Genomic DNA, 72089 nt, shown 5'->3' on the forward strand with positions numbered 1-72089 from the left:
TCTCTTCGAGATAAGTCATAATGTTCGAACACAATATATGTTCTAAAATCCAGCTACATATCGACGTCAGCGATATGGGCCTGTAATTTAGTGGATTATTCCTAGTGCCTTTCTTGAATACTGGTGTGACCTGTGGAACTTTCTAGTTTTCGTGTACGGACTTTTGGTCGAGCGAGCGGCTGTATATGACTGTTAAGTTTGGAGCTATTCCATCAGAATACTCGGAAAGGAAACTAATTGGTATAGAATATGTAGCGGAAGACTTGCTTTTATTACGTGATTTAAGTTTCACCACTATTCAGAGGCCGGCCGCGGTGGCCGTGCGGTTCTGGCGCTGCAGTCCGGAACCGCGGGACTGCTACGGTCGCAGGTTCGAATCCTGCCTCGGGCCATTTTTGAACTACTCAGAGGAAATCTACTTCTAAGTTACTCATTTTGGCAGCTGTTCTTGATTCGAATTCTGGAATATTTTCTTCGTCTTCTTTAGTGTAGGAATTTCGTACGGCTGTGTTTAGTAACTCTGCTTTGCCAGCACTGTCATCGATAGTACAGGATGACAGTTACTGAACTACATGAAATAAAACCGTCATAACTTCTGAACGGTTTGCGTTAGGACGTTCAAACTGCACGGTTGACCGCGTGGCATGATGGGAATTTGTATGGTTTGGTCTAGCGACCAAGCCCACTTGTATTTGAATGAGTTCGTCAATAACCAAAATTGGCGCAATTGGGGGAGTGAGAATACGCATTTCGCTATCGAGAAGTCTCTTCAGCCTCAGCGGGTGGCTGTGTGGCGTGCAGTTTCCAGTCACGGAAATCGGTGTTATATTCCTTGATGACACGGTGACTACCGAACGGTACGTGAATGTTTTGGAAGATGATTTCATCCCCATTATCCGAAGTGACCCTGATTTAGACAAGATGTGGTTCATGCAAGGCGGAGCTCGACCCCATTGAAGCAGAAGAGTGTCTGATGCCCTGGAGGAGCACTTTGGGGACTGCATTCTGGCTCTGGGGTACCAAGAGGCAACTGGCATGGGCCTCGATTGGCCACCATACTCTCCGGATCCAAACGGACGTAACTCCTTCTTGTGGGGCTATATTAAAGAAAAGGTGTACAGCAATAACCCCAAAACCATTGCTGAGCGGAAAACAACCATTCAGGAGGTCATGGGCTGCATCGATTTTCCGACGCTTCAGCGGGTCAGTGCAGAATTTCGCATTTCATATGCCTCACATCATCGCCATTGATGGGAGGCATATCGAACATATGATAATCTACATCCGAATAGTAGTGACGTTTACATGTTGAATAAAGTGTGTGCACGCCTTAGTTTTTAACTAATTTCCGTTTTTACATATAGTTCAATAACTGTTACACTGTATTTCCATTTCTACTGCGCAAAGAAGGCACTGATTGCGTCTTGCCGCTAATGCTCTTCACATAGGACGACAATCTCCTTGAATTTTCTTCCAGGTTTCCAGACAAAGTTTCGAACGTACCAGTTCCTCGAAGCCGTTGTTGTAGTCGGACTAAGGTGTTCGTGACGTCATAATCACAGAGGGACTCACGAGGGCGCCCAACGTGAATCGATCTTCCAACTAATTTATGTCCAATTGGTACACTTCTGGACATGGATTCCTTGTAAAAACTTAATCTACTATGTCCCCTCTACAGCCCCTAGAACTTGTAATAAGAATTTTGAATCGCCCTGTACACTCCTGCATTGTTGACTCTTCAACAGTTTCTTCTTAACATGTTGATACTAATGAATACGCTCCCTTTTACTGTATTTTGATTACAGAGATTAAGCCATACATCTTCTAAAACTTACGAGAAACCTGACCCTTCCATGTTAGAAGGACTGTATGTATATTACAGCCTTTCTCTTTGTTATGGAGCTATTTTCGCAGAAGCAAAAATGTTTGATGCAACAGGCCGAATAAATCGTTATTACTCTGTAAGTAGCCACTGGAAACCACACGTTCCTTATACCAAAATAATCCGAAAGTATCCATGAACGACCTCTAAAATTTTGTTGATGTGGTTCGTGTGGTGTCACCGCCAGACACCACGCTTGCTAGGTGGTAGCCTTTAAATGGGCCGCGGTCCGTTAGTATACGTCGGACCCGCGTGTCGCCACTATCAGTGATTACAGACCGAGCGCCGCCACACGGCAGGTCTAGAGAGAAGCACTCGCGCCAGTTGTATAACCGACTTTGCTAGCGATGGTTCACTGACAAAATACGCTCTCATTTGCCGAGACGATAGTTAGCATAGCCTTCAGCTACGTCATTTGCTACGACCTAGCAAGGCGCCATTACCAGTTACTATTGATACTGAATCATGTACCGTCAAGAGCGACGCTCATCATTAATGGATTAAAGTTAAGTATTCCACCAGCTACGTCCGTTTTTTCTAAATTCTAATTTCCTTGTCCTGTTCCTGACCCTGCGTGAGCTGAAACGCGTGCCTTTCGGCTTCCTCTAGTAACACGGTGTTGGCTCTCCTGCCAACCACAACAATTCGGGTCCACCATTTAGAATGCGACAGGTCGCGTCCTCGGTAATTGAACATTGCAGCTGCCAGACAATAAATCAGAAGGTCCGGGGTTCGGTTCGATCCCCAGGAAGTCCAAGAACTTTTTTCTGTCGTTTATAACCTATGGCAATGATTTGTGAATGAAAAATGCCGAGCCGTATTGTAGATTGGAGTCCACGCTAAATTGCAGGTCTCTCTGTAACTGGCTTGCCAAGTTAGTTAGTAGGCCGGTCGAAGAAATGGAATACAACACCTCCTAGACGCGGATCTAGGTGACGGATTATGTGGGTTATGACGCCCCTCAGTATAAAACAAAAAACAAAACAAAAATACTTACTCGATTTCCTAAACCTTAGATAACTTCCAGAGAATAAATTAGCATACTAGCCTTCCGTGCTTCTAAAATGACAAGAAAATAGGGGAAATTACAAGCTCTTTTTAGCACAGAATACCTTTTATTTACTTGCCTGTGGATTTGCGGCTTGGTCGCCGGGAGGAAACATTCCAATCAGGAGGCACTGAGAAACTATGGGAAGTTGGCTAATGCAAGACAGTAAGAAAAATACCCTCTACTGATGAAGACACAACCAAGACTTGCTTTCAAGAACGTGGGCGGAAAGAAACTGCGTTCTCCCCATATCTACACCTGCGTAGTCATAGCTGCAGGCCTGTGTTCACAATCTTAGTGCTACATGAAGTAGACATAATGGTGCGTCCGCACTTCGATATTAAATCGATAAATTAAGAATTTTTTCTTGAAAAATAATCCTTAAATTATGTGAATGACAAATGTACTTCTCAACCTTTCGTATAAATACTTTTTAAGATATCTATGTCACAATTAAAGTGCAGCTAGTCACAAAGGTCCAGCGTGGGCTCTAATTACCGAATGGTAGCGAATGTAAACCGTTAATGTGCAACCGATTTACGCTGGAAAAAAAATTAGTTCTAATTTTGGCCACCAGGTGCAAATCTGGCGATGTGAATGTGAGAAAGACGCATAAATATATTTCACCATATAATGGATTACGAGCAAGACATCGGCACAAAATGTCGAAGAAGTGAGAAAGACATATTGCCGCTTTTTTTACGAGTTTTCACCACCGCTTACACAACTTGTTCAACATAAGCACCGGAAACGTCGACGAGATTCTGTGCAGTGCCAGATTTGCATCTGGTGGCCAAAACTGGAACTAAATCCGTTCCGCATTAACGTATTAGCGTCTCTACCAAGTTTCGCTGCCATACGATAATTACAGCACACGCTGGACCTGCGTGAGTTGCTGCACTTTAATTATAACCAGCCAGTATTTCTCTGAACTGCAGTTTCTTGGAGTTGTGCTGAAGCAATGTACTAAGCACTGCTGTAATGAAATTACAATAATTATTAAAGTCCTACGCGCGAGAGGGAAAGAGGGGCCAGCAACAACCTTGATCACCTGTTCCAGCCCTCCACCCTCAAGACCGAACCCTAGATTCACGGGTAGCTGTCGTTGGCGTCTATAACAAAACTGAAAATTAGTAATCTCAAAGAAGTGGGGGAGAGGAGAAGCAGAGAGCGTATTATATAGTTTATCTACATTTTCGTCATATGCACCAAAATACTCGTTGGAGACTTGCCCATAACGTAATACATAAATACTGAATTTACACGAAGTTCTAGCTGTTATAAAGAAAAGTGCGTTAAATATGGCCAGATTCGTTAAGGTAAAGAAACATCAGGCTACGTCACATATCACTTTGTTACGACAGTTTTTGTTTCGCATTCACATCCTTTAACTTCACCCGTTCACAGCCGGCCAAAGTGGCCGTGCGGTTAAAGGCGCTGCAGTCTGGAACCGCAAGACCGCTACGGTCGCAGGTTCGAATCCTGCCTCGGGCATGGATGTTTGTGATGTCCTTAGGTTAGTTAGGTTTAACTAGTTCTAAGTTCTAGGGGACTAATGACCTCAGCAGTTGAGTCCCATAGTGCTCAGAGCCATTTGAACCATTCACCCGTTCACAACCAGGCATATCTGACTTATCAGGAGAATTGAAAAACAATGCGGGTGTCTTTGGAGACATAACTCATTTCTTTCCAAAAACTGAAAAGGTATTCTGATGCCGTAGAATTATGCTACTCACTTCATCCTTGCAAAAAATGAGAAACTAAAAAAATAATTTATTAAGAAAGTTCTAGGTGCCGAATCAGCGGACTGAATTGCAGTTGGAAGTTGTAATACGAAAGATTTTCTTTGAAGAGCCATTTACACTCATGCACGACGTTGTATTTGTGATGACAGAAATACACCAGTAGTGTTTTAACTAGTACAACTGTAGTCATCAAAAACCATTACTCGTACCTTTTAAATGTTTGCAAGAGAATAACAAAATTAAATTCTCGAAAATATCCTTCAGTACTGACATCTCTTTCTTACACGGCTCCATTCTTGAGATCAGATGTTGCAAAGTTTGTTGTGTTTTGCAACTGAAAAAACGTGGTTCATCTTTCAGAGGAACTACAGGATGGCATACATCAGCAAGGGTCTTTCCCCTTTTGAATGCACTTGGAATTTTTTTCATTGTTCTGCTTCAGAGTAAGAATTTTAATAGCTATTTGAGATGGATGAGTATGTGATACTTTGATCGTACAGCTTTTACCTTTTTCGTTGTGTTTGAAACCCAAATTATTTCGCTCCATTACATGTAAGTTTTATTTCTACAAACAAAAGCTTATCTATACTCGACTTACCACACAAACCTTACATCAATTAAATGAAGGCGACCTTAACACATGCTACTTAGAACTCCAGAGGTGAGCAAAGACCACAGTCATAATAAACAATGTTTGAAAAATTTCCTCTTTGATTTGGCACTTGGAACGAGTCTAGGAACAAGCAGCAGGGTACCGAGAACACAGCACCAAGGAAAAAGCGTTTCGTGAAAATATGGCACTTACCAAGATATGCCTCAGCAATAGACACCGCGCGAAAATTTGAACCATAATTCCGATAGTAAAGGTCACTTTCTTGCGATTCACAAATGCAGTGTTCATGTGTCATTAAAGGGGCGTAGCGCTATTTAATCATTAAAGTCATTGTTGTACGTACTTTCTTTGGATTTTAAAGCTGACACTTTAATGTGAAGTACATTTGAGGAGATGCGTTATTCTTCAGCGCGAACGACATGATTAAATTGTACATCGAAAATCATTACTTTGTTTCATAATAATTCTTCAGTTACTCAGGTTTTTTATTCATTTTGATTCGCATATACACGGTGTCCCAAGGAACGATCATTAGAAACAAAAAAAAAAAATCCAGTAAACATGTGCTCTAAAATACGTACGTTAAAAGCTATGAGCACAACTTCGTCTTTGATAATGTGAAGTAAATCTTTTCTACTGCAAGTTCTTTGTTGTACGCATTCTGAGATGTGGTAGTATGGACCAAACAACAAAAATGTCCAGTACACATGGCATATAGAATTCATACTTTAAGAACTACGAGCACTTGTTCAGTAGAAGAGAACTGTTTCACAGTATCTAAGATGAAGAAGTGCGTACAGTTCTTAAGGTATGTATTTCAGACACTATTTTGCTTCGAATGATCATTCCTGACATAGCCTTGAGTATGCACCGTTTCTTCGGAGCACTTTATATCGCTGCAGAATCTTAATATGACAACAAAATAATACTGAATATAAATGTACGTGAGTTTCATATATTACGTCCTCATACACTGAAACGCCAAAGAATATGGTATAGGCATGCATATTCAAATACAGAGATATGTACACCGGCAGAATACGGTGATGCGGTCAGCGACGCCTATATAAGACAACAAGTGTCTGGCGCAGTTGTTAGATCTGTTATTGCTGCTACACTGGCAGGATAAGAAGACTTAAATGAGTTTGAACGTGGTGTTAAAGTCGGCGCACAAGCGGTGGGACACAGCATCTCCGAAGTAGCGATCAAATTGGGATTTTCCCGTACGACTATTTCATGAGTGTACCCTGAGTATCAGGAATCCGGTAAAACGCCAAATCTCCGACATCGCTGCGGCCGGAAAAAGATCCTGCAAGAACGAGACCAACGACGACTGAAGAGAATCATTCAACTTGACAGTAGTGCAATCCTTCCGCAAATTGCTGCAAATTTCAATTCTGGGTCATCAACAAGTGTCCGCGTGCGGACCATTCAACGAAACATCATCGATGAGCTTTCGGAGCCGAAGGCGGACTCGTGCACCCATGATGACTGCACGACACAAGACTTTACGCCTCGTCTGGGCCCGTCAACTCCGACATTGCACTGTTGATGACTGGAAACATGTTGCCTGGTCGGACGAGCCTCGTTTCTAATTGTATCGAGCGGATGGACGTGTACGGGTATGGAGACAACCTCATGAATCCATGGGCTCTACATGTCAGCAGGGGACTATTCAAGCTGGTAGAGGCTCTGTAATGGTGTGGGACGTGTGCAGTTGGGGTGGTGCCGGACCCCTGATACGTCTAGATGCGACTCTGACAGGTGACACGTATGTAAGCATCCTGTCTGATCAGTTGCATCAATTCGTGTCCATTGTGCATTCCGACGGACGGGCAATTCCAACAGGCCAGTCCAACACCCAACACGTCCAGAATTGCTACAGAGTGGCTCCAGGATTTTAAACACTTCCGCTGGTCACTAAACTCCCCAGACATGAACATTATTGAGCATTTCTGGGGTGCCTTGCAATGTGCTGTTCAGAAGAGATCTCCACCCCCTCGTACTCTTACGGATTTATGGTGTCAATTCCCCCCAGCACTACGTCAGACATTAGTCGAGTCCATGCCATGTCCTGTTGCGGCACTTCTGTGTTTTCGCGGGGGCCCTGCACGAATTTCATAGGTGTACCAATTTCTTTGGCTCTTCAGTGTATTATTTACGATTTTTCACTTAGAATAACATATCCTCTAGAACAAGATTTCAAAACGTGTTGGGCAAGCATGTCCACCTCCCTCCTGCTATTACCCCGCGTATGGGAGGAGGCTCTGTACAGTACTTCGCGTTGGGGCTTTGGTGTACGTTCAGAAGGCCGTAACTACGTACTATCGCAGTCAGGGGCAAAATTTTCGAACGGTATCGATTGCTTAGCCTAATACCTTACACGTGTGCGTTTTTGGGTTCTGTGCCTCAACCCTTGTAGTATCGCTTTGTTGTCCCTGTGTCTGTCCGACTATTAGGAAGTATTTTTCTCTGGAACGAATAAACGTAATGAGTTCAAAATTTATGTCACGTATTAAGGTCTACGTGCCCTTGGCAGTGTAAAAATTTTAACTTTCTGAGTTAATCCAGTCAACAGATACGTGCATGTATGTCATATTTTCATACTCCCTAAACCAGTGATCAAAATCTATAGGGACACAAAATAATTAAATTTATAAAAACGCACCGTTTCACACTACAAGTAAAAGAAGAAAGTCGAAAATTGTTTATTTTTTAATTATATAACCCGAAAAGGATGATTATCATTTTTTATCCATTTGTCTGTCCGCCTGTTAAGACTCTTTTTTCTCTGGAACAGGTTGGCGTATGAAATTCAGATTTATGTCAGATTCTAAGGTCTAGGGCCCCTTGGAGAGTAACAGTTTAAAACCTCTAAGTAATTTCTGTCAAAAGTTCGGCCAATTATGTCACATATTTTGAAATTCACGAAGCTGCTCATCAAAATCTATAGGGTACTTCCCGTTAACGTACAATCATAAAATTAGGCGAGAAGGAAGGTTTCACGGTACAAGTAAGTGTACAAAAGTCTGAGAATTGTTTAATTGTAATTACGTCACACAAAAAATTACATTTTGTCATTAGAATATACATTGTATTCATCGCCCGTGAGAAGCGTAATTGACCAATATTACTGCATGGAAACACAAAATGTAAGTTGTAGTCAAGCCTTAGTAAGTAAATCAATAATATTTTATTGCATCTTCTACATCTGCATATGTACCAACGGCCTTGAGGCAGCGGTAACACCGGTTCCCTTCAGATCACCGCAGTTGAGCGCTGTCGGGTTTGGCTAGCATTTCCTCGTCTGCCCAGAGCTGTTCAAAATGGTTCAAATGGCTCTGAGCACTATGGGACTTAACATCTATGGTCATCAGTCCCCTAGAACTTAGAACTACTTAAACCTAACTAACCTAAGGACATCACACAACACCCAGTCATCACGAGGCAGAGAAAACCCCTGACCCCGCCGGGAATCGAACGCGGGAACCCGGGCGTGGGAAGCGAGAACGCTACCGCACGACCACGAGCTGCGAGAGCTGTTGGCAAGTAGGGTGCACTCACCCCTTGTGAGGCCAATTGACGAGCTACATTAGTGAGAAGTAGCGGTACCGGTCACGAAAACACAACGGCCGCGAGAGCGTTGTGTTGACCACATGCCCCTTCGTACACGGTGACGCCTAAGGGCTGTGGATGACACGGCGGCCGGTCGGTGACGTTGGGCCTTCAAGCCCTGTTCACCGAAGTCCCTTGCTCACTTCTTTTTGCATGTCGAGCCTAGTCTGACAAACCACAGCAGACATTTTAATACGATCTTGGAATTCTCAGTTCCGATATTTTGCAGTATCTCTATAGAAAACAAGCAAAAATCGTTGAGATTCTCGATTCGCAGGATATTTAACTTAAGCCCCTTTTTCTGTTGTGGGTAGGCAAGAGAGCCAACCCCGTGTTATTAGAAAAAGCTGAAAGGCACGCGTTTTAGCTCACGCAGGCTGACGTGAGGTCTGGAACAGGACAAGGAAATTAGACTTTAGAAAAAACGGACGTAGCTGGTGGAATACTTAACTTTAATCCATTAATGGTGAACGTCGCTCTTGACGGTACATGTTTTACAGTATCAATAGTAACTGGTAATGGCGCCTTGCTAGGTCGTAGCAAATGACGTAGCTGAAGGCTATGCTAACTATCGTCTCGGCAAATGAGAGCGTATTTTGTCAGTGAACCATCGCTAGCAAAGTCGGCTGTACAACTGGGGCGAGTGCAAGGAAGTCTCTCTAGACCTTCCGTGTGGCGGCGCTCGGTCTGCAATCACTGATAGTGGCGACACGCGGGTCCGACGAATACTAACGGACCGCGGCCGATTTAAAGGCTACCACCTAGCAAGTGTGGTGTCTGGCGGTGACACCACATTTTCACCATCGACTTTCTTGTCTCAATTAACCGCTCGGGACGAGTGAGTTTACTGCAGCGCTCCTGGCGTTTTATTCCTGTACTAAGTCTCGTCTTTTTCGAGTAGTCATTTTTGTTTACACGTCAGCGGCAAAAGTGCTTGTGTTGTGAGATATGTCTACTGGTGGTTTGACATCTGAACGGCGATAGTGAGGTTATGAGGAGCTATCCTTCATTCACAAAAAAATCGAAGTGTAGTAACAAAATTTAGCAACAAGCAACGACAATAGAGTTTATTAATGGGGTTTGGGGGTTATTTTTGGGGGAGGAGATCAGACAGCGAGGTGATCGGCCTCATGGGATTAGGGAAGCACTGAGAAGGAAGTCGGCCGTGTCCTTTCAAAGGAACTAGCCCGGAATTTGGCTGCACCGATTTAGGGAAATCACTGATCGTCGGACGCGGGATTGAACCGTCGTCCACCCGAATGCGAGTCCAGTGTGCTAGCCACTGCGCCACCTCGCTCGGTAGTTTATAAATGACAAAAGCAAAATGCATAATGGAATTTCTTGCCGAAGGTCATGTGGTTAATTGTTTACGATCCTGATAAGTTAAAGACTGACCGGCCGGAGTGGCCGTGCGGTTCTGGGCGCTACAGTCTAGAGCCAAGCGACCGCTACGGTCGCAGGTTCGAATCCTGCCTCGGGCATGGATGTGTGTGATGTCCTTAGGTTAGTTAGGTTTAATTAGTTCTAAGTTCTAGGCGACTGATGACCTCAGCAGTTGAGTCGCATAGGGCTCAGAGCCATTTGAACCATTCTTTTTGAAAGACTAGGAAATGTATCATCCAAACATTTCAGATTATACACATTTATTTTCTCGAGAAAATACACACATGCAAACGAAGCGAACAACACAACAAATAGTCCTTTTTGCTTTATCCTTTGCATTTGTTTTCTTGCTGAGTCCCAAATAACATCGAAAATTATTTTCTCGTCAAATAATTCTTACTTTTTTGACTGCTAAAATAATTTTCATTAGAACACCATTTATCAATTTACCTTTTTATTTACGCACACCACGAGCTTTCTCTCTGTAAAACGTAAATACCCTTTCGATTTAAGATATTTCAGCTCTTATAGGAGAACACTAGCAGGAAAGAGCGAGGTGGAGCAATGGCTAGCACACTGGACTCGCATTCGGGAGGACGACGGTTCAATCCCGTGTCCGGTCATCCTGATTTAGGTTTTCCGTGATTTCCCTAAATCGCTCCAGGCAAATGCCGGGATGGTTCCTTCGAAAGGGCACGGCCGACTTCCTTTCCTAATCCGATGAGACCGATGACCTCGCTGTCTGGTCTCCTCCCCCAAAAACAACCACCCAACTAGCAGGGAAAAAAAAATGCCAGAATCTTGTGCAGCTTTTCAATTTGCCGCGAAAACAAACCGAAGAACACAATAAAGATTAAAAAGACATAAAAGCACAAAATCCATTTCTATAATAGGAGCGAGCTCGGCCAGAATAGGTTAATTTCCAGTATTGGCAGACGCCGCCATAGTCCCCCGTTTCTGCGCATGCTCGTGTCCAGCGTACTCGAAAATTTACAACCCCTTACTCGACACAGTTTATAGACCGTTGACGTCATAAACACACCTGCGTGGTGATTGGTTGCTCGGGTGCTCGCAGGCACGAAAGGCGTACGCACTATGTATAGTCGATTCTGACTAGTAAGTCGCTCGAGTAAAACTGGCTTTAGACTTCGGGCTACAGGTCAGTCTCACCAGCGCCAAGATTTCAGCGAGAGGAGAGGGAGGGGGTGGGGGGGGGTGGGGAGGGGGGGATAGGCTGAGGGTTCACTACCACACTTTAACCAAGTGGCTGGCAGCGAGGGACACGTGGAGACATGAGGTGACCGTTCGGTGCTAGAGTAACTGCGACGTCCACAGATTCCTCGGAGTAGCCCCGCGAGCGTGCAGGTCGCGCGTCGTGCGGGCGGTAGCGCCTGCCGGCACATAACCTGTTGAGCGGCTCACAGCTGGGCGAAAGCTGGCTGCTACGTGCGCCGCCGGCACACGGCACACGGCAGCACCTATCGGCGTTCCGCTGTACACGGTCGCCAATTCTGACGGCCTCGCCAGACCGCAGCGGCAGGGCGACGCGGAAGATGTTGACAAGCACAGTAACACTAAGCGCCTCTCATTAATATTTCGGTATCAGACGATTACCGAACCTACGCTATATTTTGCTAACGTCACTGTAACACCTGATTGAAATACTGTAAGTTGGTTCGAAAACAAACGCGTATCTTCGCCAGCTAATCGCATGGAAAGGTCTCGATTCCTTTACGAGTAAGATGATACTGAACTGCCAGTTCCGGAATTTACCTGACATGCAAAGCAACTTTCGCAAAACGTTTGGCCGGTATTCAGAGATATTTATGTTTTATTTCTGGAGAACAGTATTCCAGTCAAATGTACTGTGGCTTGTTCTGTGTGTGTGTGTGTGTGTGTTACAGCACCAGGTGGTCCAAAAGTAACAGCCATAAAATCACAGATAGTTTTCACATAAATTTACTACGAGACATGAGGAGGAGATTAGTCTTTAATGTCCCGCGAACAATGAGGTCATCAGAGACGGAGCACAAGCTCGGTTTAGGGAAAGATGGGGAAGGAAACAGCCCGTGCCTTTTCAGGCGTTTGCCAGAAGCAGTGTAGGAAAACTACGGAAACCCGAATCCAGATGGTGGGACGCAGGTTTGAACAGTTGTCGTCCCGAATACGAGTCCACAGTGCTAACTAGTGCACCACTTCGCTCGTTTATGGACGTGAGGAAATATGTTGCCTCAACGATGACTATTCCAACGGCACGTACAGTTGCGTAGAACATCTGACGTTTTCGTGCAAGTGCACTTAACACTTTCGTCAAGCAAGAGAGGGGGATGGTAGCTGCCATTACCGTCCGCCCCTCCCCCCTAACTCTCCTCCTCTTAAAAAAAAAAAAAAAAAAAAAAAAAAAAGGGTTGCACCATAAGAACTCGCACTTATCCCGCCAGACCGATAGATGCATCAGATCAGAATGAGTTAGGAGAAAGTCATACATAATGGAGACTGACTAGCAGCCAATGCATCGGGAATCATCTGCCGAGAAACCTCAAAACTATTTCGGCATCACAGGAGTCGAGTCCACATTCACGCTCCATTATTATAAAACTTGTGATTCCAACTCTGTCAAGTATACAGTGTGCAACTATCAGTGCATGGTCTCTCGCTTAGAATACAAACTGAGCTAATTGCTTTCAATCTAGTTAATCCAGAGAGTCGTCAAGCAAAATCAGTCATATTTCTTTGTGTTGCCTGGCTGAAGTGCAGTTTATTCCCTTAAATTTATAATTTGTGGAAACTGTTGTGCAGTAAACCTTAACGACATCTTTTATGATGATTTTTACGGTGGTTAACTTCAACTGTAATCTGTAGTAGAGACACGCCGAATCAAGAGTGACTTCCATTAAAAAAAATCTCCTGCTTTCGCCTTTCTATGAATATGGATGTACTGTACATAGTTTCTCCAGCTTTTGTTAAATTCTGTCAGTCCTGCGTAAAAAGATGATTCTTACTCATCTTCCGTATAGCACCCCTCAAAGAACGCAGAACAGTCTGTGTGCACTTATCGACGACTTATTTGCTTATTATGTTATGGCCGAAAAAGCGGTAGAATCTGCTAGGCAAATCCCCAAGCGCGCTATGCTAAATCTCGTACCAGTCGTGCACCGCCAGTGACTGTCATTGTAATTTCACTTCATTTCTCATCTCTTGCCTAAGGGTTTCATCAGACAAAACAACTGTACAGTATTATACCACGAGGAAGCTGAGATCTTTCTCTGCGCTAATATACAAAAGTAATTTATGTTCTTGACATCCATGTATCCTTATCTAGTTTCAGCTCCGTATAAGATGCAGGCGAGTTTGCACACAGCGTTCCAGTTGTGACCCTATGCAGCGTCCTAAAATTTGTCACATGATACAACCTTTTAGTCCTAGCGGTCTGCCTCACAAACGTATATTAATTGATAATAACCATCACAAACTGCTTCTTCGACCCATCGTTAACAAATCAATGCAGAAGGCCTTCCTTACTGTCATTGTAATGCAAGAGCTGGCAGAGCAACGCTAATAAAAACAATCGTTCCCGACATCGGTTGCACCTTAGTGTTAATACTTCTCCTAGCGCCTCAGAACTGACGTCCAGTTTCGCCACTCACGGATTCGAACACGCGGCGTGGAAGTCGCGTGGTGCATTTGACGGTTGCTAGGGAACAGTATCGCACAATAGCTCCATTCACTTCTCTGTTCTAAGTTACAGGCCGGCCGCGATGGTCTAGCGGTTCAGGCGCTCAGTCCGGAACCGCGGGACCGCTACGGTCGCAGGTTCGAATCCTGCCTCGGGCATGGATGTGTGTGTTGTCCTTAGGTTAGTTAGGTTTAAGTAGTTCTAAGTTCTAGGGGACTGATGACCACAGATGTTAAGTCCCATAGTGCTCAGAGCCATTTGAACCATTTTTTTTCTAAGTTACAGGCACGTAATTGTTTTTCTAGTCGGCAGAATAATGACGCTATAATAAAACAGCGGCACATGTAACAGGGGAAACAGTCAGTATCTCTTCCAGGTGTATCGTAACAACGACGTGGGGATATGAAGCTAGGACCTCAGCCAGAGGGGGACAGCAGCTGCGGCTACTCACCGTGTCCTGGTACACCTGACGGGCAGTCCTGCGCACGTTGTTCATGTCGCCGCCTCGCTGATGCAGCACGCACACACGCGAAATCACACACGCCCACGCAAGATCCGAACCAGCGATCAGCACGCGCGCCGTGGCACTACTGCCGGGTCGCCGCCATCGTCGGCGCGGCAACAGGTGCCCCCTCCGCCCAGCCAGGGTAGCCAACTGCGCGCCCGCAAAGGCACTAACCCGGTCACTCCTGAGCCCGAGCACGGCGTCGGAGCTGTCGCCGCCTGCGTTACTCCTGGTTGGATGCCACTCTCACGCTGACTGCCTCCAAATACTGCCTTCTTTCGCATCTCCCACAAAGCGAAAAGACATCACGTGCCACAAATGCTTCAGGCATTAATTGTATTATGGCCATTTAATGTTATCCAAGTGATGGGTCAGGAGAAAGAACCAGGTAAGTCAATTTTTTTGAACCTCGAGAAAAAGCGTTGTTATTGTCTGAACTGATTACACGAGTACACTACTGGCCATTAAAACTGCTAAACCAAGAAGAAAAGCAGATGATAAACGGGTATTCATTGGACAAATATATTACTCTAGAACTGACATGTGATTACATTTTCACGCAATTTGGGTGCATAGATCCTGAGAAATCAGTACCCGGAACAACCACCTCTGGCCGTAATAACGGCCTTGATACGCCTGGACATTGAGTCAAACAGAGCTTGGATGGCGAGTACAGGTACAGCTGCCCATGCAGCTTCAACACGATACCAACGTTCATCAAGAGTAGTGACTGGCGTATTGTGCGTTGCTCGGCCACCATTGACCACACGTTTTCAATTGGTGAGAGATCTGGAGAACGTGCTGGCCAGGGCAGCAGTCGAACGTTTTCTGTATCCAGAAAGGCCCGTACAGGACCTGCAACATGCGGTCGTGCATTATCCTGCTGAAATGTAGGGTTTCGCAGGGATCGAATGAAGGGTAGAGCCACGGGTCGTAACACATCTGAAATGTAACGTCCACTGTTCAAAGTGCCGCCAATGCGAACAAGAGGTGACCGAGACGTGTAACCAATGCCACCCCATACCATCACGCCGGGTGATACGCCAGTATGGCGATGACGATTACACGCTTCCAATGTGCGTTCACTGCAATGTGGCCAAACACGGATCCGACCATCACGATGCTGTAAACAGAAACTGGATTCATGCGAAAAAAATGACGTTTTGCCATTCGTGCACCCAGGTTCGTCGTTGAGTACACCATCGCAGGCGCTCCTGTCTATGATGCAGCGTCAAGTGTCATAGCATCTTATTCGTGTCGGTTAAATTTCGGGTCTGTAGCCCGTCATCTTCGTGGTGTAGCAATTTTAATGGCCGGTTGTGTGTATGAGAATAAGTATTTAGTTTTATTTCATAAATTAATCATTTTGGTAAATTAAAAGACCAGTCTGCTATTATAATGTTGTTCTACCAAGAACCGACGGAAGATTCTGTTAGTATAAACATTTTGGGTTTATCAAATGTGGAAATAGCGTTGTTGTCATTCGGAGTGCTCCCTGATCGAAGTACTTTCTTCAAGTGCAGTCAAACGTCACTTTGTAAGGTCAGATAAACAAGTAGGTCAAGGGAAGCTGACGCAATAATCCCATAATAATCACGACTAAACGAATTTGTAAATCAAGACTGCAGTGGTATGGACACATGAAGAGAATGGATGAGGGAAGAATTCCAAAGAGGATGTTTGATCTGCAACTGGAGGGGAAGAGGCCCAGAGAAAGACCAAGAGATAGATGGGTGAAGGGAGTGAAGGAATGTGTGACGAGAAGAGGAGAGAACTGGACGAAGGTGGAAGAGGGGGAGTGGTGGAAAGACAGAACACGATGGAGAGGCTTGTGTTCCCGACAGACCCAGCCAGTGGCTGGAAACTGTCCAAGATGATGATGATGGTTGCTATAGAACTCAAATCAGGGACAGAACGACAAAACTTCATCAGGCTTTGGATATCTTTATACTTTATCCTGGAAAATGGAAGGAGATCAAGGATAAGGAATGAAATTGTTCGACTTAAATTACAGTGAGTAGAAAGTAACTGTAAAGCTATTCTGCACCAGACAAGTAAGGAATTCTTAAATTAAACACACCATTATAAGCGGGTATGGGCAGTAGAAACAACGCTCTCACTGGCTGACACTGTTATAGTGTCCTTACGATGCCAGTTTGCTTTCCTGCATGTAAGTTGCTCGCTATTTCAGCGTACAGTAGTGTGTGGTTTCAGATAATATTATCTCAGTAGGTGTGTTTTGATAGGGCAATTTGCAGCATGAATCGAAGAGTGTTTTCCATTTCTTGATTTACAGTGAAATGGGGATGGCTTACATCTGGACAGTCGCGGACTGTGTGGCTGGTCCCGGCGGAGATTCGAGTCCTCCCTCGGACATGGGTGTGTTCGTTTGTCCTTAGGATAATTTAGGTTAAGTAGTGTGTAAGCTTAGGGACTGATGACCTTAGCAGTTAAGTCCCATAAGATTTCACACTCTTACGTCTGGATGCTTCGATAATTTCCTTGAAATCTTCAGGGATTTCCATCAGCGCCTTTACGTTGGACAGCCGGCCGCTGTGGCCGAGCGGTTCTAGGCGCTTCGGTCCGGAATCGCGCGCCTGCTACGGTCGCAGGTTCGAATCCTGCCTCGGGCATTGATGTGTGCGATGTCTTTAGGTTAGTTAGGTTTAAGTAGTTCTAAGTATAAGGGACTGATGACTTCAGATGTTAAGTCCTATAGCGCTTAGAGCCAGTTGAACCAGTTTACGTTGGACAATCCATTTTATCGGACTATCACAGAGAATGTAATTTTGATCTTCTTCGGGCCACTACACTGAGGAGACAAAAGTCATGGGATAGCGATATCCACATGTACAGATGGCGTTAGTATCGCGTACCAAGGTGTAAAAGGGCAGAGCACTGGCGGAGCTGTCATTTGTACTCAGGTGATTCACGTGGAAAGGTTTCCTATGTGATTATGGCCGCAGAGTCTGAACGCGGTATGGTAATTGGAGCTACAGGCATGGGGCATTCCATTTCGGAAATCGTTATGGAATTCAGAATTCCGAGATCTACAGTGTCAACAATCTGCCGGAATACCAAATTTCAGGCATTGCCTCTCACCACTGACAACGCAGTGGCCAACGGCTTTCAATTAACGGTCGAGAGCAGCAGCCTTTGCGTAGAGTTGTCAGTGCTAACAGACAAGCAACACCGGGTGATATAACCGTAGAAATCAATTTGGGGCGCATGATGAACATATCCGTCACGACAGTGCAAGGAAATTGAGCATTGATCGCCTATGGCAGCACACGACCCACGCGATTGCCTTTGCTAACAGCACGACAAGATCAGCAGCGCCGCACCTGGTTTCTTGACCATTTCGATTGGACCTTAGACGACTGGAAAACCGTAACCTGGTCAAATGAGTCCCAACTTCGGTTGGTAAGAGCTGATGGTATGGTTCGAGTGTGGCACAGATCTCACGAACCCATGGGCCCTAGTTGCGAACAAGGCACTGTGCAAGCTGGTGGTAGCTCCATTATGGTGCGGGCTGTGTTTACATGGAATGGACTGGGTCCTCTGGTCCAAATGAACCGATCTTAGACAAAATGGTTCTGTCCGGCTGCTTGGAGATTATCTGCAGCCGTCTGTGAAGTCCGTGTTCCCAAACAACAGTGGCATGTCACTGTACCACAACTGTTCGCGATTGGATTGAAGAACGTTCTAGACAATTCGAGCGAATGATATGGTCCCCTAGATCGCCCGACATAAATCCCACCCAACATCTGCGGCACATAATCGAGAGGTCAGTTCGTACACAAAACCCTGCACCAGCAACACTTTCGTAATTATGGACGGCTATAGAGGCGTATAGTGATCTAGTGGTCAGTCAGCCTTCGGCAGTGGTGAGGCGAGCACGCCTTGTTCGCGTCTCGCCTGCTGTACTGTTTGCGAGCGCCTGGGCGTTTGTTTATTTCCATGTAGCGGTTGTCTTAATAGGCCAGCTTGCCTTAAAGTCCGACTTCATCGACCGTCATGCCGTTTTCCTACCTCCAAGCCACGAGTAAATTAAATTTTCCTTTGAATCATGAACGACCAAAGGCGTATGAAATGGAACGGTTCATACGGGGCGAAATGTGTCTCCCGCCATAAGATGTTCTCGAATTCATTTTTTCGATCCTCAGTACTACTGTATGCATGAAGCTGGCGAATGAAGGCCTGTGCAGTGACTTTGCGGGCGCCACAATAATTAGCTCAAGTTCCGATATTCTGACGGCCTTATAGGGACTGTTGTGGCCTCCGAGCGTTGAGAGTTTTCCAATTCTCATTTGGGGGGCCGTCGGACGTTGTGGTGGCTGCCTTTAAAACTTACGGAAACGTCGTCAGTCACGTTGCTGAAATGTGGAAAACTTTAGAAACCTACCGTGTCCTCAGTGGTGTCCATCAGATAAAAATTCCTCTGAGGAAACAAGTGTCTTCCTACCTGGTGTTTGCAGGCTGCAGGTGTCGTGGCCAGCAGCGCACTTGTTCGCGTTGTCGCCAGGAAGGCCGTGTCCGTTCTGAATGCCTCCAACGTAGACTGGTTCAGAAGCCGATCGGTGCCGCCGCTCTCCTTGCGGCGCCCACTGGCTTACCTCCATCTTACACTTCCGAGGCGGGGCTGCCTGCTGTGCCGACTCTGAATCAGTCAGCACCGGCGTCGACTCCTTTCGTCGACGCGATGGACGCTTTGCCTGCCTCTCCTACACTGCCCCCGGAGGCAGTACCAACTGATGATGTCTGTCAGCAGACTCGTCTGTCCCGATCCCATGGTTGTTGATCAAGGAGCTGCAGCGACCTCCGCGTTTCTGCCGTCCGGCCGCATGTCGGAGGATAGCCGCCTGCTATCCGACACAGAAAAACATGTTAGGAAGCAACGATCGCCGAGGAAACGGGTGGACGACGTCGATGATGAGGAGGGACGTTCTGGAGGTCTACAGAACGATAGATCCTCGTTGGTGGCGTCGGCTGTCGGCTCGCTTCCCGTCACAGTGATGCGCCCTTCGAGAGGGACCTAAGAGGGAGCTCCCTGTACGTCCCTCGCGTATGCATCGCCTGTCCTCCTGACGATGGCAGCTCTTCAAACTTACCGCAAAGCCTCGATCAATGTCAGCACCATTCTTGCATGCCACAAACTGGCTTTACTCCACGAAATGCTGTATGCTGCGGTTGTTAACGTTACCGCCAGAGTGTATGGCATGGCCGAGGACCATGGAAACTGATCACAATCCATCTTACTTCACTCGACTGGCAGCAGTTCATCGAGATCACGTGGACAGCTTTTCGTCGAACCCATGACGCATGCCAATGTGTCCTGCAATGGTGGGTCGTCTGTGCAAAGCCTGCCCTGTGCAAGCCCTTGATTGGTTACGGAAGAGAGGTTGTGGCGTGGCGGCGTCGAACTCAGAAATTTTAATTCACCATTCTTCGGGAATGTACTACAATGATACATTTTCCAGGGTGTCAGGTGATGGTAAATCGAGCCAGACACAGTTCACATCTCTCTCTCTCTCTCTCTCTCTCTCAACGTCACCTTGATGGAGCAATGGTCAGAGGGCATAGACACGACGTGTTAGCAAAGTAGCGTCCATCTATGTACCACGTGATAACGGAATGGTGCCACCATCGGAGGACTTTGATTAACGTCCCTACGACTGATAACGGGCAGCGTTTGGATACCCAACGTGAGGAAGGGTCCGCCCTCCACGTTCATGTTGTTGTTGTTGTTGTTGTGGTCTTCAGTCCAGAGACTGGTTTGGTGCAGCTCTCCATGATACTATATCCTGTGCAAGCTTCTTCATCTTTCAGTATCTACTGCAGCCTACATCCTCCTGAATCTGCTTAGTGTATTCATCTCTTGGTCTCCCTCTACGATTTTTACCCTCCGCGCTGCCCTCCAGTACTAAATTGGTCATCCCTTGATGCCTCAGAACATGTCCTACCAGCCGATCCCTTCTTCTAGTCAAGTTGTGACACAAATTTCTCTTCTCCCCAATTCTGTTCAATACCTCCTCCTTAGTTATGTGATCTACCCATCCAATCTCCATCATTCTTCTTAGCACCACATTTCGAAAGCTTCTATTCTCTTCTTGTCTAAACTATTTATCGTCCTTGTTTCACTTCCATATATGGCTACACTCTATACAAACACTTTCAGAAAAGACTGCCCGACACTTAAATGTACACTCGATGTTAACAAATTTCTCTTCTTCAGAAACGCTTTCCTTGCCATTGCCAGTCTACATTTTATATCCTCTCTATTTCCACCATCGTGCATTATTTTGCTCCCCAAATAGCAAAACTCATTTACTACTTTAAGCATCTCATTTCTTAATCTAATTCCCGCAGCATCACCCGATTTAATGCGACTACATTCCATTATCCTCATTTCGCTTTTGTTGACGATCATCTTATATCCTCCTCTCATGACACTGTCCCTTCCGTTCAACTGCTCTTCCAGGTCCTTTTCTGTCTCTGACAGAATTACGATGCCATCGGCAAACCCCAAAGTTTTTATTTCTTCACCATGGATTGTAATTCCTACGCCGAATTTTTCTTTTGTTTCCTTTACTGCTTGCTCAATATACAGATTGAATAACATCGGGGAGAGGCTACAACCCTGTCTCACTCCCTTCCCAACCACTGCTTCCCTTTCATGCCCCTCGACTCTTATAACTGCCATCTGGTTTCTGTACAAATTGTAAGTAGCCTTTCGCTCCCTGTATTTTACCCCTGCCACCTTCAGAATTTGAAAGCGAGTATTCCAGTAACATTGTCAAAAGCTTTCTCTAGGTCTACAAATGCTAGAAACGTAGGTTTGCCTTTCCTTAATCTTTCTTCTAAGATAAGTCGTAGGGTCAGTATTGCCTCACGTGTTCCAACATTTCTACGGAATCCAAACTGATCCTCCCAGAGGTCGGCTTCTATCAGTTTTTCCATTCGTCTGTAAAGAATTCGTGTTAGTATTTTGCAGCCGTGGCTTATTAAACTGATAGTTCGGCAATTTTCACATCTGTCAACACCTGCTTTCTTTGGGATTGGAATTATTATATTCTTCTTGAAGTCTGAGGGTACTTCGCCTGTCTCATACATCTTGCTCACCAGATGGTAGAGTTTTGTCAGGGCTGGCTCTCCCAAGGCTATCAGTAGTCCTAATGGAATGTTGTCTACTCCTGGGGCCTTGTTTTGACTTAGGTCTTTCAGTGCTCTGTCAAACTCTTCACGCAGTATCATATCTCCCAATTCATCTTCATCTACCTCCTCTTCCATTTCCATAATATTGTCCTCAAGAACATCGCCCTTGTATAGACCCTCTATATACTCCGTCCACCTTTCTGCTTTCCCTTCTTTGCTTAGAACTGGGTTTCCACCTGAGCTCTTGATATTCATGCAAGTGGTTCTTTTTTCTCCAAAGGTCTCTTTAATTTTCCTGTAGGTAGTATCTATCTTACTCCTAGTGATACATGCTTCTACATCCTTACATTTGCCCTCTAGCCAACCCTGCTTAGCCATTTTGCACTTCCTGTCGATCTCATTTTTTAGACGTTTGTATTCCTTTTTGCCTGCTACATTTACTGCATTTTTGTATTTTCTCCTTTCATCAATTAAATTCAGTATCTCTTCTGTTACCCAAGGATTTCTATTAGTCCTCGTCTTTTTACCTTCTTGATCCTCTGCTGCTTTCATTATTTCATCTCTCAAAGCTACCCAAGCTTCTTCTACTGTATTTCTTTTACCCATTCTTGTCAACCGTTCCCTAATGCTCTCCCTGAAACTCTCTACAACCTCTGGTTCTTTCAATTTATTCAGTTCCCATCTCCTTAAATTCCCACCTTTTTGCACTTTCTTCAGTTTTAATCTACAGTTCATAACCAATAGATTGTGGTCAGAGTCCACAATTGCCCCTGGAAATGCCTTACAATTTAAAACCTGGTTCCTAAATCTCTGTCTTACCATTATATATCTGAAGCGTGTCAGTATCTCCAGGCTTCTTCTATGTATACAACCTTCTTTTGTGATTCTTGAAGCAGGTGTTCGCTATAATTAAGTTATGCTCTGCGCAAAATTCTACCAGGCGGCTTCCTCTTTCATTCCCTAATCCCATTCCATATTCACCTACTACGTTTCCTTCTCTTCCTTTTCCTACTATCGAATTCCAGTCACCCATGACTATTAAATTTTCGTCTCCCTTCACTATCTGAATAATTTCTTTTATCTCATCATACATTTCATCAGTCTCTTCGTCATCTGCGGTGCTAGTTGGCATATAAACTTGTACTACTTTGGTAGGCATGGGCTTCGTAACTATCGTGGCCACAATAATGCGTTCACTATGCTGTTTGTAGTAGCTTACCCGCATTCCTACTTTTTTATTCATTATTAAACATACCCCTGCATTACCCCTAATTGCTTTTGTATTTATAACCCTGTATTCAGTCGACCAGAAGTCTTGTTCCTCCTGCCACCGAACTTCACTAATTACCACTACATCTAACTTTAACCTATCCATTTCCGTTTTTAAATTTTCTAACCTACCTGCCCGATTAAGGGATCTGACATTCCACGCTCCGACCCGTAGAACGCCAGTTTTCGTTCTCCTGATAACAACCTCCTCCTGAGTAGCCCCCCCCCCCCCCCCCCCCCGGTGATCCGAATGGGGGACTATTTTACCTCCGGAATATTTTAGCCAAGAGGACGCCATCATCATTTAACAATACAGTAAAGCCGCATGCCCTCGGGAAAAATTACGGCTGTAGTTTCCCCTTGTTTTCAGCCGTTCGCAGTACCGGCACAGCAAGGCCGTTTTGGTTAGTGTTACAAGCCCAGATCAGTCAATAATCCAGACTATTGCCCCTGCAACTACTGAAAAGGCTGCTGCCCCTCTTCAGGAACCACACGTTTGTCTGGCCTCTCAACAGATACCCGTCCGTTGTGGTTGTTGCACCTACGGCACGGCTATCTGTATCGCTGAGGCACGGAAGCCTCCCCATCAACGGCAAGGTCCATAGTTCATGGAGGGGGGAGGGGAGGGGCTCCACGTACATTATGTTATGCTGTACTCTGCACAACTCACAACGCTGCCAACATTACGGCAGTCTCTTGACTCTTCTGTGGCTTGTTACCTGGAGATGGATCTGCCTGCCGATGTCAATGAGGACGAAGCCCATGATGTCATCAGGTCCTGACAGCCTCCCACTATAGTTTTATCGGACGATTCGTCTCCTAACGGCGCCAGTGTGGACGGAAATTTCTCTGAACCTTATGTCGTCTCTCGTGCAGATCCCAGACGGTCTTCTCAACGGTTTCCTCGTTGCCATCCACAAGCATCAGGGTACATCACAGACGTGCGATTATCGCCCCTTGACGTTGCTCAACAGCAACACGAAGATCTCTACCCGGCTGCTGGCTGCACGGTTTAAAATGACGGCGCGGAACGTGGTTGCCGCTGATCAAACATTTTTGGGAGGTGCCAATAACATCCGCACAGCCCTCTGTCGCTATCAGGACTTAAGCACTCTTGCTCACTCTGGTCATGTGCGTGGACTTTCGGCAAATCTTGACTTCGGCCAGCCATTCGATTGGGCCGATCACAACTATCCGGAAGGGGTGTTCCACAATATGGGATACCCTACTACTACTGTCGCCGTCGTAATGCGTCTACTTCGTGGAGTTACATTCCGTGTACTCTACAATGGCTGACTAACTCCTATCTTTATCCGTCGTTCGGTGTGTCAAGGCTGCCCGCTCTCTGCACTGTTGTATGCTTTCGCCACGGAACCTTTCGTCTGCGGCCTCCATCAATGCCTGTCTGGGATGTTTCTCAGTGGCCATGTATTGAGCTGCACTGCCTATGCAGACGATGTCGTCATCGTTTTTCGTAGCGGTGCTGAGGTCAGGGAGTCACTGGAATAGGTTTACCACCCACGGCGAAGCTTCTGGTAACTGCCTCATCGTCCGCAAATTGGGTACCAAGGCTATAGGCGTGAGGCTTCCTGCAGACAGCGCTGCTCCATTGTTTGTAGCTGCTACTACCTGATGCTTACGACTCGATTTCGCAGGTGATCTGTGGTGCACGATTGCCCTCAGCTGCCGGCGACTACTCGCCCAATGTCAATCTGGGGTTCCTTTTTTTTTTGGTCATCAGTCTGCTGACTGGTTTGATGCGGCCAGCCACGAATTCCTTTCCTGTGCTAACCTCTTTATCTCAGAGTAGCATTTGCAACCTACGTCCTCAATTATTTGCTTGACGTATTCCAATCTCTGTCTTCCTCTACAGTTTTTGCCCTCTACAGCTCCCTTTAGTACCATGGAAGTCATTCCCTCATGTCTTAGCAGATGTCCTATCATCCTGACCCTTCTCCTTATCAGTGTTTCCCACATATTCCTTTCCTCTCCGATTCTGCGTAGAACCTCCTCATTCCTTACCTTATCAGTCCACCTAATTTTCAACATTCGTCTATAGCACCACATCTCAAATGCTTCGATTCTCTTCTGTTCCGGTTTTCCCACAGTCCATATTTCACTACCATACAATGTTGTACTCCAGACGTACATCCTCAGAAATTTCCTCCTCGAATTAAGGCCGGTATTTGATATTAGTAGACTTCTCTTGGCCAGAAATGCCTTTTTTGCCATAGCGAGTCTGCTTTTGATGTCCTCCTTGCTCCGTCCGTCATTGGTTATTTTATTGCCTAGGTAGCAGAATTCCTTAACTTCATTGACTTCGTGACCATCAATCCTGGTGTTAAGTTTCTCGTTGTTCTCGTTTCTACTACTTCTCATTACCTTCGTCTTTCTCCGATTTACTCTCAAACCATACTGTGTACTCATTAGACTGTTCATTCCGTTCAGCAGATCATTTAATTCTTCTTCACTTTCACTCAGGATAGCAATGTCATCAGCGAATCGTATCATTGATATTCTTTCACCCTGTAGTTTAATTCCACTCCTGAACCTTTCTTTTATTTCCATCATTGCTTCCTCGATGTACAGATTGAAGAGTAGGGGCGAAAGGCTACAGCCTTGTCTTACACCCTTCTTAATACGAGCACTTCGTTCTTGATCGTCCACTCTTATTATTCCCTCTTGGTTGTTGTACATATTGTATATGACCCGTCTCTCCCTATAGCTTACCCCTACTTTTTTCAGAATCTCGAACAGCTTGCACCATTTTATATTGTCGAACGCTTTTTCCAGGTCGACAAATCCTATGAAAGTGTCTTGATTTTTCTTTAGACTTGCTTCCATTATTAGCCGTAACGTCAGAATTGCCTCTCTCGTCCCTTTACTTTTCCTAAAGCCAAAGTGATCGTCACCTAGCGCATTCTCAATTTTCTTTTCCATTTTTCTGTATATTATTCTTGTAAGCAGCTTCGATGGATGAGCTGTTAAGCTGATTGTGCGATAATTCTCGCACTTGTCAGCTCTTGCCGTCTTCGGAATTGTGTGGATGATGCTTTTCCGAAAGTCAGATGGTATATCGCCAGACTCATATATTCTACACACCAACGTGAATAGTCGTTTTGTTGCCACTTCCCCCAATGATTTTAGAAATTCTGATGGAATGTTATCCATCCCTTCTGCCTTATTTGACCGTAAGTCCTTTAAGTCTTTTAAATTCCGATTCTAATACTGGATCCCCTATCGCTTCTAAATCGACTCCTGTTTCTTCTTCTATCACATCAGACAAATCTTCACCCTCATAGAGGCTTTCAATGTATTCTTTCCACCTATCTGCTCTCCCCTCTGCATTTAACAGTGGAATTCCCGTTGCACTCTTAATGTTACCACCGTTGCTTTTAATGTCACCAAAGGTTGTTTTGACTTTGCTGTATGCTGAGTCTGTCCTTCCGACAATCATATCTTTTTCGATGTCTTCACATTTTTCCTGCAGCCATTTCGCCTTAGCTTCCCTGCACTTCCTATTTATTTCATTCCTCAGCGACTTGTATTTCTGTATTCCTGATTTTCCCGGAACATGTTTGTACTTCCTCCTTTCATCAATCAATTGAAGTATTTCTTCTGTTACCCATGGTTTCTTCGCAGCTGCCTTCTTTGTACCTATGTTTTCCTTCCCAACTTCTGTGATGGCCCTTTTTAGAGATGTCAAAATGGTTCAAATGGGGCCGGCCGAAGTGGCCGTGCGGTTAAAGGCGCTGCAGTCTGGAACCGCAAGACCGCTACGGTCGCAGGTTCGAATCCTGCCTCGGGCATGGATGTTTGTGATGTCCTTAGGTTAGTTAGGTTTAACTAGTTCTAAGTTCTAGGGGACTAATGACCTCAGCAGTTGAGTCCCATAGTACTCAGAGCCATTTGGTTCAAATGGCTCTGAGCACTATGGGACTTAACATCTATGGTCATCAGTCCACTAGAACTTAGAACTACTTAAACCTAACTAACCTAAGGACATCACACACATCCATGCCCGAGGCAGGATTCGAACCTGCGACCGTCGCAGTCGCGCGGCTCCGGACTGAGCGCCTAGAACCGCTAGACCACCGCGGCCGGCTTTAGAGATGTCCATTCCTCTTAAATTGTACTGCCTACTGCGCTAATCCTTATTGCTGCATCTATAGCGTCAGAGAACTTCAAACGTATCTCGTCATTCCTTAGTACTTTCGTATCCCACTTCTTTGCGTATTGATTCTTCCTGACTAATGTCTTGAACTTCAGCCTACTCTTCATCACTACTATATTGTGATCTGAGTCTATATCTGCTCCTGGGTACGCCTTACAATCCAGTATCTGATTTCGGAATCTCTGTCTGACCATGATGTAATCTAATTGAAATCTTCCCGTATCTCCCGGCCTTTTCCAAGTATACCTCCTCCTCTTGTACTTCTTGAACAGGGTATTCGCTATTACCAGCTGAAACTTGTTACAGAACTCAATTAGTCTTTCCCCTCTTTCATTCCTTGTCCCAAGCCCATATTCTCCTGTAACCTTTTCTTCTACTCCTTCCCCTACAACTGCATTCCAGTCGCCCATGACTATTAGATTTTCGTCCCCCTTTACATACTGCATTACCCTGGGTTCCTAGACCATCGTTTACGGCCTCCTTGACCTCCTGCAGCGGACACAATATGTAAATGTCTGTCTGGCGTCGCGTGTCCCCCACGTGGCAAAGACACTACTAATTCCGCCGTCTATCGGTCGCTGCATGCTAGCAGCATTGGGTTCAAACGTTTGCCATGACTCGCTATTCAAATTAATGTACGAGACCCTCACCCTCCCGTGGTGTGGGAACGGTTTAGGTCTGTACTGTATCATGTCCTTGACGGAGCGATAGCCCTTTTCCTCAGCTCTAAAATGGTGCTGTGCTGCTGTAGTCCTATACGCTGCCTGTTGCCGGAGGCCCGTGCACCACAATCCCTCTCAGTTCCTATCCAGCTTTCGGATCTCCGGCCACCCTTCCTTTACTTCCACTATTTTTTCCTCGAACTTAGCTGCGTCCCTACTGCAGTACCGTCGATGTGTTTGACATCCATGAAGGCGATCTGTCATTTTCATCAGCGAATGTGATTGATGGGAAACATCCTCAAGTCGACTGGCATGCGGTCTGGCGGTCTGTGTGTTCCCCTTACTTTTCCACTGACGTCCAGTCTGCATCGTACCTTATAGTCAATGGGAAGCAAGTATGCCCGTCATAACTTCACAAGATTCACCTTGCAGACACCCCATCGCGCGTCGCGTGTGATGTTCTGGACACGGACGAGCATCGCCTGCTGTGCGGATCGGCGGCAGGTGTCTGTTTGTTGTTGCGACACATGCTGGCGCTAATTACCCGTATGGCTCCTCTTGAGAGACCTCCTCACGTGCTCCTACTTCCGGACTCCGGATACTTCCCACAAACGAAGACTAGATCCAGGAAACGGATTTGTGGACACGCAGGTCACTACTTGTTTGCTGACGCCGAGAAAGATGACCTTGATTTTTGGCACTTCCATAAAGAACGCCATTGTGCAGTTGTCTGCAATCCCAAATTCAGACAATTTTTCTCTAATTTCCTTTGTAGTCTCGTCTAAACCTACCTCAGAGTTGGCGTATTACTGCAATGAGAAGCTGATCGACGCTTTTTGCACTCTTCTCTGGTCATCATAATGTTTTTCCCGGTAAAAGTATGCATCGACAGCCTCACCGAGTCCGGCGACTTGCCGCTCACTCCTCCTTGCAACATCCATTTCCAACTATTCTCGGTGGTATTAATAATAATTAAAAAATAAAAATGCAAAAGAAGGAAACATAATCAATAAGTAAATCATTGATATTCTTTGTAACTCTATAGCAAGTTCCATATGCTTTCCTTGGTTCCTGGAGAGAACGGGACTTGGTGGCCAGGTCTCAGGTTGCGACCACTGCCCACTTTGCCCCAACCCTCCGTTTGGACGCCAGAAGGGCTCCTTTGGAGGAAGAAAGTGATCTATGGGTAGCGTCTCTGATTCGTAATCAAAACGTCATTGGTCCCGGGTTCGAGCCAAGCCACTGCTTAAACTTTGAATAAAAATTGTCAGAAATGGCGGCCGAGGACTTCAGGCATGATAAATCACCCTCTTCTGCCAACAGTCATGTCAAAGAAGGCAGAGGAACGGACAGAGGTTCAGGCGCTCTCTTGCCCTTGGGGTGTAAAACTGCCCCCAAAGGCGGAAATGATCAGCGACATGAGGGTGCAGAGAGCAAAGGAAACTACTGTATTAAAGACACATAATGTGTATCCACAGGACATGTCGCCTGTAATTTCATAACTGTCGTGATGATCTCTTCTTTGTCAAAAGATTCCGGACTAATCCCCTGTTCGGAACTCTTCAAGGAGCCTGCCAACGGTAAGGCGACCATGAGAAAAAGGATAGCGTTCTACGAGTCGAGGCGTTGAATGTCAGAACTTTGAACGTGGTAGGGAAGCTAGAAAATTTGAAAAGGGAAATGCTATGGCTGACTCTTGATATAGTGAAGGTCAGTGTAGTGAAATGGAAAAAAGAATATTTCTGGTCGGATAATATAAGCAGCAGCAGTAGGATTCTTTATCAATAGGAAGGTGGGGCAGAGAGTGATTCACTGTGAACAGTTTAGTGATAGGTTTCTTCTTATCGGAATCGACAGCAGACAGACACAACGGTAGTTTAGGTGTACATGCTCACGTCGAAATCTTAATATGAAGAGATAGAGAAGGAAATTCTGATAGTCACGGGGGACTGGAATATGGTTGTAGGGGAAGGAGTAGAAGAAAGTGTTACTGGAGAATATAGGCTTGGTAGTAGGAATGAGAAGGACTAATAAGCTGGTAACAGCGAATACTGTGTTAAAGAATCACAAGAGGAGGAGGTATACTTGGAAAAGGCTGGGAGATACGGGATGGTTTCAGATTACATCATGGTCAGACAGAAATTCCGAAATCATATACTGGATTGTAAGGCGTATCCAGGAGCAGATACAGACACTTGTGATGAAGATTAGACTGGACTGCAAGAGACTAGTCAGAAAGAATCATTGTGCATAGAAGTGGGATACTGAAGCACTAAGAAATGAAGGGATACGCTTGATGTTCCCTAAGGCTACAGATACTGCGATAAGGAATAGCTCAGCACACAATTCACTTGAAGAGGAGTGGACATCTCTGAAAAGGGGTATCACAGAAGTTGGAAGGAAGAACATAGGTACAAAGAAGGTAATTGCGAAGAAACCTTGGGTAACACAAGAAACACTTCAGCTCATCGATAAAAGAAGGAAGTACAAAAATTTTTAGAGAAATACAGGAATACAAGTAATTTAGGAATGAAATAAATCGGAAGTGCAGGGAAGTTAAGGCAAAATGGCTGCATGAAAAATGTGAAGAAATCGAAAAGAAATTATCGCCAGAAGAACGGATACAGTATACAGAACAGACAAAACAACCTTTGGTGAATTAAAAGCAAGGATGGTAACATCAGGAGTGCAAGGGGAATTCCACTGTTAGATACAGACGAGAGAGCAGACAGGTGGAAAGAGTGCTTTGAAGGTCTCTATGAGGGGAAAGACTTGTCTGATGACGTGATAGAAAAAGAAACAAAATTTTTGGAAATTTGTGGTAAGGTCTTACGGGACCAAACTGCTGATGTCATCGGGCCCTAAGCTTACACATTACTTCGTCTAACTTAAACTAACTTACGCTAAGGACGACACACATACCCATACCCGAGGGAGGACTGGAACCTCTGATAGCGGGGAGCCGAAAAAGAAACAGAACTCGATACAGAAGATATAGGGGATCCAGTATTAGAACCACAATTTAAAAGAGCTTCGCAGGACATAAGCTCAAATACAGCAGAAGGGACTGATAATATTCCGTTAGAATCATTGGGGTACGTGTCAACAAAATGACTAATCACATTGGTGTGTAGAATGTATGAGTCTGGCCATATACCATCTGATTTCGGGAAAACATCATCCGCGCAATTCCTGAGACTGCAGGGGCTGACCATAGCAAGAATTATCGCACAATCAGCGTAACAGCTCATGCATCCAAGTTGCTGACAAGAATAATAATATACGGAAGAATGGAAAAGAAAATTGTGGATATGCTGGATGACAATCAGTTTGACTTTAGGAAAGATAAAAGCACCAGGGAGACAATTCAGACAATGTGGATCGTAAAGGAAGCAAGACTGAAGAAAAATCAAGACACGTTCATAGGATTTGTTGACCTTAGAAAAGCATTCGATTGGGGACGATGACCTTGCTGTTTGGTCCCCTCCTCCAAATCAACCAATCAAAGCATTCGACATGTTGAAAGACGTTCGAACTTCAGCGAAAGATAGGGATAAGGAATAGGGAAGTAGGATAATATTCAGCATGTACAGGAGCCAAGAGGGAACAATAAGAATGGAAGACAAAGAACGAAATGCCCAGATTAAAAAGGCTGCAAAGCAGGGATGTAATCTTTCGCCCCTGCTATTCGATCCATACATCGAAGAAGCAATAATGAAAATAAAGGAAAAGTTCAGGAGTGGAATTAAAATCCAAGGTGAAATGACTTCAATGATACGATTCGCTGATGACATTGCTATCTTGAGTGAAAGTGAGGAAGAATTGCAGACTGTTCTGAATGAAATTAATAGTCTAATGAGTACAGAATAGGGAATGAGAGTAAATCGAAGAAAGACGAAAGTAATGAGAGGTAGGAGAAATGAGAACAGCGAGTAAGTTCACATGAAGATTGATGATCACGAAGTAGCTGAAGTTAACGAATTCTGCTACCTATGCAGCAAAATAAGTCTACTAATATACTAGGCTTACTCACTACTTAATCTGACTTAAACTAACTTACACTAAGGACAACACACACACACACACACACACACACACACACACACACACACACACACACACCATGCCCGAGGCAGGACTCGAACCTCTGATGGGGAAAGCCACGCGAACCGTGACAAGGCGCCTTAGAGCGCGCGGCTACCCCGCGTGGCGCATGATAAGTCTACTAATATCAATTATAGACCTAATTTGGGAAAGAAATTTCTGATAATGTATGTTTGGGCACAGCATTGCATGGTAATGAAACACGGACTGTGGGAAAACTGGAACAAAAGAGAATCTAAGCATTTGAGATGTGGTACTACAGCAGAATCTTGAAAATTAGGTGGACTGATAAGGTATGCAATGAAGATGATCTCTGTAGAGTCGGCCCAGGAAGTAATATATGGGAAACATTGACAAGAAGAAGGGACAGAACGGTAGGACATCTGTTAAGACATCACGGAGTAATTTTTATGGTATGAGAGGGAGCTATGAGGCTAAAATCTGAAGAGGAATACTGAGACCAGCATACATCCAGCAAATAATTGAGGACGTAGGTTGCAAGCGCTACTCTGAGAAGATGATGTTGGCACGGGAGAGAAATTCTAGGCAGAATACTGATGACTCAAAAAAATAGAGGCGCCGTTGCCCACTATTTCTGCAGGGAACTTAAACGACTTGTTGAGTGCAAAAAATGGTTCAAATGGCTCTGAGCACTATGGTACCCAACTGCTGTGGTCATCAGTCCCCTAGAACTTAGAACTAATTAAACCTAACTAACCTAAGGACATCACACACATCCATGCCCGAGGCAGGATTCGAACCTGCGACCGTCGCTGTTGAGTGCAAGCCAAGTCGAGTTGCTGCACTACGCGGGTCAAAATGAGGTCCGACACGATACTGGGAGGTATCCCATGTCTTCGGTCACCTCCGTGGAATTTGATCGAGAGTTACGTAACGAATAAAGGGGAAAGAGACGAAGTTTTTATTTTGATCACCAACAGAATTAGAAAATATGTAGAGCTCTTCAATGTCCTCATACACAACATGAGTGATGAAGTGAAGATGTAATGACGTCATTTCTTTAGCGCCCTTTTTCGCGATACATTCAGGATAGACATAAAAAAGCATTAGCTTGCTGGAAGAACATGGATATTGAATGAATACATCGAAAGTTGACGCTTAAAGTAAACGTCATGGTTGCTATATTTGGTAGGAATAATTTTTTTTTTTTTTTTTTTGCAAAGTTCATTCAGATAACATTCTTTTTTATTTTCCTTGCCTCCAATTTATTGGAGGGATAGAATTCATCAAAATTTGACTTGCCTGTATTTTTCCCCTGAGAAATTGACTTACCTGGTTCTTTTCCCTGACAGCAAAACTTTGAATGCATGTCTCTGGACTTGCTTAGTTTTTCCAGTTTTCTCGAGAGATGCGTGTGATCAGTGTGATCGGTTTGAATCGAGCTGCAGCAGTAACTTAGTTTCGAAAAAAATGTTACTGGTTTTTTCCCATGACCTTTCACTAAAGTACCGGGTGATCAAAAACTCAGTATAAATTTGAAAACTGAATAAATCACGGAATAATGTAGATAGAGAGGTACAAACTGACACACATTCTTGAAATGACATAGTGTTTTATTAGAACCAAAAAAATACAAAAGTTCAAAAAATGTTCGACAGATGGCGCTTCATCTGATCAGAATAGCAATAATTAGCATAAAAAAAGTAATCAAAGCAAAGATGATGTTCTTTATAGGAAATGCTCAATATGTCCACCATCATTCCTCAACAATAGCTGTAGTCGAGAAATAATGTTGTGAACAGCACTGTAAAGCATGTCCGGAGTTATGGTGAGGCATTGGCGTCGGATGTTGTCTTTCAGCATACCTAGAGATGTCGGTCGATCACGATACACTTGCGACTTCAGGTAACCCCAAAGCCAATAATCGCACGGACTGAGGTCTGGGGACCTGGGAGGCCAAGCATGACGAAAGTGGCGGCTGAGTACACGATCATCACCAAACGACGCGCGCAAGAGATCTTTCACGCGACTGGAAATGTGGGGTGGAGCGCCATCCTGCATAAACTTCGTACGTTCCAGCAGGTGTTTATCGGCCAGGCTGGGGATGATGCGATTCTGTAACATATCGGTGTACCTCTCACCCGTCACGGTAGGAGTTACAAAACCAGAATCACGCATTTCCTCGAAGAAAAAAGGTCCGATAACGGTAGATGTGGTAAATCCAACCCATACCGTGACTTTCTGGTCGTGCAATGGAGTTTCAACGACAGTTCTAGGATTTTCGGTAGCCCAAATTCTGCAGTTGTGGGCGTTGACAGACCCTCGGAGCGTGAAATGAGCTTCGTCGGTCCACAACATGTTACTCAACCAATCGTCATCTTCCGCCATCTTTTGAAACGCCCATACCGCAAATGCCCTCCGGTTCACTAAATCGCCAGGTAACAGTTCATGATGCCGATGGATTTTGTACGGATAGCATCGGTGGGTACGCCTCAGTGCCAACCAAACAGTAGTGTATGGAATGCCGGTGCGACGTGCGACTGCAGGAGCGCTGACTTCCCTGTGCATAGACGAACCCGCTACAGTCTCCATTTCTTCCTGAACTGTCTCAGCTGCATTACGCCTTGTGCTCGGTCGGCCACTACGGGGTCTATCGTCTAAACAACACGTGGCTTCGAACTTCGAAATCGTTCTCGCCACAGCTGCGTTTGTCAACGGACCTTTACCCGTTCGAATCCCCTTCCTATGGCGTTAGGATAGTAACGCTGAACTAGCACATTCCCTATTCTGATAAAACAGCTTCACTAAAAGCGCCTTTTCAGCTAACATCAACATGGTGCGACTCAAAAAAATGGCTCTGGGCACTATGGGACTTAACATCTGAGGCCATCAGTCCCCTAGACTTAGAATTACTTAAACCTAACTAACCTAAGGACATCACACACATCCATGCCCGCGGCAGGATTCGAACCTGCGACCGCAGCGGTCTCGCGGTTCCAGACTGTAGCTCCTAGAACCGCTCGGCCACACCGGCCGGCCCATGCTGCGACTGCTCGCGCATCTGATTCTCTCTCTCATTACAGCTCCTTTTATACACGATTGTCATGCGCAATCACTGACGTTTTGCTGTCCAGCGCCATCTGTCGGACATTTTGTGAACTTTGTTTTTTTTTGTTCTAATAAAACCCCATGTCATTCCAAGCATGTGTGTCAATTTTTACCTCTCTATCTACATTATTCCGTGGTTAATTAAGTTTTCAAATTTATACTGACTTTTTGATCACCTGGTAATAAACGAAAAGCTTGTACGCAGCTTGTAAGTATTTGTTAAAAGACATACTGTAAGGAATGTAAGTTCACTTACATATTGTGTACCTATGTATCAAATGACGTGCATGCCAATTATAAAGTCTTTGACTACTACTACTACATCTCAAAACCTGTATTCATGTAGAAAAAACACAATATATTTTAAGTTTATTGTAACTATATCTATACGACTAGGGCAGGATATGAAATCTGTACTAACTTATACTACACAGGTCACTGTGTGTATATATGACGAAACAACCTGATAACATCTGTAAAGACCAGACAGAGTTCGACATAAGATGTATACAGAGAAATTTAACAGTGTCTTGATTAAATATGTTTAGAGATCGCTCTGTCTGCTCCATGTAAAGTTATCTAATTTGACTTGATAGCTTGGTTCATTATTAGAGTGACACTATGTGATCAAAGGTATCCGGACACCTGGCTGAAAATGACTTAAAAGTTCGTGGCGCCCTCCATCGGTAACGCTGGAATTCAAGATGGCGTTGGCACACCCTTAGCCTTGATGACAGCTTCCACTCTCGCAGGCATACGTTTTATCAGGTGCTGGAAGGTTTCTTGGGGAATGGCAACCCATCCTTCACGGAGTGCTGCATTGAGGAGAGGTAACGATGTCGGTCGGCGAGGCCTGGCACGAAGTCAGCGTTCCAAAACATCTCAGAGGTGTTCTATAGGATTCAGGTCAGGACTCTGTGCAGGCCAGTCCATTACAGGAATGTTATTGTCGTGTAACCACTCCGCCACAAGCCGTGCATTATGAACAGGTGCTCGATCGTGTTGAAAGATGCAGCCACCATCCCCGAATTGCTCTTCAACAGTGGGCAGCAAGAAGGTGCTTAAAACATCAATCTAGGCCTGTGTTGTGATAGTGCCATGCAAAACAGCAAGGGGTGCAAGCTCCCTCCGTGAAAAACACGACCACACCGTAACACCACCGCCTCCGAATTTTACTGTTGGCACTACACACACTGGTAGATGACGTTCACCGGGCATTCGCCATACCCACATCCTGCCATCGGATCGCCACATTGTGTACCGTGATTCATCACTCCACACGATGTTTTCCCACTGTTCAACCGTCCAATGTTTACGCTTCTTTCACCAAGGGAGGAGTCGTTCGGCATTTACCTGCGTGATGTGTGGCTAATGAGCAGCCGCTCGACCATGAAATCCAAGTTTTCTCACCTCCCGTCTAACTGTCATAGTACTTGCAGTGGATCCAGATGCAGTTTAGAATTCCTGTGTGACGGTCTGGGTAGATGTCTGCCTATTACATATTACGACCCTCTTCAACTGTCGGCGGTCTCTGTCAGTCAACAGACAAGTTCGGCCTGTACGCTTTTGTGCTGTGCGTGTCCCTTCACGTTTTCACTTCACTATCACATCGGAAACAGTGAACATAGGGATGTTTAGTTCGAAGTACGTGAGTTCCGCAGAGCGCCCCATTCTGCTCTCCCACGGTGTCTAATGACTACTGAGGTCGCTGATATGGAGTACGTGGCAGTAGGTGGCAGCACAATGCACCTAATATGAAAAACGTATGTTTTTGGATGTGTCCGGATACTTCTGGTCACATAGTGTATATCCGAGTTGACAACCTTTTTATTCGATTGATTTTGCGTTATGGCCATCTTTCTCAGTATGTTGTTCGTGACAATTAACTTCAGTTTTTACATCTTTATATACATTTTACACTGACATACTGTATATATTGTATCCTTACATACTAATTGTCCAAGCATGATATTTAATATATAGGGTAGTCAGAAATTGGCTGAAAAGCTTGTAAGGGCGTTGCAGCGGAGGATGTGCTGAGAAATAATTGTTAAGAAAAACTTTTGATATGTTGCCCCGTTTCCGAGTTATTTACCATGGAATATAGCCAGTCAGGTCGTCGCGAGAGCAAATTCCATCGCTTCCAGGCGCTAAAACATGGTAATGCTCAGACATCTGTGGGTTCGTGAGTTACCACTTATTCAAATGCTCATTACCAGTTAAAATACGCCTTTTTCGAAAGTGATAAATTTAAGCTAGTTGAGCAAAAGCTACGTTTGTTCAGTTTGAGGACACCAAACAAAGAACGCGCTTGGCGGCACTGTCTCTAGCTGGCTGGCTGAATTTGCCCGCGCGACGTCCTGATTGGCTAACTTCTGTGTCCTTAAACGTGGGCCCTAAAATGTATACCTGAGGAGCTATGAACACTTGTTCATAATCGCTACTGTGAAACACATCTCCTCTGTTCAACAAGTGCTCATGGCTCTTAAGGTATACATTTTAGAGACCATATTTACTATATAGTTCTTCTTTTTTGGTGCATACTACCACCCCCGAAACCTTAGCAATAACAGTACCAATACACTGACAGGAACATCAGAAAAATTTTCGCTTATAACTTTCGACTCACTCTTTTCCTGCACAGCGATCCTTATCTCAAATTGACGTTTTTCTCCTTCTCCATAACCTTACAAGGTTTGCAACATCATCACACAATCACCCTGTATATACACACATATACAGGCACCGGTGCCTGTAACTTTGACGCTCTGTAGCGCCGTTAGATAACGTTTCCGGACAAGGGCTTCTACGTTAAAAACTCGATCTGCTAGGTCCCCTCTGTAGCCTCTAGAAGTGTGTAATGTAACATGATTTTTTTTTTTTAAATTTGTTGTAGGGTCCTACGGGCGCAAAATGCTGAGCTCAGCGGTCCCTAGGCTTACTCACTACTTAATCTAACTTAAACTAACTTACGCAAAGGACAAAACACACACACACACACACACACAGACACATGCCCAAGGCAGGACTCTGATGGGGAAAGCCATGCGAACCGTGACAAGGCGTCCAGAGCGCACGGCTACCCCGCGTGGCGCATGAATTGTGAAACACCCTGTATAAATGTCCTTGTGGAGAACGTCGAAATTTCCGTGGGGCTTTCCGCGGATGATGCTGTTGTATGCATAAAGAACGCTCGCAACGCTGAAGGATTGTGTGAAATGCAGGGAGACCTGCAGGGGACCGACACTTGGTGGAGGGAGTACCAATTGACCCTCAACATAAACAAATGTGATGTATTGCGTATAAACAGACAGGAAGACCCATCATTGTATGATTTCACGTTTGCCGAACAGTTACTGGAGGTAGTTACTTCCATACAATATCTAGGAGTGTGTGTCCAGAGTGACTTGAAGTGGAACTACCACATAAAATTAATTGCAGGTAAAGCAGATCCCAGACTGAGATTCATTGGAGGAATCCTCAGGAAATGTAGTCTGTCAAGAAAGGAGGTAGCTTACAGAGCCCTCATTTGGCCAATACTTGAATACTGCTCGTCCGTATGGAATCCGTACCAGATATATTTGCTAGAGTAGGTAGAGAAGAGTCGAAGAATATCAGTGCTTTTCATTACAGATTAACTCAGTTAAGCACAAAAGAAACATGGAGATGATCAAGTAGGTCCAAAGGCAGTCGCTGCAAGAGAAGAGTTCTGCGTCACGGTGTTGTTTACTGTTAAAGTTCTGTGAGCTTATGTTCCTAGAAGAGTCAACAAGTATAATGGATCCTCCTATGTAAATCACGCGAAAAGATCGTGAAGGTAAAGTTAGAGAGATTTGGGCTCACATGGAGGCTTACCAGCAATCATTCTTCCTGCGAACTATTACGTAACTACATATAATATAGTTAATATATAGTTATATAGTTAATATATATAGTTATATATAGTTGATATAGTTAATATATAATATATAGTTAATATAGTTAATATATAATATATATATATAATATAACTATACATAATTACATATTACTATTACATAAGTAGAACTCTGCCACACATCACATGGTGACGTGCTGAGTAAACATATAGATGTGCATAATATGTAAGTAAAGTTACGTTTTTACTGTTACGTGTTCAAATGTTTTGTTGTAGATATCTATATGCATACAACTATTTGTTTGTCATTCCTATTAGATGGCACTGACGATGGCTCCTGTACCCAAATACCGTGTTGGCTATTAAATATTTTGCGTGCACCTCCCCCCCCCCCCTCTGGTAAATCCCCCAACCCTCTCCTCCCACCCCGCCAACCCCTCCTACCTGGAAACTGGCGTCTCTGTGCTGGGGAGAAAGGATCTCATGGTGTTTAGAAAATTTAATTAGTGGGACAAAGAGAATACGAGGGTATTCTGTTAGTGTAGGTTGTGTGCATCAGGGGCAAATATACATTCAGGAGCGAACCTAGTGTTCTCTTTTGATTGAGAGGTCCTTGACCTTTTGTTCTGCTAAGAGGATTGTGACCCCCTGGGAATAATCTGTCTTTCTGAGAAACCTCCCCCCACCCCTTCCCCTCCACCTCCTCCTCCCAACCCCTCAGGAAACCTTCAACCCCGCCTCCTCCTTGCTGATACTGATTTGTTTGAGTAGCTCTCCACTCATACTGTCAATTTGATTGACTGAGTAATCAACTTGATCCATTAATTAACAACTCCCCCTGTAGTATATCTCCCAACCCTCCCCTCCCACCCCTCCTACCTGGAAATTGGCGGCTTTAGGAGGAAGGATCTCACGTCAGGAAATTCAATTTCATAGCAGAGGTATTTTGTTTATTTATGAAAAAATTCAATTTGCAGGGGTTCGCTCTTTCTTGCTCATCATTCTCTGCTGTTTAGGAAGATGGTCTTGTAAAATACCCTAAAAAGAAGTAATTAAATCGATCGCCTTGTTTTATTCCAATTGCGCAAGGAGGACCATCAGGAGAGACCCATCACACGTAAATACACTGTTAAAAGTGTTTCAATCACGAAACAAGCACCGTCCACCATCAGTCATTCGCTGGCCTGCACAGAGGACCAGCTTGCTTCACCATACGCATAGGGCGCACGGAGTCCGACAAAGTGACATGTCCATCAGGGACGTGCCAGCTGCCGTTGTACAAGAGGTGTCCGCTCGGGCCCTTCGACTGACAGACTGGATGTCACACTAATGCCTGAAGAAAAGTGTCAGGTGGTAGCAAACCTTTGATATTTGGTACCCAAGAAACTCCTATCGAAACACCTGCTCTCTCTCTCTCTCTCTCTCTCCCTCTCTCTCTCTCTTTCTCTCGCTCTGTAGTGCGTCACTACCAGCCCTGCACGTGCCATCGGTCGCAGTCAGATCCAACCGCAAACAACGCAGGGTTTACCTGGTAAAGCACCAAGTCTCGTCTCCTGCTTAATACCAACGCACACGAGAACTCCTTCCAAGGCAAAAAACTAAAACTAAAAACTCCTCCCGAACAGGCCATGAAGGCCCAATGGTACTGGCTGGCCACTGTGTCATCCTCAGCCCATAGGCGTTACTGGATGCGGATATGGTGGGCTATGTGGTCAGCACACCGCTCTCCCGGGCGTATGTCAGTTTACGAGACCAGAGCCGCTACTTCTCAATCAAGTAGCTCCTCAGTTTGCCTCACAAGGTCTCAGTGCACCCCGCTTGCCAACAGCGCTCAGCAGACCGGATGGTCACCCATCCAAGTGCTTGCCCAGCCCGACAATGGTTAACTTCGGTAATCTGACGGGAACCGGTGTTACCACTGTGGCAAGGCTGTTGGCTCCGAGGCAAATGCATGACTGAGAATCGATCCAGAAAACCTGTCAAGTCAATAAATTGATTGAGTAATTAATTTGCAATCACGTGATTGTGACTTAGGGGACCTAAGGCAGGCGCAATAGCTCACCGCTCCCTGTAGCTTTGGATATACCCGCAGCCTCTCACCTCACCCCTGGTGCACGGATACCCTTTGTCGTTGAACGCAAAATGCTTCAGGAGCTATTACATCCCATGTTTAAGCAATCTGCGGAATATTGTCAGACACGTAACTTGAACATGTCACAGGAACTAAATGTACCACTGCTCAAAGACAGAGAGAGAGAGAGAGAGAGAGAGAGAAAGAGCTTTGCAGACGACGCAACAATATGTAAACATTTCTGAGGAATACCATCACCGCACTTGAACACTGACTCTAAAAGAAAAGATCGCGACACACTTGTGAAACCATCCCTGAGACGCTTCGCACACTTCTGTGGAAAATACATCTGCATGTAAATGTACATCCATACTCCGCAAGCCACCTGACGGTGTGTGGCACAAGGTACTTCGAGTACCTCTATCGGTTCTCCCTTCTGTTCCTGTCTCGTATTGTTCGTGGAAAGTAAGATTGCGGGTATGCCTCTGTGTGGGCTCTAATCTCGCTGATTTTATCCTCATGGTCTCCTCGTGAGATATACACTCCTGGAAATGGAAAAAAGAACACATTGACACCGGTGTGTCAGACCCACCATACTTGCTCCGGACACTGCGAGAGGGCTGTACAAGCAATGATCACACGCACGGCACAGCGGACACACCAGGAACCGCGGTGTTGGCCGTCGAATGGCGCTAGCTGCGCAGCATTTGTGCACCGCCGCCGTCAGTGTCAGCCAGTTTGCCGTGGCATACGGAGCTCCATCGCAGTCTTTAACACTGGTAGCATGCCGCGACAGCGTGGACGTGAACCGTATGTGCAGTTGACGGACTTTGAGCGAGGGCGTATAGTGGGCATGCGGGAGGCCGGGTGGACGTACCGCCGAATTGCTCAACACGTGGGGCGTGAGGTCTCCACAGTACATCGATGTTGTCGCCAGTGGTCGGCGGAAGGTGCACGTGCCCGTCGACTCCTGGGACCGGACCGCAGCGACGCACGGATGCACGCCAAGACCGTAGGATCCTACGCAGTGCCGTAGGGGACCGCACCGCCACTTCCCAGCAAATTAGGGACACTGTTGCTCCTGGGGTATCGGCGAGGACCATTCGCAACCGTCTTCATGAAGCTGGGCTACGGTCCCGCACACCGTTAGGCCGTCTTCCGCTCACGCCCCAACATCGTGCAGCCCGCCTCCAGTGGTGTCGCGACAGGCGTGAATGGAGGGACGAATGGAGACGTGTCGTCTTCAGCGATGAGAGTCGCTTCTGCCTTGGTGCCAATGATGGTCGATGCGTGTTTGGCGCCGTGCAGGTGAGCGCCACAATCAGGACTGCATACGACCGAGGCACACAGGGCCAACACCCGGCATCATGGTGTGGGGAGCGATCTCCTACACTGGCTGTACACCACTGGTGATCGTCGAGGGGACACTGAATAGTGCGCGGTACATCCAAACCGTCATCGAACCCATCGTTCTACCATTCCTAGACCGGCAAGGGAACTTGCTGTTCCAACAGGACAATGCACGTCCGCATGTATCCCGTGCCACCCAACGTGCTCTAGAAGGTGTAAGTCAACTACCCTGGCCAGCAAGATCTCCGGATCTGTCCCCCATTGAGCATGTTTGGGACTGGATGAAGCGTCGTCTCACGCGGTCTGCACGTCCAGCACGAACGCTGGTCCAACTGAGGCGCCAGGTGGAAATGGCATGGCAAGCCGTTCCACAGGACTACATCCAGCATCTCTACGATCGTCTCCATGGGAGAATAGCAGCCTGCATTACTGCGAAAGGTGGATATACACTGTACTAGTGCCGACATTGTGCATGCTCTGTTGCCTGTGTCTATGTGCCTGTGGTTCTGTCAGTGTGATCATGTGATGTATCTGACCCCAGGAATGTGTCAATAAAGTTTCCCCTTCCTGGGACAATGAATTCACGGTGTTCTTATTTCAATTTCCAGGAGTGTACACAGGACTCCTCGGTGAAGGTATGTCCTCGAAACTTCAACAAAAGCCCGTACCGAGCTACTGAGCGTCTCTCTTGGAGAGGCTTCCACTGGAGTTTATCTATCATCTCTGTAACGCTTTCTCGATTACTAAATGATCCTGTAACGAAGCGCGCTGCTCTCCATTGGATCTTCTCTGTCTCTTCTATCAACCCTATCTGGTACGGATCCCACACATGTGAGCAGTATTCGAGCAGTGGGCGAACAAGTGTTCTGTAATCTACTTCGTTTGTTTTCGGATTGCATTTCCTTAGGATTCTTCCAATGGATCTCAGTCTGGCATCTGCTTTACCGACGATTAATTTCATATGGTCATTCCATTTAAATCACTCCTATGCCTACTCCGAGATAATTTATGGAATTAACTGCTTCCAGTTGCTGACCTGCTATATTGGAGCTAAATGATAAAGGACCTTTCTTTCTATGTATTCGCAGCACATTACACTTGTCTACATTGAGATTTAATTCCCATTCCCTGCACCATGCGTCAATTCGTTGCAGATCCTCCTGCATTTCAGTACAATTTTCCATTGTTACAACCTCTCGATATACTACAGCATCATCCGCAAAAAGCCTCAGTGAACTTCCAATGTTATCCACAACGTCATTTATGTATATTGTGAGTAGCAACGGTCCTACGACACTCCCCTGCGGCACACCTGAAATCACTCTTACTTCAGAAGACTTCTCGCGATTGAGAATGACATGCTGCGTTCTGTTATCTAGGAACTCTTCAATCCAATCACACAATTGGTCTGATAGTCCATATGTTCTTACTTTGTTCATTAAACGACTGTGGGGAACTGTATCGAACGCCTTGCGGAAGTCAAGAAACACGGCGTCTACCTGGGAACCCGTGTCTGTGGCCCTCTGAGTCTCGTGGACGAATAGCGCGAGCTGGGTTTCACACGATCGTCTTTTTCGAAATCCATGCTGATTCCTACAGAGTAGATTTCTAGTCTCCAGAAAAGTCATTGTACTCGAACATAATACGTGTTCCAAAATTCTACTATTGATCGACGTTAGAGATATAGGTCTATAGTTCTGCACATCTGTTCTACGTCCCTTCTTGAAAACGGGGATGACCTGTTCCCTTTTCGAATCTTTTGGAACGCTACTCTCTTCTAGAGACCTACGGTACACCTCTGCAAGAAGGGGGGCAAGTTCCTTGTCATTGAGCAGCAGCTGCTTCAGGAGTTGCTAAATACAGCTGAATATGTCTCTAAACACTTTCAAAGAGATCGCTGCACAGTACATTGCTTCAGTTTTGCGATGTACATCACCACAGAGCCTAAAAAAAGATCGTGGCGCACTTGTGAAACCTCTCTGTCTTCATACACTACTCTGGAATATTTTCTTGCAAAAACAAAGTAGGTAAATACATTTGCAAATGTTGCTTTAAACAAACTGTTTCAAATACACTCGCACTCAGAACACTGCACTATATTCCCAGGCGGAGCTAAAATACATTAGGGCAAATACACTCGAAAATACATCGTGTGGGAATATTGTTTATAAATTGAAACAAAAATAGATGAGCACAAACACACAGCGTCGAAACTCTGAAGGCAATCCTACAGCACGTAAAAAAATATTGTCAAATACACTGTCACAGTAGTTTGCTACATGAGGCACGGTCGCAAAGCGGCGGAGCACCCGTCAGCCGCCGCAGCTCGCCACAGAATGAAGCGGCGACCGGAAGTGGGGTTTTCCGGCCGAATCCACGAGCGCGCGAAAATTGTGGCCGACAGAACAGCACTAAGTTGTCCTGCGCGCTCAGACCATGATTCATCTCCAGGTGGGGTAGAATGCCGCAGTCCTGTTGGCTCCCTGGGTAAAATGGTGGGTGGAGGGGGCTAGAGATTACATAAACCCTCGTCGTGGTGCAATCGCTCTCATATTGCCAGTGTCAATTCACCAGTGTGGTTGCTGTATGGTTTCTGTGTTCTTGTGCCAATTTGTTTTGGGAAAATAATGAAGTATACAATCTCCAGCGACAGCATCAGCAGCGGTATCGGCAAATCCTCGGAAATGTGACTTACAGGTAAACACGTATTTAATTTCATAGCATGAGGTCGGATTTCGCAGTATATATTTTCGTAAAAAGTTTCGCAGTATCGAGTTCAGATTTCGAAGTATATTTTCGTAAAGAAGTTTTGTAGAATGAAATAATTGTGTGTTCAGATTTCGAAGTTAAAAAAGTTTCATAGCAATTGTGTTCAGATTTAGGTGTTAATTTTTTTCTTGTTGTTTCAGCAGACATCCACCAAGTCGTGGAAGAGTCGGCGGCAGAGGTCCAACAGTGGCAGCCGCGCGGGATTAGCCGAGCGGTCTAGGGCGCTGCAGTCGTGGACTGTGTGCCTGGTCCCGGGGGAGGTTCGAGTCCTCCCTCGGGCATGACTGTGTGTGTTTGTTCTTAGGATAATTTAGATTAAGTAGTGTGTAAGCTTAGGGACTGATGACCTTAGCAGTTAAGTCCCAGTTCAGTCCAGAGGTGGAGAACAATCAGAGGTCATCTGTTGGTTGATGTAATGTTCTGGATGACGCAGTTGATCCCATTCCAGCTCTATAAATTGCACTAATATTTCTCGGTGCGTTTTCAATCTCTGACACAACACACCAGTCACTGTCCACTGATGCTTCTATACCAATATTTAAATGCTTTGAACCACAAGCTGTTAAATTGTAAATTGAACTGAAAAGCAGTGGAGCACCCGGAGGAAACGGCAGCTTCTCATCCACCACATCAACACTCTGTCCATGCAGAATGCGCTGGGATGGTGCATACATCGGAAACCAGTACTGACTCACACTGTGGGATGTGGAGCCCCCAGCACAGTTCATCTGAGTTTTGGGGACTTGCTGGGTGTCTAAATCAATGAGCAGGATGGATAGTAGCAGCTTATCGTCCTGCTCCAGTATGCTCGTCAGGTGCGCTACAGGAACCTACGGTTCTGCTACCGCTGCTGATCTGACAGACCAGATTTCGTTGCAAGTTCTGAGGAGCCAGTGGTGGCTGCTGCTGGCCCAGACACTCCAGAGGCCGCTGAACAAAGAAGAAGAAACAATAACAATCTACAGACAATCACATGGAGTTGAACAAAGAAAAGGAGGAGGAGGAAAAGGAACTGATACATGCACTAACAGTAGCAATGACATGTAATGAGTGCTTACTTCTACGCTTCTTCAGAGATGGAGAGACAGTGAGGATCTCGACTGCTGGCGATGCTTCGTGGTTCTTCTTCTTCTTCCAGAGACTGAATGCGACTGGGAGCAGTGAGCTATCACGAGAGCCTCGTATCCAGCACATCACGATCACGTGGCCAGAAATTAATTACTCAATCAATGTATTGACTTCAGCAGTATTTTTGATAGATTCTCAGTCAGACATTTGCCTTGGAAGGCGTCTTCACATGCGTCGGTATTCAGCAGGGGGGAGGCTTGGGGGCTTACCACGTAAACGCCGCTTTGTTAGCAGTTCGGTCCGACTGCGACCGACGGCGCGAGCGCGACCGGCAGTGGCACGCTACAGGACGAGGGAAAGAGTCTGTGCGAGAGAGAGAGCGCCGGTATATCGACAGGAATTTCTAGGGCGTCAAATATCAAAGGGTTGCCGCCACGTGACGCTTTAGTTTCGGCACTAGCGCGACATCTGGGCTGTTAGGCGAGGGGCCTAAGCGGACACCCCTTGAACACCGGTGCATCGCGCGGCTGCCGATGGACGCGTTGCTTTGCGGGATCCCAAGCAGTCTGTGTGCGTGGTGACACGAGCCACCAGTCTGTGTAGGTCAGCAGACGGCTGACGGCGGGTGGTGTGTGCTTCGTGACCGAAAGGTATTTAACAGTGTCATTATGTGCGACGGGTGTTTGATGAAGGTATTCCTCTTACAATTGGAATTCAAAAAAAGCGATCGATTTAATTACTTCTTTTCGGTGTATTTCACAAGAGCTGCATCTTCCCAAACAGCAGAGAATGATGAGCAAGAGAGAGTCAACCCCTGCAAATTGAATTTTTTTATAAACAAACAATATATTCTCTCCTATATAATTGAATTTCCTGTCTTGAGGTCCTTCCTCTCTCCTGCACAGAGGCGCCAATTTCCAGGTCTGGACGGGAGAGTTGAGGGATTCACCAGAGGGGGTAGACTTAATTAATTGATCAGTTTAATTAAATAGTCAATAAAATTGATAGAGTGGAAGGGGGCTATTCGAATAACTCATGCCTGAAAAAGCCCCTGTATCAGTGAGAGGGAAGAGGGAGACGCAGAGGTTTCTTGAGGGGTTGGAAGGAGGAGGGGGAGGGGGTGGGTGGGGGAGGTTTCTCAGAAGGACAGATTATCCCCAGGGGGTCACAATCCTCTTAGCAGAACAGTAGGTTAAGGACCTGTCAATCAAAAGACCACCGTAGGTGTGCCCCTGAATGTATACTTGCCCCTGATGTAGGCAAACCGCACTAACAAAACGCCCCCATGCTCTCTTTGCCCTGCTACTGATGCATTACAATGAGGTGGTGAAAGTCTTGGGATAGCGACATGCACATATGCAGAGGGCGGTAGAATCACATACACAAGGCATAAAAGGGTAGTGCATTGGTGTTGTAACACCCCACCCGTCACTTATCTGATTTTGGCGTGTGTTCACCCCAGCTAATTGACTAACAGATCAACAGAGAGTGCAAAACTGCCACAATATCGGATAACGTAAAAAAGTAATAAGGCCCTGTGACTCCTGATTGAATTGTGGTGGCAGTGTTGACATTAATTGATTTAGAATTGATCACTTTTAATTAAAAGGGGTGCACATTAATGTCATATTCAGCTATTGAACACCAGATGCAAATGTTGAACATAAAATTAATTAAGAAAGTGACTTGGGATTTCAACTACTTGATTGAAAACAGATGCAGTCGATTAGCACAAATTTATTTTAACTCCCAACCTTCAATCATCACGTTACAAGACTCTCCTATCAGGCAGTGGTAATAAATTGCGTTTACCTGGAGTAAAGCGCGATAAATCAAAATTAATTCCTATCGACTGACCCAGGCATAATGCAAAGTGCGAGAAGAATTGCCCAATACACAGCCCATGGAACCCTCGTGGAAACTTTGCCGACGTGATCCAACAAAGTAATCAGCCAGAGCAGGTGCAATTCACCGAATTCAGCATGGCGGGGCGGCATTGTTGTGAGGACGTCGGCATGCCTCGTGGTCCTGCAAGGCTGCACTCGTCTATTCACTCCTAGCTATCTTTCTCAGTACATAGCTGAACCAAAACTTTCTATCCCCAAGCTCAATCGTTCCATTTGATAAGTCCTAAACTGCAGAGATGCTCACTCTTTCTCAGGCAAGCTGAGTAAAGAACGCCACGTCCACACTCTAGGCAAGCTGGGAACGGAATACCCCTACGGAGACTTCTCCCAGTCCACTCTTCACCTCGGTTTCCCTTCCAGCAAAATCACTTACGCCAATTGCAGCACAAGTTGCATTAATTATGCATCGCTTCCCAGCGCCGACCAATGCCTGCTCTGGGAAGTGAACAAATTCCCACAAAATTTCCCTTCCTCTCAACTTCTGCTATTTAGCTCCTCGCAGGCCACCCATCATGGTTCGCGTCTGCACAAAACACCAATTTTTCTGGAATTCTGACTCCCAGGAGAGTACTTCTAATTCGTTGGTCCTACGTTCCCATCGGCGGCCGGCTTATTTCATTCTGTCGCTCTTCACCTGATTTACTTCAGACTCTGCGGACTGTGAATTCAGCGTGAAGTTGCTATAGTCACGAACACGCATGTTTTGGCCTCTGTTGACCTCTCCACCGTAGCTTTGCACGGCTTTCTCGCATGTTTCGCTGAAAACGGGATGATGGACATTTATCAACAGGTGTACAAGTTCTCCGTCTGCTTCCCGGTACACAAGCATGGGGTCAACCACCCACTTACTGTCACTTATCCTAAGGCAGCTGGAGGCCGCGCCCCGTTACCGCTTTCTCAGAACTTGAGCCGCCCTAAGCTGCCTATTGCCACTTTCCTTCTCCACTCCCCAGCTAGTCACGTTCAGCTCTGAATACTTCACTGGGATAAACTAGCCTCCAGTAAATCGACGTGTTTCCACGAAGTTTTCATGTCATGAGAATTACTTTACATCACCCGACATTAATTATTCCAATATATCCATACTATACCCTCTACAAGATGCATTGTGCCTTGCCAGTCATTTTTGTTCAGCCCTACTGTTCAGCCCTACTAGGTGATCTTTAATGACTTCATGTAAAGGGCATAGTTCTTGCTATCTTACAGTGTAGCTGTATTTTGTACTCAGGTGATTCACGTGAAAAGGTTTCCAATGTGATTGCGGCCACAAGATTAAGAGAGTTTGAAAGTGCAATGGTAGTTGGAGCTAGACGAATCGGACATCCTTTTCTGGAAATCGTTATGGAATTCCACAGCGTCATGAGTGTGGTGAGAATGCCAAATTTCAGACATTAACTCTCACGGCAGACGACGAGTGGCCGACGGCCTTCACTTAACAGGCCAGAGCACCAGCGCTTCCGAGAAGCTGTCATTGCTAACAGATACGCAACACTGCTTGAAATAATGTCAGAAATCAAAGTGCGACGTACGACGAAAGTATCCATTAGGACAATGCGACGAAATTTGGCGTTAATGGGCTATGGCAGAAAATCACCGATGCGAGAGCCTCTGCTAACAGTACGATATCGCCTGCAGCGACTCTCCTGTGCTCATGGATCCTAGATGATTGGTAAACCGTGGCCTGGTCGGATGAGTGCCGATCGCAGTTGGTAAGAACTGATGGTAGGGTTTGAGTGTGGCGCAGACCTTATAAAGCCCTGTCCGAGATCGTCAACAAGGCACTGTGCAAGCTGGTGATGGCCGAATAATGGTGTTGTGCTCTGGTCCAACTGAAGTGATCATTGACTGGAAATGGTTACGTTCAGATACTTGGAGACCATTTGCAGCCATTCTTGGACTTCATGTTCCCAAGCAACCACGGAATGTTTATGGATGACAATGCGTCATGTCACTCTGAACAGTTCAGTCACATAATTTGTCCACCCAGATCGCCCGGCATGAATCCCATGTATGGGTCGTAAAAGTGAGGTCAGTTTGTGCACAAAATCCTGCACAAGCGACGCTTTCGCAGTTCTGGACGGCTGTAGAGGCGGCATGGCTCAGTATTTCTGCAGGAGACTTCCAACGACTTGTTGAATCCATGCCAAGTCGAGCTGCAGCACTGTGCCTGGCAAAAGAAGGTCAGACACCATGTTAGGAGGTTTCACATTAACTTTTGTCATCTCAGTGTATAACAAAGAAGATTGATACGCCGAATTCGATCCCATTCAGACTTATGGTTTTAATCCGTCAGTTATTGCGTCTGTCACCTCTGGCAATGTTTGTTGATGTGAAAAATACCGAGTTGCACCGTGCACCTACACTAAAATGTAGGCCCCACATTCAGTGATGCATTAAGTCATTTTATAGGCCAGAGTATTGCAACAGCCTACCAACTGCAATAGAACAATTGCTAGTAAAGGAGTTCAGTCTTCTGACTGATGACAGGTTTACTTTTTCATGCGTACATATTTAACTACGTATGTGGATATCCAGTGCTGTATTTATGAGGTATAGATCTCTAGGCTGATACATCTCTAGGCTGATCCTTTAGTGCAGCTGCTACAACGTGTGATGACTCACCTAAAAAAAAGGGTTTTAGAGCAGTTTCCGAATTAGAGCATATAACGCAATTTTGAAGGTTTGTCATTTAATTGTATTAAGTTTTACTACACAATTTGTGCTTTAGTGCACTGATAAGAATTAAAAATCGGAAGAAGTGAAATCATTAAGATAACTATGAAAACTAAATTCAAATGCCCTGCTGCGCTTTTCTGATCTTATGTTCGGGCTAATCTCAGGAGCTACTGTAGGCATTTTGATACGATTTTGACTGATAGGCAGACGTATTCACAAGAGAGGTTTGTGTGTATAATTTATTACCGCTGCAGTAGACAGGATATCTGGCCGTAGGCACTTAGTTCTCCCCGTGCTGCTTAGTCTTCTTTGCTTCCTCTTTCACACTGAGCGGAATGTCCACGAGATACGGTTAGAGAAAGGAATCTGGTAATTAATCCATGCTTCACCGAATCCAGTCAAAAATACGATTCCAAAATAGATATGATGATTGCATCGTTCTTTTTTGGAAAAAGAAAATACGTGCATAAAGCCCAAATACCTGATTCATGGAACCGCGGGACTGCTACGGTCGCAGGTTCGATTCCTGCCTCGGGCATGGATGTGTGTGATGTCCTTAGGTTAGTTAGGTTTAAGTAGTTCTAAGTTCTAGGGGACTGATGACCTAAGATGTTATGTCCCATAGTGCTCAGAGCCATTTGAACCATTTGAACCTGATTCACGGATGATCCCTCGGACACAAAGCGTAATTCCTAACAAGGTCCCCTTAGCTTTAGAAAGAAACGCGCCTACCACTGTTTCGTCACTCACGCACCGCACTCGCCTTTGCAGAGTGAACTTAACTATAATTCTGTGTAACTAGAAGACACATTGTAATCTCTGTAGATGAGGACGCGCCTATGTGAAGTCTAGAAGAGCCCACGAAGAAGTTTCTGCAACCGAAGTACCCACAGACACCGAACCGCGGTCTTGTGCAAGAGCCCAAGCGAAAGTGTTGATTGGGAACCTACCGATGAAGTCCTCAATCAAGTTAGCGACAAAGTGCCCCCAAATCGACGGTAACAATGGACATCTATCGGCTCGAACAGGGCTGTGTATTCAAATATTTGTACACAGACCCGTCTCACATTTCTAAACACGCTTGTGATGGCGTATGATTGTATTGCTCTTGGTTTTTGTACGTAGCTTGCTGACTCAGAAGTGGGGGGGGGGGGGGGGACTGTTACCACGCCAGTAAATCAGTTACCTCAGCAAGTAGTTGACGTGTTTATCATACGTTGTGTCAGTGTTGTCATACATATACAGCAAAAATGAACGAAACCATTATGTCTAAAACGTTGTAAATATTGTAGCATCAAAGTTAAGAAGGCGTTATCCAGTGGAAGACAGTGTAGGACAGGATGATGACATTCTTCCAATATTTTTGGCGGATCTGATTATTCAGAAACACGAATATTCATTTGGCTGTTCAACTGAAGTTACACTGGATAGGATGACAGCTGAACAACACGACTGTATAGACAATAACGCGATTAATGATGTTCAATATTGTAGTGCTAGTGGCACAGTGACGGAAACAGTATTCCTCAAAGAGAACCTAACGTTTCTGGTGACCATGAACCTTTACAAGAAAAGAAATCCAGAACTGTTAGTATTTTAACAAACTCTTCGGAAGAATGTCTTGAATGTATTTATGATGATTATCATGCACCTCCACCTTAAGTTGCGACCTACAGCTCGTTATTGAAGAGACATCCTTTTATAAAAAGTACGTCGAACATGAAAGTAATATTTGATTATGTGAAGAAAAAAGACATAATGAACATTCATTTCGAGGAAACATCGCAATCAAAGACTTGAGATAAAATAACACACTCGATCACAATTTGACAATGTTAGAGATGAAGTAAAAAGTGTCCGCTGCCAGCAACTGAAATTCTGTGTAATGCAAAAAGCGAGAGAAATTTGACACACAACGTTCTGCAGCTTTCATAGCGTGTCACAAGAAAGAGTAAGAAGGCGTCATAGACACGTCACCCAGAGCAGCCAGAGATGTACGGGAAGTCCAAGATATTCGCCAGTCTGGGGCCGTTGTGCCGAAGAAGTAAATCAGAAAACTGCAAGTTTCCAGGCACTGCCGCACTGCATTTGGAACACTGATCAAAGTGCATTTAATTATGAGGTAACTTCTGGTGCTACACTGTCTAAACTCATTGTACACTCCTGGAAATTGAAATAAGAACACCGTGAATTCATTGTCCCAGGAAGGGGAAACTTTATTGACACATTCCTGGGGTCAGATACATCACATGATCACACTGACAGAACCACAGGCACATAGACACAGGCAACAGAGCATGCACAATGTCGGCACTAGTACAGTGTATATCCACCTTTCGCAGTAATGCAGGCTGCTATTCTCCCATGGAGACGATCGTAGAGATGCTGGATGTAGTCCTGTGGAACGGCTTGCCATGCCATTTCCACCTGGCGCCTCAGTTGGACCAGCGTTCGTGCTGGACGTGCAGACCGCGTGAGACGACGCTTCATCCAGTCCCAAACATGCTCAATGGGGGACAGATCCGGAGATCTTGCTGGCCAGGGTAGTTGACTTACACCTTCTAGAGCACGTTGGGTGGCACGGGATACATGCGGACGTGCATTGTCCTGTTGGAACAGCAAGTTCCCTTGCCGGTCTAGGAATGGTAGAACGATGGGTTCGATGACGGTTTGGATGTACCGTGCACTATTCAGTGTCCCCTCGACGATCACCAGTGGTGTACGGCCAGTGTAGGAGATCGCTCCCCACACCATGATGCCGGGTGTTGGCCCTGTGTGCCTCGGTCGTATGCAGTCCTGATTGTGGCGCTCACCTGCATGGCGCCAAACACGCATACGACCATCATTGGCACCAAGGCAGAAGCGACTCTCATCGCTGAAGACGACACGTCTCCATTCGTCCCTCCATTCACGCCTGTCGCGACACCACTGGAGGCGGGCTGCACGATGTTGGGGCGTGAGCGGAAGACGGCCTAACGGTGTGCGGGACCGTAGCCCAGCTTCATGAAGACGGTTGCGAATGGTCCTCGCCGATACCCCAGGAGCAACAGTGTCCCTAATTTGCTGGGAAGTGGCGGTGCGGTCCCCTACGGCACTGCGTAGGATCCTACGGTCTTGGCGTGCATCCGTGCGTCGCTGCGGTCTGGTCCCAGGTCGACGGGCGCGTGCACCTTCCGCCGACCACTGGCGACAACATCGATGTACTGTGGAGGCCTCACGCCCCACGTGTTGAGCAATTCGGCGGTACGTCCACCCGGCCTCCCGCATGCCCACTATACGCCCTCGCTCAAAGTCCGTCAACTGCACATACGGTTCACGTCCACGCTGTCGCGGCATGCTACCAGTGTTAAAGACTGCGATGGAGCTCCGTATGCCACGGCAAACTGGCTGACACTGACGGCGGCGGTGCACAAATGTTGCGCAGCTAGCGCCATTCGACGGCCAACACCGCGGTTCCTGGTGTGTCCGCTGTGCCGTGAGTGTGATCATTGCTTGTACAGCCCTCTCGCAGTGTCCGGAGCAAGTATGGTGGGTCTGACACACCGGTGTCAATGTGTTCTTTTTTCCATTTCCAGGAGTGTAGAAAATGTATGTTGGACTTTCAATGAGTGGGCAGCTAACAAAAGAACTGTATATTTGTCTTCAGGAAAGTACTGAAGACAATCTTCCACCAAACGTATATCTGAAGGCTAGCACAAGTGGGAAAAAGTCAAAAGGTCATTTAAAATCCTGTTCCGTGAATGTTGTTAATGGCAATGTTCAAATAGCCATAAATGTACATTACTTTGTGATTCTTGGAATATTCACAAGGATACAACAATATCAAATGCAAGTAAAAACATAGAACGCAAATTTTGTATTTCTGGCTCAAGCCGCCATCATACCTAGCACCAAGATCTTCTCCTCGTAGCAGTTTAGACTGCAGCATTACGCAGATGATGTAGAGCTAGACGCATGGAACATTAGGGAATCGTTAGGGAATTCAGTATTCTGAGGTCCGCAGTGTCAAAAGTGTGCCGAGAATACCAAATTTCATGCATTGCCTCTCACCACGGACAATACAGTGGCCGACGGCCTACACTTAACGACCGAGAGCAGTGCCGTTTGCGTATAATTTTCGTGTTAACAGACACGCAACACTACGTGCAATAACCTCAGAATTCAAAGCGGTACCTACGACGAATGTACCCGCCAATACAGTGCGCTGAAATCTGGAGTTAATGGGCTACGGTAGCGGACGACCGAGGCGAGAGCCTTTGCTAACAGTAAGACATCGGTTGCGGCGCCTTTTCTGGGTTCGTGGCCACAACATATCGGTTGGGCCCTAGGCGACTGCAAAACCGTGGCGTGATCAGTGAGTCCCGATTTCAGTTGGTGAGAGCTGATGTTAGCATTCGAGTGTAGCTCAGACCCCACAAAGCCATGGACCCAAGTTGTCAACACGGCACTGTGCAAACCAGTGGTGGCTCCGTAATGGTGTGGGCTGTGTTTGCATGGAATGGACTGGGTCCTCTGGTTCAACTGAATCGATAGTTGTCTCGAAATGGTTATGTTCGCCTAATTTGAGATCATTTACAGCCATTCGTGAACTTCATGTTCTCAAACAACCATGGAGTTTCTATGGATGACAATGCATCATGTCACCAGGTCACAACTATTATCGGGTGGCCTGAAGAACATTCTAGACAATTCGAGCGAATTATTTGGCCACCCAGATCGAACATTCATGAGACTTAATCGAGAGGTCAGTTCGTGCACAAAATCCTGTACCGTCAACACATTCACAGTTTGGACAGCAGTACTGGCCGCATGGCTCACTATTTCCGCAGGGGACTTCCAACGACTTGAGTCCTTGTCAGTTCGAGTTGTTGCATTACGCCGAGCAAAAGGAGGTCCGTCACGATATTAGGGCGTATCCCACGGCTTTTCTCGCCACATTGTTAAGTGGTGTGAGGTGGTATAAAATAAATAAAATAAAATAAAATATTACATTATTTATTATGTATGATAGTGATTGGATGTAATTAATATTTGCTTATCTGGAACGTGGACGTTTAATTATTCGGTATCAGACGCTTGACAATGGCTTTTTCGTAAATGTAATGTTATTCGTAGTTGACCGTGAAATAAGACTCAAATAATCGGACTTCGTATTTAAATCGTATCCAAAGACTGCTGCGGTAGGTGCGGACTCAAATCTAAATCTCAATATTAGAATAATTTGCCAGCCATGTCAATACGTCGTACAGAGGTGACTGTCTACTAAACATAAAAAGTTTACACAGTTAGTTAAATCAGATATATTCAACGAATAAGCCTACAGTTAAATAATTCTACTTACTTTCATAAATATAAATTCTTTACAGAATCGAGTGCCTAGTAAGATTGCAACTCGCAGTGTTCTTATATAACATAAAATATGGCGGTGTGCCAGTTAATAAAATATACGTGCTTCCAGCCTCAGCTATTCTCCTCGACCTCCTTCTTCTTAATCAAACATAAGAGTATCGTAATTGTGTTTTTGTTTTATCAGCGACACAGCGCTGCAGTTCTGTGCCATAGGCTTTATTTATTTGTCACAGATTAATTATTTAATTAAGATTTCGCGTTTCCGAGGAAACTCACGCACGGCATGCAAATGTGCCTTTATAGTGGCACCCAAAAAATTGCAAGAATCACTCATTTAAGCAGCCTCCGTTCCTCGCTAACTGTTCGTTACAGGCTCAAGACGACAGATCCTCGACCTACATGTTTTTTTTCTGGGCAAAGGATATCTATAGAAGAGTGCATGTTGGTGAACCTTTATCAGAAACCTCATGCATTTCAGTCAGGGCAGTGAAAGCAGCCAGGCAGCTCACGTACAATGCTTTTTCAGTATAAATGAGAACAGTGACACGCACTATGTGGTAGATATTTGGAAAGAAGTCTTTCTCAAAGTACAATCTTTTAAACCATAATTGTCAACAACAGGGAAAGCGTTTCTAAAAAAAGAGTAATTTATTAATATCGAAATCTTTTTCTGAAAGTATTTGTGTGGAGCACTGCTGTCGAACTTTCTCATATACTCAGGCACCTTTAACTCATGGCTAAGATGTGCCGCTGACATCACAGTCATTATTTTAGTATTACAGTTACTACTAAAATAACTATTATTACTACTACAAAGATATCATGATATAAAAATATTTCAAAGAATCATTATTAAACTTGCTTACAATTATAACTTACATAATTAATGAAGTTCCAACAAAATGCGGGTTCCCGGGTTCGATTCCCGGCGGGTTCAGGGATTTTCTCTGCCTCGTGATGGTTGGGTGTTGTGTGATGTCCTTAGGTTAGTTGGGTTTAAGTAGTTCTAAGTTCTAGGGGACTGATGACCATAGATGTTAAGTCCCATAGTGCTCAGAGCCATTTGAACCATTTTTTTTCCAACAAAATGTAGAATAGAGGACCATTAACTTGGATTATTGATTTTTATTTTTCCTTCAGTTTCTGTCACAGCTGCGTTCAACAATTTTTAATTGCGATGACTAGGTTCGGACTGCACTGTCCATTCCCAAACCGTAGCCTACAAACAATATACAGCGGTTAATTAATCTTTAAATATTTTTACTTTCCAGAAAAATTTAGACAGTTCTCATTAGTGCAGTTAATGTTACACACCTCCATTGTGCATGTTAACGTACACATCCACCACCGCACACATATACTAGAGCATAGTACTAATCGAGGTACAAATTTCGCGGCATCAAACATAATCGACTAAACAATTGTTATGTACTAATTAAAACTGTCAAAGGTCAGAAAGCATTAAAACACAATACCATAATGAGGCATGATCAAAATATAGCTCAAACAGATAAATAGAAAAATGTCACATAGTCGGTAATAAATAGACTGACACGTTATAGTAAGCCACGCTAATATCAGATGGCGTTGTGTTTGAAAGCTTCCTAACTTTGACAGTTTTAATTAGTACATTATTATTGTGTAGTAGATTGTGTCAGATATAGTGAAACGTGTACCTGGATAATACTATTTAATGATCTGCAAGAGATCTAAAATTTGTTTAGGCAAATAATGACTACAGATTTGAATGTACAAAAAACATTTTTATTCAGATTTTTTTTTTTTTACTATTAGAAATCGTTGGAATTCAGATATGCTTATGACGGGCGTCAGGAGAACATATCATAGCGGGTCACCGCGCTGGACAGCTCTGGTCGGGAGTGTCGCCTTTTACGGAAGTGAAACGTGGACGATAAACAAGTAGACAAGAAGAGAGTAACACCTTTTGACATGTGATACTGATGAAGAATGCTGAAGATAGCTAACGACAGCTAATGAAATATAAATCGAATTTCAGAAGAAAATAAATTTACGGCAATACTTTACCAAAAGGAGACAGGACTAACCCTTAGGAATGACATAATAATCTACACAATACTGGAGGATGGAGGCGGGTTAGTAACTATAAAGGCAGGTCAAACCTTGCCTACAGTGGTCATGTTCAATTGGATATACAGTGATGAGCCAAAGCATTGTGACCACCTGGTTAACCGCATGTTGATCGACCGTCGGTACGCGACACAACAGCCATTCTGCGAGGCACGGACTCGACGAGTCCTTGGTAGGTTTCCGGAGGTACGTGACACCAGATATCTTCGCTTAGGGCACGCAATTCCAGTAAATTAAGGGCCCTGCATTTGGAGGGCGCAGGGCTGGCGTCCGGTAGCGTCCCAGACGGGTTCCACTGGGTTCAGATCAAGTTAATTTGGTGACCAAAACTTCAGCGTGAGTTCGTGCTCCTCAAACCAATGTAGCACGATTCCGGCCTTGTGACACGGACGGTTATCCTGCTGGAAGATACCATGCCTGTCGGGAAAGACATCGTGCATGAAGCGATGCAGGCGATCCTCAATAACGTCCACATAACCCACAGCTGTCTTAATGCTCTGAGTTACCGCTACAGGTTCCATGGTAGCCCAGGTGACAGCATAATATTACTCATACTGAAATGTGTCGGTGGCGCGTCGCATGTTTGGAGCAGAAGTTCGCCTGGACACGAAAATCGACCTGATATTACAAGAAAAGTGATTCGTCCGACCAGGAGACGCGTTTCCATTGACCCACGGTCCAATCTTGATGATCTCGTGACTACAGCACTGTAATTAACGATATAGTTTGCTCAACTTAGAAATAAATAGCGTTCTTGTGCCTCCAGAACGAGTGTTCAACAATGTATGTGTTGAACGGTCTGCTCCAAATCAATTTTGCCTGCAGCAGCATTGCACTCAGTCGACAAGTCTGCCACAGATCGCTCGAGATCCTACTTTAGAGAGTGAGTGAGACTCCGACCTCCACGTTCCATGATGAAGCGTGGGCATGTAAACACTTCGTTCAAAATGGCTCTGAGCACTATGCGACTTAACTTCTGAGGTCATCAGTCGCCTAGAACTTAGAACTAAGTAAACCTAAGGACATCACACACATCCATGCCCGAGGCAGGATTCGAACCTGCGACCGTAGCGGTCACGCGGTTCCAGACTGAAGCGCCTTTAACCGCACGGCCACACCGGCCGGCAAACACTTTGTAACGCCCTGCTGCCCACTCGTAGTTTCACCGCCGTTGAACCACTTTCCATACGCCTAGATGTTCACAATAATAGCACAGCAACAAGCGACCAGCTTCGCTGTTTCCGAGATGCTCGTTCCCAGACGCTGGGCAATAGTCAGTGGATTTGCGATGCGTTTCGTCTCTACAATTGTTCCCCGTTCCCTTCCCCTCCGCTTCCATACTTACCTTGCCACGCCACCTCACTACTGTTGTGCTTTACCAAAACTACGGTTCAGTCGTTTTGGTTGTTGTTGTTGTTGTGGTCTTCAGTCCTGAGACTGGTTTGATGCAGCTCTCCATGCTACTCTATCCTGTGCAAGCTCCTTCACCTCCCAGTACCTACTGCAACCTACATCCTTCTGAATCTGCTTAATGTATTCATCTCTTGGTCTCTCTCTACAATTTTTACCCTCCACGCTGCTCTCCAATACAAACTTGACGATCCCTTGATGCCTCAGAACGTGTCCTACCAACCGATCCCTTCTTCTAGTCAAGTTGTGCCACAAATTTCTCTTCTCCCCAATTCTATTCAGTACCTCCTCATTAGTTATGTGTTCTACCCATCTAATATTCAGCATTCTTCTGTAACACCACGTTTCTAAAGGTTCAAATGGCTCTGAGCACTATGGGACTTAACTTCTGAGGTCATCAGTCTCCTAGAACTTAGAACTACTTAAACCTAACTAACCTAAGGACATCACACACATCCATGTCAGAGACAGGATTCGAACCTGCGACCGTAGCGGTCGCATTTCTAAAGCTTCTATTCTCTTCTTGTCTAAACTATTTATCGTCCATGTTTCACTTCCATACATGGCTACACTCCATATAAATACTTTCAGAAACCAGTTCCTGACAGTTAAATCTATACTCGATGTTAACATATTTCTATTTTCCAGGAATGCTTTCCTTGCCATTGCCAGTCTACATTTTATATCCTCTCTACTTCGACCATCATCAGTTATTTTGCTCCCCAAATATCAAAACTCATCTACTACTGTGTCTCATTTCGCAATCTAATTCCCTCAGCATCATCCGATTTAATTCGACTACATTCCATTATCCTCGTTCTGCTTTTGTTGATGTTCATCTTATATCCTCCTTTCAAGACACTGTCCATTCCGTTCAACTCCTCTTCCAGGTCCTTTGCTATCTCTGATAGAATTACGATGTCATCGGCAAACCTCAAAGTCTGTATTTCTTCTCCGTGGATTTTAATACCTACTCCGAATTTTTCTTTTGTTTCCTTTACTGCTTGCTCAATATACAGATTGAATAACATCGGAGAGAGGCTACAACCCTGTCTCACTCCCTTCCCAACCACTGCTTCCCTTTCATGTCCCTCGACTCTTATAACTGCCATCTGGTTTCTGTACAAATTGTAAATAGCCTTTCTGACCCTGTATTTGACCCCTGCCACTTTTAGAATTTGAAAGAGAGTATTGCATCAGTATTGTCAAAAGTTTTCTCTAAGTCTAAAAATGCTAGAAACGTAGGTTTTCCTTTTTTAATCTATCTTCTAAGATGAGTCGTAGGGTCAATATTGCCGCACGTGTTCCAACATTTCTACGGAATCCAAACTGATCTTCCCCGAGCTCGGCTTCTATCAGTTTTTCCATTCGTCTGTAAGGAATTCGTGTTAGTATTTTGCAGCTGTCACTTATTAAACTGATAGTTCGGTAATTTTGACATCTGTCAACACCTGATTTCTTTGGGATTGGAATTATTATATTCTCCTTGAAGTCTGAGGGTATTTCGCCTGTCTAACACATCTTGCTCACCAGATGGTAGAGCTTTGTCATGGCTGGCTCTCCCAAGGCTATCAGTAGTTCTAATGGAATGTTGTCTACTCCCAGGGCCTTGTTTCGACTTAGGCCTTTCAGTGCTCTGTCAAACTCTTCACGCAGTGTCATATCTCCCGTTTCATCTTCATCTACGTACTCTTCCATTTCCATAATATTGTCCTCAAGTACATCGCACTTGTATATACCATCTACATACTAATTCCAACTTTCTGCTTTCCCTTCTTTGCATAGAACTGGGTTTCTATCTGAGCTCTTGATATTCATTGTCGTTTTGGTACAGTTCGTAAATTACTTAGTAAATAATGGGATTGCACGCAGTGTTGGTAGCATTTGTAGGGAATGAAACATGAATAAATTTTGAAGAGAGAAACTGCGAGCCATCGACTTCTCTTTGGTTTTTGTTTGTTTTGCACATAATTAGAACCGCACATCGCTCCGTGTTAGTCCACTGTATATTTTATATCATTACAAAATATAAACATTAGTTGATCGCACACGAAACTACAGGAGTGCGTGTTTGCGACTGAGGTTCTTTTGGGTTCGCATTTTTATTTTTGAGTTTTTTTTCATTTTCTTTTCTCTTTTCATGAATTTCATGGACATCCCCGGGATGCACCACAGCTTGGAGGGGCCGACATCCCTTGAGTGAGCCAAGTGCTACAGGTGAGGACCCGTTCTGGCTGGACCAGCGCGGCGCCGTTTTGACCCCGTCGAGTGTCGAGAGAGCACGACGCAGGGATAGTGGAACATTCTTGCTCTGCAACAGAGGTAAGAATAATAAACTGCGTCTCACTTCAAGCAACTGCACCAATGTCCGACGACATTTAAAATCAGACAAAAAAATCCCAATTATTTACGCTTTGACGTTAAACAACCAGAAGACCATTAATAAGATACTGACCTCCATAAACATCCTACATGAAAACAACAAGCGCAATGAATTCACCGTAAATGTCAGTTAGTACTAAAGTTTCCAGACATTAGTAGACAGACTAGCGACCGCTGTATCTACTACCAAGCTACTTAAACTACCGCGCTAACAATTAGTTATCTCTAACGAGCTTGGCTTCACACAACTATGCCATTGGGCCCTTATGACACTGACGGGGAAAAAATCACAACGCCAATTAATAATTAACGTAGAGTAATGAATTCTCGTGAATACATTTGTCTAGGTAACGTATTTGATTAACACTGCAATAGCACAGGTTAATGTAAGCATGAGATAAGCCATTGCCAATGTGAAGTATTGGTACGTTAATAATCAGTGTAACCGCCAGAATGCACAGTGGTCGAGCAGCTCTTCATAAGCCACACATTGGTGTAGTCAGTGCTAACTGACACTTAAGGTACTAGAAAGAAAGGAGCCACTGTAGAGAGGGTGACTGTATACGAATAATTTAGAGTGATGAATCACGCTATACCCTGCGGCAATCCAACTGAAGAGTTTGGGCTTGATGAGCCACTGGGCGTTGCCTGTCGTCACGTATAGCGCCAGCAGTGAGGCACAGAGAAGTTCCATACCTGTTTGCAGGCTTTCATAAAACTTAATGGTGGCGCTCAACTACGGACCCTCAGATTCAGAGTTGAAATATTAAAAGTTTTGGCAGGTTTCGTTGTCTAGGGGCTGGGTACGTGGTTGCCACATCACATGACAAATACTGCTGAGTCTACAGTATACAATATGAATACACACATGAATCGAATGGTCGAAGATTCGTATCATTCGGCAATTGCGAATTTTGATTGTAACATAAAAATTTATAGATGAAAGAGTGCAATTAAATAAAATCTACAGGTACTATTTTAACGACTTTAAATGATGAGTACGATACCTTTAAGAATGCCATTTATTACTGCAAAACACTTGTTGGTGTCGATGGTCCATCAATTGGATAAAATATAAGTTGAATAACAGGAAAACAATAGATTCCTACATCACGTAATTAGTTATCAGCAACAACATAACTCGCGAGATATTCACTTCTAAACACACACTACATCTTCAATGCAGAAGCCATGGAAATCACACCAGAGTATAAGTCGGCACTCCGACATATTTCATCTCTCGCAACCACGCGCAAACTGCTCCACTCTCCAAGTCTTTCCTGCGACAGTACGTCGCGCCTTCACGTCCAGCACTCCCTGTGTCCTGGGCGATTGTCCCTCACGCCACACTGTTCAGAACTCCGCTTTCCTCTCTCGAAATGATGCTCTTCTCCCACTTCCATCCAGTCTCCCCATTCACGAGCGCTGTGATTGGCTAGAGCACTCCCGTCATGTCTCAAAGACAACGCACACTCATAAACATATCGAAACACATACAAAATACTGGATTTACATTAAAATAACTTGAAATTGAATAAATATTCCTATGGTTGGACCATAAACACGCTCTAACACACATTATTAAATACATAAACAAATCAAATAAACATATATCAAAGGAATAGAAACAAAAGTAGGCCAGTAGCCTAATGTCTCTGTGCTTTCTAAAACACAGTAAATAATTGACCAATTTCTTCCTGAATAGTATATACTGGACATAAACAAAGACACAGACGAATAAATGTATTTATAAGCATGCTGCTACCGTTTTTTCATGTAACTGTGGAGTACTTGCAGCCTGACACGATCATTAGTAATCGGTCACTTTGACCTCCAATAACTCACTGTTCAAGTTACATGCCTGTAATTCATACCAATTTAGGTTTACACAAATAGCTTTCTAAAGACACGTCCATCGACAAAATCGGATGAACCATTTAGATTTTGGAATTTCGTTGCTGGATGTTACTTGTATAATTTACGGTCAGATACTAAACTTTAACCTAACACAGACATTTAAAATCTGATTACACCATCAAAATCGTCATGCAAATAATGGTAAAGTACAAGTTTCTTTTTAAGGTAACATCATCCCCCTGGTTATTATTAATTTCTACATGAACTGTGAAATGTCTGCCATTATGGTTTCACAAAGTCCGCCATCTTTGGCGCTCCCGGTGTACAAATCTCCATCATTGACACAAAGCACAGTCCTCAACACAGCGTCAACATGGAATTCCCAGCCACGAGGTCGGCCTGGATCACACGCTGGGACTACCCTTCTTGCACCGGGTAATGTTACACACAACAGGGTTGCTGACGAGCCCCGGCTTGCTGAGCGGCCCGTGCAGCCATGCCAACTCCGAACTTAGAATGTTTCCAGGGCGCCACAACTCGCAACTCGCCTGTTACCTCACAAGTTGCACTTGGTCATTCAATGCAAGGATAGTTAAGGCTGGCTGAGGATGGCGCTGGTGATGCCCCATATGTGCTCGATTGAGGCCAGATCTGGTGATCGAGCAGGCCAAGGTGACATGTCGACACTTTGTAGAGCATGTTGGGTTAAAACGGCAGTATAGGATGAGCGTTATCCTGTTGGAACCTCCACCCCCTGAAATACTGTTCATGTATGGCAGTACAACATATCGAATCACCAGACTGACATACAAAATTGCAGTCAGGGTGTGTAATATAACCACGAGAGTGCTCCTACTGTCATACGAAATCGCACCCCAGGCCATACATAACTCCAGGTATTGGTTTCAAGCCATCTACTGGCCTCCTCCTAACCGAAACACGGCCATCACTGGCACTGTGGCAGAACCAGATTTCATCATAAAACACAACAGACCCGCACCCTACCCTCCAACGGGCTCTCACATGACACCATTGAAGTCGCAAATGTTTCTAGACCAGTGGAATGCACACTACAGGGTATCTGGCTCGGAGCTGTCCTTGAAGTAACCAAACTGTAACAGTTCATTGTGTCACTTTGGTGTCATCTGTTGCTCACATTACTGCTGCAGATGCAGTACAATGCGCCAGAACCATACGCCGAACACAATGGTCCTCCTTCTGGATAGTGCCACAAGACCCTCCAGAGCCCAGTTTTCTTGCGTCCGAACAGTCCCGGGACCACTGCTGCCAGCAATCATGTACAGTGGCTACCCTCCAGCCAAGTCTTTCTGCAGTATTGTAGAAGGAACATCCAGCTTCTCGTAGTCCTGTTACACTACCTCGTGAGTTGTTGGTAATGGCACCTTTGTAACATTTAAGGCATTGCTGACTAATATCAACGAACCACATCCAATCTCAAAGGTAACTAACGCTCTCGACCATTAGAGCGTGTATTTAAAACAAACCTGATTTGCGTCCTCGTAGTGGAGCTAATAGCGTCACTCTTATGCGACTGGCACCAACTTTGAGAAGATATCAACTCAGATGCAGAAACACCCCTACCAACTTTCGTTTATGTCGCACAACTCATTCTTGCTGTTGTAATTTTTTGGCGTCAAAATATGACTACGATAATCGCCGTACTTAAATTATGTCTTCAGTCTGAAGCTGGGACCTGACCCCTTTATAACTAAATGGGCTCTAGCCTATCAGTAAAAATCGTCTTAGACCGATTGATCACTACAGAATGAGAGCACTTCTCGATATTGCTGTTGCAGATAAAACATTAAGAACGCCACTAAGAAAAGTGGACCATGGCAACAACGAACACACGTCCGTCGTTCCTTACGCACTACACAGCTCAGTTTAAATACGGACATGTCCTTAAAACAAGTCACACGGGCAAATATAGAACATGTCCACACAGCCAACCAAAGGAGATCGGTTCTTAAAACCACTCAAAACGAATAACGCCAATTCTTAAGCTACACTCTGATCAACACACTAGTAATACCAAAATCACAGCCGGCCGCGGTGGTCTAGCGGTTCTAAACGCGCAGTCCGGAACCGCGCGACTGCTACGGTCGCAGGTTCGAATCCTGCCTCGGGCATGGATGTGTGTGATGTCCTTAGGTTAGTTAGGTTTAAGTAGTTCTAAGTTCTAGGGGACTGATGACCACAGATGTTAAGTCCCATGGTGCTCAGAGCCATTTGAGCCAAAATCACAACGTGAACACTTAAAATAAATACAGAGGGACACATGGCGGCGACACAATTAAGCACGCCCATGCTCGTCCAACACCGAACAACATGTTCATATAAACATAACTTCTGCTCTTTTATGTAGTCAAAGCAATTATTTTTAGGCGCATACTCGATAGAGCGTTCTTCATCATGATCAAAGGCAAGAGTTTCTTGTTATCATTGATAAGTGCGAAAATTGTCTATTAATAACATAAACATGTTTAATATAAGCTCGACGAAGTATTGAAGAGATGTTTGATATGTTTTTGTTTGGCGTCTTTTAAGGAAATTTACCTTACTTTTTGAGGAAATCGTGTTTTCTAGCTCTATATAATAAATCTTACTACAACATCCCTCTTTTTCACATTACAAAGCTACAGTTTTCGAAAAATATCTGAGTTAGACAGCTTCAACTTTGTTATAAATACTGTTTATCTTTAATTAGCAGACAGGAGGGTAACCAAGTAGAAAGAAACACATCGCTCTATATATTCTCACTCATTTTCTAGATGGTTCACCAATTCTGGTTCCTAGGGGAATCTAGTAAGACACTGATAGTATATGCAAACAAAGCGATAGAAATGAGGTAACGCCTGACAGGTACCCAACACACCTAATGTACAGGTAACACGGCTACGACGGTTACGACCTCAGATGACGAAATCTACAAGGAAAACTGCCGCAGTCAACGTTTTCTTATGGTAGCCTACAGTATCCTCCGGAAGTTTTACAACTCTACACATCACACAACGCCACCAGGCGTCATTCAAATCTTGGTGATCATGGTGTTTAATCTCATCAGTATGGGATGCAATACTTAAGCAGAGATGAAGAGACACGCAAAGAATAGACTAGTATGGAGAGAACCATTACACCAGTCCTCGGTCTGAAGACTACAACAAGTAATACTAAGTATAAAATTGTTCAGTGTGGTTGCTAACCAGGAAGTTAAGCAATTTGTTGATGCATTGTGTGGTCAGCTACACTATATGATCAGATGTCCTTTCATCGGACAATAATGAGATACTACTCACCTTCCACACGGAGCACGTCCATATCTCACCACTGACTTCTAGTATCAGCCGCACGCAGTTGACGTCAACAAGTGTATGGGCCTGAAGATGACTTTATTATAACGTTGAAACTAGTTGCCAAAATAAAATCGACACCTTAAATACAGCTGGCGGAATTTCTTCACTCTTAATATGAATTTATACCTGCTGACGTCCCACTGTCCTCCATTTCAACTATGGATGTACGAAGATTAATAAGGGGACTTTACGATGGTTTGAACTCTGCAGGGGACACTTTCAAAGATGTCAGTGGAGGAATGGCACCCCAGTCTTCCTCAGCAGCCGAAGCCAAAGAAGACTGTAATGTTGGACGCTGGGATCTGGATCGAAGTCGACCTAAGTCATCCCACAGGTGTTCCATTTGGTTCAAGTCTGGACCCTCGGTAGGCCAGTCCATTTCATGAATGTTTTTGTCCACGCACACCATTGCCTCACAAATACTAGTTTATGACAAGGTGCACTGCCATGCTGATACAGTCATCGCCTCTTAAATATGCCTCTACTGTACACAGATCACAACGGTGTAAAATGTGTCCGTATACTTTCCCATTTAGCGCTTTCGTAAGCACCATAAGAAGGGCACACCGTAACCACCAAAAACATCCTAATACCGTAACAGCACCTCTTCTGTACTTCACTGCTGGCACCACACTTGATTTAACGCCAAGGCAGTCACCAAACCCAAACTCTTCCACTGGATTGCTACAGGGTAGAGCGTTATTCATCACTCCAAATCACTCGTTTACAGTCGTCCACCCTCCAATGGCGACAATCTAAATACCACCTCAAGTGTTCAGTTAGCACTGACTACAGCAATGTGTCTTGTGCACTGCACTCCATTCTTTTTAATTCTCTGCTGTGGTAACTGGACTGTTAGTAACACTTCTGCCGATTTCAAGTCATTATTTTTACTCATCCTTCAAAATACTCGACACTCCCAGTCTGCCAGTACATGATTTACGCTCGGTCTTGGTTTACCGTGGTTCATAGTCACGATCGCATCGTCAACAGTCAACTTTCGCCGCTATAGAAGCGTCGAAATGTCCCTGATGGATTTTTTACTCCAGTGACCAGTCTACGTCCAGTGTCTCTGAGCTTTCCTGACCGTCCCAGTCTGCTGCTGCAGTTTCTCTGCTGACAACGCAGTACTCCCCACTTCCTATTATGACGGCGGGTCCGCCTCTTGTTTCATCTAGTGGGAAATTCCTCATTCAGTAGGGGTGTGTGTATACTTTTACTCAGTCAGAGTATGTGAATTTGCCTGGGAGGGAATACCCTGAGAAAGTAGGAAACGATAACGCGACTGTATTACCTGTAACGAGGATATCTCGTAAAATTGCAGTTTCTTTGAAAATTTAGAAAAAAAAACAAATAAAAAAACTGCCCTGAACCGGAAGCAGCTAATTCTCCTATCTGTAGACATCCGGGATGAGATTTTCACTCTGCAGCGGAGTGTGTGCTGACGACAAACTTCGTGACACATTAAAATTGTATGCCGGACCGAGTCTCGAAATCGGGACCTTTGCCTTTCTCTGGCAAGTGTCCTGCCACTGCGCTACCCAAGCACTACTCAAGACCCCTCCTTGCAGCTTGACTTCCGCCAGTACCTCATTTCCTACCTCCCAAACTTTGCAGAAGCTCTCCAACAAAACAGCTTTTGTTTGTCAGCTAGGCTTTGACTTCTCATGAATCTGAGATGAAGCTCTCTTTGCTTACGGAGCAGTTTTCTAACATAGCTGTTAAACAACTGTGAGCTTCCCACCCCTTAAGATCTTGCCCGGAACATACTTGTCTAAGGCATGTCGAATGATGCTTTTGACTTTTTTCCATTTATGCTCCACGTCTTCGTCCTCATCAATGAATATCTAACATTCTGCGTGGTGTCTGTTGTTCTAAGTCGTGTCTCCCTACCACTTTCGCGCAACGACGCTCTGAGTGTGTTTTTTAGGGAATTGACTAGTTTGAACCTGGGACCTGTTGCTGGTAAGGAGACGCCAAACCACATATGACATGTAGAGTTCAGAAGAGTTCAGTGAGACTAGCGATGATATAACCAAATACTTAATGATTTCAGCGTCAGATCCACTGCACTCCCTGTAAAAGAACCTTAATACTAACTAAATTTAGTGGAAGGGGTTCAAGGCTTTCCTATTTTTAGTTAGCTGGTAAAATAACGTCGAAAAAGCAGTTAAGTTTACCATTGGAAATTTTATTCTACTCACAAAACATTGTTTATAAATTGCACTATTGATAAAAGGAAATATTTTAATACAGGATGATAAAAACCAACTGCGTTCAACAAAAATGTGAACGAATATTCCCTGAGTGGGTTTCCAAGTTCTACAATGGATCGAAGGATGACCTATGCCATATCACATCTATAATCTAGGTTTAAATTAAGTTTCACAAAAGAGAAAACTATTAAAATGGTCTACAGTGACCCTCAATTATCTTTAATTACTTATGTAACTTGTCGTAAATTACAGTGGCTGATGTGGCTTCTCAATAATTATATAACAGAAAAATCGTCGCGTTTCAGATTTTAACTTACGTAGCAAATGTGAATACCATGAGCTTTAATTGACGATCGACACTAGTATTACGTAAAAAGGGGATGTAACAGATGCAGTTCTGAGTGAAGCCTTATGCGCTCAAAAATGCGGCATCGCGTGCGTTCATTACCTTGTCGATGTTCGTCAGGGGGCGGCGGCCAGCGCAGCTCCATACAGCTCACCGTCTCAGAAGCAACTCTCTCCTAACTTCTCCTTACTACAATTTACCGAAGTTGGTTTAAAAAAAAAACTATTTGGCTGTGTTTTCATCTGACCAATCAGGGTCTTAATGTTAACCTTAAGCTCTGCCTTCAAAAATTCTGTCTATCCAATGAGAAACGTTATACTTTTCGTGGTGGGGCAATGTTTTTAACGTTTGCAACGTAACAGAGACGCGAAAAAGTCTCACGCTAAAACTTGCAGCTGGTGTGGCCCGTTTAGTGTTATTGTAAGATCTATACTGTTCTTCTGGAGGGCTCTATCTTTTAACATGCGCTGGGGGGTGGTCCTGGCGGTTACTTTTCGTGGTGGGGCAATATTTTTAACGTCTGCAACGTAACAGAGACGCGAAAAAGTCTCACCTTAAAACTTGCGGCTGGTGTGGCCCTTTTAGTGTTATCGTAAGATCTATACTGTTCTTCTGGAGCGCTCTATCTTCTAACATGGGCTGGGGGTTGGTCCTGGCGGTTACTTTTGTGGTGGGGCAATGTTTTTAACGTTTGCAACGTAACAGAGATGCGAAAAAGTCTCACGCTACACCTTGCAGCTGGTGTGGCCCTTTTAGTGTTATCGTAAGATCTATACTGTTCTTCTGGAGGGCTCTAGCTTTTAACATGGGCTGGGGGGTGGTCCTGGCGGTTACATTTCGTGGTGGGGCAATGTTTTTAACGTTTGCAATGTAACAGAGATGCGAAAAAGTCTCACGCTAAAACTTGCAGCTGGTGTGGCCCTTTTAGTGTTATCGTAACATCTATACTAGAGATGGGCAAAACTGTTCTTTTCAGAGATCGGATCATAACTGTTCACTCCCTGAAATGAACTAGCTCTTTTTCATGACTCACCAATCATTCACAATAGAAAATAAATGGAAGGCACATTGCCCTTTAAACTTGATTATACCAGTACTATAACTGTATTTTGATCTTATTTGATCCTATTTTGAAGTAACACAGATAATGAGTAAGAATTTTGTATTGTTCATTGAAATTTCCACGATATGACAAAGTTTTTGATTATTGATTTATTTTGCACTATCGTGGTTTTTTGGGTGATCGGAAAATGTTGTAACTTGAGATTTACATTAACAATATATTTGGCTATAATGTATTAAAATTTCAAGAACCTTGTACAAATACATCACAAGCCATATATTTTGAAAGTGAACGTTTCCTTCCGAAGACGCCTAAAATCGCAAAATCCGTACCAGAATAAGAAAAAAATATATAAATTTGACTGTAAGACTAAAGTACTGCATATAGCCTTACACAGAATAAAACAAGGAAAATATTGGTGTATCACATTTTGCGATACGTTTATCGGTTTGCTCGTAATTAAAGCGTAAATTCGAGTGTCCATAATAAAAATCCTATAGTAAGAGGAGTCGCCAGGAACCTAATCTGATCAGTTTAAACAACTAAAAATAAAATAAAAACAAATGATGTATACATAACATAATAATGTAATATACATCGCGGTATTACTACGAAGAACAATATCCAGTAGAGATGAACTCCGATACAGAGGTGCTGAGTCAAGCAGGTCGAGCCGCCAGCTGTATTACTGCATGAGCTACGACCGTAGAGACCAGAGTGACACCTGAGTTGCTTTCCTCAACGCTCTGGCTAGAGTCGAGAACGGTGGGATGAGCGTTGAGCGGGCGAGTTCCGAGGGTGGGGGGAGCGGTGAACGGCCACCAGTCACCCGCTCCGAGACAAATCGTCCGTTCTCTTGCGAGCAGGTTGTTTGCAAGTAGTTCTTATGTTCTCCGCTAGGAGGCTCTCTGTCCTGTTGCTCACATCAACTGCCCAGAGGGCAGGACGTGCGACTGAAACGATCGCCGACGGAGTGCGATGCTAAGTTAAGCTGCGCCAGACACTGCACGCGGCAGAGGAAGCACAGAGACCGCACGGCATATGTGAAACACAAAATCCAATGGGGCACTGCACAATGCAGGCAGCCAAGGTCGAAGCAGGGCAGAGGCCGGCGCTGGCTGTGTTGTGTGGCGTGTAGTGTGCTCTGACCAGCAGAGGCCCCGCTGATATGCTCCGTCTCTCTCTCTCTCTCTCTCTCTCTCTGCTGTGGGAAATGTTTGGAGCTACCGTTCTTTTTTCTGAATCACTGATTGTTCACTCCTTTGAAAGATTCAACTCTATGAATCAGTTCAGGAGTGGATCCCCCATCTCTAATCTATACTGTTCTTCTGGAGGGCTCTAGCTTTTAACATGGGCTGGGGGGTG

At 44.9% G+C, this 72089-nt stretch overlaps 1 pseudogene; it reads right to left on the bottom strand.

Annotated features, from left to right (window-relative positions):
- Positions 1-40596: 40596 nt before the first annotated feature.
- On the bottom strand, positions 40597-40714 carry LOC124546319 (annotated as a pseudogene).
- Between the last annotated feature and the right edge of the window lie 31375 nt (positions 40715-72089).

The sequence above is a fragment of the Schistocerca americana genome, chromosome 8, assembly GCF_021461395.2.
Source record: "Schistocerca americana isolate TAMUIC-IGC-003095 chromosome 8, iqSchAmer2.1, whole genome shotgun sequence".
Lineage (NCBI taxonomy): Eukaryota > Metazoa > Arthropoda > Insecta > Orthoptera > Acrididae > Schistocerca > Schistocerca americana.